This window comes from Euprymna scolopes, chromosome 16 (assembly GCF_053919585.1).
Source record: "Euprymna scolopes isolate OS-2025 chromosome 16, ASM5391958v1, whole genome shotgun sequence".
In the NCBI taxonomy this organism is placed as follows: domain Eukaryota; kingdom Metazoa; phylum Mollusca; class Cephalopoda; order Sepiida; family Sepiolidae; genus Euprymna; species Euprymna scolopes.
The window spans coordinates 20008859-20080947 of record NC_136497.1 but is presented as its reverse complement, the minus strand read 5'-3'; the positions used below and the strand labels follow the sequence as shown (position 1 = coordinate 20080947).

The 72089-nt window shown below is 33.9% G+C and overlaps 3 long non-coding RNA genes across 3 annotated transcripts; 2 read left to right on the top strand and 1 right to left on the bottom strand.

The window, feature by feature from the left end:
* Positions 1-14921: 14921 nt before the first annotated feature.
* On the bottom strand, positions 14922-24739 carry LOC145295867 (uncharacterized). The gene is made up of 2 exons (XR_013869898.1): positions 24411-24739; positions 14922-17411 (listed from the first exon to the last, which is right to left on the bottom strand). It is a non-coding gene; the product is annotated as an uncharacterized LOC145295867 (long non-coding RNA).
* Positions 24740-38475: 13736 nt separating this feature from the next.
* LOC145295866 (uncharacterized) lies at positions 38476-48339 on the top strand. The gene is made up of 2 exons (XR_013869897.1): positions 38476-38609; positions 43573-48339. It is a non-coding gene; the product is annotated as an uncharacterized LOC145295866 (long non-coding RNA).
* A 9380-nt stretch (positions 48340-57719) lies between these two features.
* LOC145295865 (uncharacterized) lies at positions 57720-64196 on the top strand. The gene is made up of 2 exons (XR_013869896.1): positions 57720-57964; positions 63251-64196. It is a non-coding gene; the product is annotated as an uncharacterized LOC145295865 (long non-coding RNA).
* Positions 64197-72089: the final 7893 nt, after the last annotated feature.

Below are 72089 nucleotides of genomic sequence, written 5' to 3'. Positions count from 1 at the left end.
AATTTAATGTTAATATTGACAAATACTTAATTTGAAATTTTTGGGATTTGATTCACGTTCATCACTGTTGATGAAACTGAATGTCCTATTGCTGTGTCTAACTCCATTAGGGCTTGGTTGTCATGTTTTGTAAAGCTGGTGATTTTTCTGTTTCGACTATGATTTTTATGAAAGGGGTTTCTTTGCTGTTTCTTGAACTTATGTTTGGCTTAGAGGCACAGTTGTGACCCATTTTGTCTAATATTTGGCAGAACAATATTCTTTGCTAAAATGGTGGTCACATTCTTAATTCTAGCACATAAAGTTTTTTTTCTCCCTGCCATTGGTGACTACCATGATTTATGGTGTCTATGTATGATGGTGGGTTGTTTAGTTGTTGTAGCCTGTTAAGCTTTGTGCATGCATGCTAATTTAATAGCCTCTTCAATTTTTTTAACCTTTTGGTTTATTCAAAAGGTCCTTTTGTAAATTCAGTATGTGCATGTTGGAAATAATTCTACCAAACATTCAATCAAATCATGGCCTATAAAACTGCATTTCTTCGCTAGTAAACAACATCTGTTTGTTCAGTTATCTCTGTCGGTTTTTGTTTGTATTTACTGAGTTCATACCTTCATACCCATTGGTTGGTTGGTTACATTTAAAAAATTATCAGCTGGTTTTCAAAACCATGCACCATATTTGTTGGTTGAGTTAATAAGCTTTGTTAATTGTCAAGTAAATAAAGGAAAGAAAAAGGCTTCTTTAAATAACTTCATTTGTAGAAGGTATATCTTAATGATGACAAAGAAACAAAGGAATTAATAATGTAATATTTTCTTAGCATATAAGAGATGCAAAGAAAGACACGTCTTATTATTTTTACATGTTTACATGAAGGAAGCTATACAGCAAAGGGAGGAAGAACGCATTGCAAATGCATTACGTGGCTTGGTTATCTTTCAGATGCAAGGTTCATTGTTTACTTGCGGTTTTAACGATGTAAGATTCCGTTGTACGGAAAACCCAATACTGTAATAGTAAAATAAAGATACATTTATTAATTATACGGAATAAGTATCTCGTAATGTTTTCACACGAGATTTTTTTCCTGTTGATTTCTCTTTTTTTTTAATATTAAAATTGATTTAAAGTGATTTTCAAGCCTTTAAAATGACGGAGTCTATAATGAAAACCAAATTACCGTTAAAATTAAAATAATCTTTATTAGAAATTTGTAACAAAATAACAAAATTATAAAACTATTAGATTATAATTAAGAACTTTTAATTAAACAACGTGAACATTTTATAATGAGTGTTTTCATGAAATGTATTTTTAATAATAAAAAAAGTGAACTTTTTTTACTTAAACTTCATAAAAAAAAACGTATCCAATATAGAATTTTACTAAAATAATTTTATTATTACAGTATTAAAAAAAATATTTGTAAAAAAAAACTTGTAAATGGTGCAACAAAATGTTATTAAAAAATACGAAGAAAAGCGCCAATAAAAACATCGTAGACGTGTAATATCATTTAAACAGTATATCAATTTAAATATATAAATTCAGTAAATAAATTTAAATATTTAAATTATGGCCGATTTGGTCTTCCGTACAACGGAATCTTACATCGTTACAATCGCAAGTAAACAAGGAACCTTGCATCTGAAAGATAACCCGTGGCTTTTATACAAAAATCAATCAATGGGAGATAACTCAGAATGCCTTCTTTAAAGTCCACCTCATCGATTAACAGACAAATGGAGGCAACTCTAAACCGTTTACACCATTGAAAATAACGATCAAAGAGAGACAACTCTTCAGTATTCCAACATCCACGAACATTGCTATTTTTAATACCACTCCTGAATGGGAATTAGATTTTAAGTCAGTTTTAAGTAAAAAAAAAAAAAAAAAAAAAATTTAAACATTGATAATAAAATAAATTATTTAAAAAAAAAAGAAGTTATTTACAATTTTTGTAAAAGTTTAAATACACTCTACATCCAACCAGGAATTTATAACGCTTCTGGCCATCCATACCGACTCAAGGGGCGTCAATCAAAATTGAAAAGGCGTCTCCTCAGTTTAACCAAAAATGTAAATGTCAGATGACAAAACTTGATAGATAATCATAAATATTTAGTTATATCCAAAAATTCAGTATGCAAAGTTAAGATATCGGAAGATGATACAGTGGAATAGTGTAAGAAATTCTGCAGAAATAAGCAAGCTTTTTATTGGACGGTTTCTCCGCCCACGGATTTATTTTAACCAATCAAATTGCATGTTATAATTAACTGCCGAGAATATTCTCGGCGCCAAATTCCCTTTTCAGATCAGAATCCAAGAAAACGCAGCGTTGGAAACACGTGAATTTCTCACTCAAATCACGGCAGCAAAACTACTTTTGTTTTTTTTTACACAAGCATCACCACATTATCAAGGCCAAGAGGACACTCAAGGATAAGGGTTAAAGAGTGTACAGCAGAAATTGGAAAATATAGTAATCATTTGTAATGAAAATTCGGTAAATTTGTTAACTTATATGGAACGGCTCATCAAGAACTTGTTTACGTTAGACAACCATATTGTAGTCAGCCGGAAAGCAGGAAAATGGAAGACAATTCCACAGGCGTGCAGTTCTAAGAAAGAAGCTTTGTTCATGGAATCTACGTTTAGGTTTAGGCACAGATAAAGAGTGGGGGGAATTATTGATAGTGTTTTCAGCTAGACAAGTGTTCCTTGTGAAAGTTTGGCGAGGGGGGACCATAGATTGAAGTTCAGTCGAACACTTTCCATGAACATAACGATACATCAGAGACAAGCTCGCAACATCTCTTCTGTGAGATAGAGGTTGCAGGGAAGAGAAAAGGACATCTACGAGGCTACAAAGTCTATTTTGAACTCTATCAAGGCAGGGCAAGTTCTTTATAGCTGCTCCTGCTCAGATGTGCCAACAGTATTCCATCCTTGGACGTACCTGGCTCTTATATAGATAGAGAATTGCATCAACAGTAAGATATCTACTGGATCGATAGAAAGATCCCACCATTTTTCCAACGGCCCTGGCAACAGATTTGATGTATGTGTTCCATTTAAGATCAGGAGTAATTGTAAAACCCAGAAGCTCAATTGCTGCTTCGAGACCTTTTAAATGCCCAAACGAGCAGAACATTATCATTGCAATTACCAATGCCCTTAAGTAGGGAAAATTTATATTTGCATGCTTGTGCTACAATTTAATGTCTGTCAAGACGAAATTAAGGTCTACGGTTTGACCTGCCTTGTCCACCATTGGACTGATTCTACAAGGACTCCTGTACGAGCCCTTTTCAAGTCTCACACAAAATCACATTCACATTTCAAGCTGTCATATACATACGCGCACACAAACATATGCGCCCACGTCCACACATGTACACATATTCACGTTCGCGTACATACACTCACATTCATGTGTATATACACACACGCTTACATATACACATGTACTCACACGCGCACACGAACGTACACATGGACGACGTCACTTCCGCTTTCTAAGAAAATACACATGCGCAAAAGACACTCCGGAAACGAGTATAAAACAAGGAGACAAGCTGTTTCTAATCATTTTTTTAGGACTAGCTCTCGACTAGAGAGGTTGGGCTAACCAACCGCCTCCCTTTCAGGAGGCTCGCGTGCGTCAACACCCCTACTACTATGTATGGGGCACAAGCTAAAGACTGTCTGTACACAGTCTCACTCTTTCTCTCTCTATCTACTGCTGGTCCCTAATAACACCTTCGCTTACATGACTACTAACTGATGTCAACTCTCATATCCACTCTTTTGTCTACACGCTGGACTATCATTCTCAATTTTCACTACAACACTTATTTCTCTTCCCACGCGCGAACAAACGATAGTGACCCGAACTTGAGATGAAAACACATTTCCTTTTCTTGCTACAACACCAGTCCTTCAACGAACATTGGTTACATATGCGCGGACATGTTATAACTAAAACATTCATTTCTTTCAACAGCAAATAAACAACGTTTATCTTATCCATCAATTGAGTCTTTGTTTCCTTCAATTCCCATTCGTTTCATTATTTTCTTGTGGTAAGCTAGGGTATTATACACTGGTCCGCTACACTCCTCATGTATGCCCAGCTAGCAGCCCGACTTGGAAGTCAACTCAACATATCCAACCTGCGCACTACTTCGTCAGCGGGAATTCCACCCAGCCTTTATCGAAGACGAACTATTATTCCCTTCGGGGTCGCTACCAGTCCAAAATGGCAGATAGCTGAAGATGACGCATCTTTTTAACCATGGATCTTTTCTACTTTAATAAAATTTACGTTGAAGTCTTAAGGTGAGCTTGTAATTTCTGTTTGGTTTTCTTTCATTCTGCCAAGGGCAAAAACCTTGTGAGAGAAATCTCATAATAGAAGTAAGTAAACAGGAAACAAAACCCTTAAAACATTGACAATAAAATAAATTATTTAAAAATTAAAACAAAAAAAATACGTATTCTTCTTTATAAAAAAAATATATTCTTTACAAAGTTTAAAAAAGCTCAAATAACAATATACATACAATCAGAATTTTATAACACTTCTGGCCATCCATACTGACTCGAGAGGTCCAATCAAAATTGGAAAGGCTTCTCTTCAGCTTAACCTTTTTTCGTTTAATAAGAGATACCCCTTTTTTCTTTTTTTAAATCATGAATCAGTTTTTAAATCATGAATAAATTAGTCGATGTATGATGCCAGTGGCAGAAGTTTGCCTCATAAACACTGTGTTAAAACTTTATGTTATAAAAGTCCGAATAAAAGCTTATTTTTATTTAAACATAGTATTTATTTACTATTGGAAAAAAATTATCAAGATTAAACGATCAATTATATATACTGTTGGTCATCCGTAGATTAAAATTTTCCTCGCGTCAGAAAGTCTTTGTAAAGAAAGAAATGCGAAACGATAACCAGGTAAATCTAATTGATAATTAATAAATTAAAGTATGGTGATTTTTAAGTTGTTTTCTTTCTTCCTTCCTTTTTTTGTTTATGAGTACCGATTTTTGTTGGCCATTCGGCTTAACAATGCTTTAGAAAAAAATACCTTCTGAATCATGTTTACCTGCTGGGTGAATCATGAGAATAGGCGACTCGAAGCCCATAGAAAACGGTGTAAAATAAAAAAGAAAATTGAATTTCTTTAAAAATGTTCCGGTAATTGTGGCCTAGTAGACCAACACAAAGTCTACCTTAGAAAACTTGTTTCAAAAAGGTTTTCAGGGTGCTAAAAATGAGCAGCAAATTTAAAATTGGGGCCGGTACTCATTTTCACGATACCAATAAAAATACTTTTCAGCATGTTTCGGCGGCGATATTTGTTCAAAACAAAAACGACGTAATGAATTTTCAAGATAATTTTTATATAAAAAAAAAAAAAAAAAAAAAAAAAAGAATGTCAAGTTTCTTTCCAACTCCTCAAAAAACTTTAAAATTACGACTTTTAAAGATTTTCGGTAGTGCTGAAAACAAATATCACATTTAAATTTGGGGGAGATAAGTAGTTTTCATGATATGAAGAAATTACTTCGTCAAAAAGTGAGGGATCACTTTCCTAGATAAATTTATGGTAAAATGAGCACTCACTTTCTGGCCACCTAGGAATTTCTTCATATCATAAAACAAATGTAACTGCCACATTCGTTTTCAGCATCCCCGAAAACCGGCGCTATTTTTTTTACTAAAAGATTCGTTCATTTTTTTTTTCATCTCATAATTTAGGACGCTAATTATGCTGCCAGTGAGTTTACAAAAACATACTTTTGTTTTTTGTTCTTTTTTCATTATATGTTAACAGGTGCTTCTGCAGTTTAATATTTCACAAAAATTCTGTTTACATCAGGGGGCGATGGAGGGGCGAGTGGTGTTGTGGCCTCAACCGCCCCCCTGCTCGGTTAATGTCGCCACGTTACTTACGGAAAAACGGTTAAACTAAGCACCTGTTAAAAACTATACAAATTCTATAACTGAATACCCACCTCAAAAAAAAAAAAAAAAAAAATATATATATATATATATATATATATATATATGAAAAATGAAAAACAAAAGTATATTTTTGTAAACCGCTCTTGTAAACTTACTGACAGCATTCTTCGCGTCCTAAATTTTGAAAAAACATGAACGAATCTCTTAGTAAAAAAACAGCGCCAGTTTTCGAGGGTGCTGAAAACGAATATCAGTTAAATTTGTTTTATTATTGGCACTTATGCGGCAATTAAACGCAAAGAAAATACCAAAAAAAATAGTTTGTATGATGTCCGTACAAGTCATGGAACGAACATAAAATATTCCAAAAATTACATCATTTGATCAAATAGTTTTTTTTTTTTATTCAAGACTAGCGTTGCCTGGGTGTTTGGAGGTAAATCAAAACTCCGGAGGAGGGGGGGGGGTTAAAATAAAAAAAAAAGTTTTGGTAGGTGAGGATGAGAATCGAACCCGAACCCTTGAGGCAAAGTTAGAAATTAAAGTGTGAAAAAAAAAACATGCGACGTTAACCATTGGGCCACTGTAACAAATGGACACACATTTGAATTTATTTAATTACTTAGATTTGGCAGGTGCATGTTTTAATGACTTAATGAGGTCAACTTTGACTGCGGAGTAGCATTTTATTTAATGCGGGAACGCTTTTTTTATTTTTATTTTCCAAAGATGTTGGGGGTGGGGGGAGGAACAGCTCCCCTTGTCCAAAAATATTTCCACATTGTTCAAAGCTGATCGCTTTTGGACATTTCCGGCAATCGAGACCAGAAAAATACCGCCAGAATTAATGTCACTTTTATTATAGGAAAAAGCCTAATCCACATGCGGCAAGCAAAAACTGTTGAATATTTATTTTCCCGAAGTCGAGCAAATTAAATAGACAGACGAGCTCCGTTGTTAACTTGGAGATATTATAATTTGTATGTGATATAAAAAGTTTTAAGAAGTTGGGAGACGACCGATCGCTTCTCTGCAAAAAGCCTTTCTTGGACATACACAAAAAGCGAACATACATACACATATTTTCGCTTATATATATATATAGAAAATCAAATTTCACTCCTTTATCCATAAGGAGTCAAAAAACTACTGGTGATAGTAAATTCAAGGCCAGACAACTGATTTTCAATTCATTTTTCTTTTTATATTTTTTTGTTGGATAATGTTGGAAAGACAATTGAAACGTACGATTTAAAAGCAAACAAGGATTTATTAACATAACGTGTATTTTTTATTTTTGTATCTTTCAGAATATAGTTTACAAATCTTGACCCTTCAGACGACAAATATCGAAAAATTGGCCTAAAACATATAATCCTTCACCTTCAACTGGGCACTTTTCTACAGGGAGGGGTCGTCTTTTTCGCCAATATTTTCGAAAGTCATCCCCTTTTTTCGACTGTCTAGCCTTAATTTAAACCTATGTCACTTCCGGTTTGGCGATGGACGCAACAGCAAACACATCACGTTTTTTTTTTTCTCGTTTTCGCTTTCTTTCCGCCTTCGTAGTACGGGTTCGAGCCTGCCTGCCTACTACCACTTTTTTTTTTTTTTTTTTGCTCAACACACACCTCCAAACACCCAGGTAACGCTGGGCACCCAAGCTAGTTTTATATAAATTAAAAACAAAATTTGAATATTAAAATGGCTTCGGCCTTAACTTATCAGTAAAAAAATGGCAAATTTGTTTTGTTTTTGTTTTCTTTTTTAAAAAAAAAATAGGGTAAAACTTGCAGAGAACGCTCTGTTTTACGGTTGTTTTAAAAATGAAACAGAAATTTAAATTTTATTCCGTTATAATTTTGGTCAAACTCACCATTCACATTCGCCATGTCAACTTTTATAGGTTTTCGGGTATGCTGACAAGGTTGGGGGTGTCTATTCCAAAAATGCTAAGGTGAAATCAAGGATCTCCACCTGCCAATTCTTAACGGAGGCTGTTAACATTACAAGATACATAGCTTCACTGCTGCATGTTGGAGAGTCTGTTTTTAGATTATGTGAACTTTCTTCCTAGCTACACGCTACAAGACGAGCTTTCATTATCTTTTTATTATCACCCATCTTGCTGATATGTATTTTTGACCTATGTTAGGAACACATTCATGAATTTTCATGTTTTTTTATTTCTTTCTCCTTTGCATCAATCACATCTTTTGCTTTTGTTCAGTTGTGAGAAAAACATGTTCATGATCTGTTATTTGGGGAAGTTCTCACCACTGATCAACCTTATCCCAATTGATACACACTGGACATTCATTTTCTGCAGCTGGTTCTATATTCCACCAATAGCCATAATTACCAGTTGATTTTGGTTGTGTACTTATAATCTTTCCTTTTTTTCCGCTCATTACTTCCAATAATTTTAGATTCCACTATTTTCCCTTTATTCGATCTTGTGGTATTTTCTTTTAGTTTCTCCCTGTTACTTTTGGAATTTTCATCGTTGATGTTCAACTTCCTCTTCTAGGACTTCATTTATCTCATTTTAGGGAATTGTATTTTCTTTATTCCTTGGCCTTCCAAAGACTTTGTTTACCTTCGTCAAGTGATATGGATACATCCTGTAGAATGCTCCTCCATGTCGGATCAATACACGTTGACTCTTTACCAAAAACTTTGGCAGAGCCACGCCATCCTTTATAGTTTTGTCTTCTACAGTAAACACTGTCCCGTCACAAATCTTTCATTCACATAATGTTTTATATTAAATCGCAGTGCTCACTGAATTTTTTCACTTGATTCAGCCTCCATAAACCTTTTTCTCACATAATGTAAGGCATTTAAATTTATTCTAAGCATATCGCTGGTTGTTGAAGCGTCTAATGTGGATAACTAGTCTATCAAAACTTATAGTGTATTTATCTTGGATCTAAAAACAAGCTTTTTGAGCTATGTCCAGAATGATTCTAAAGAACATTTTTGGCACTAACAGCCCAAGCCAAAGCTACGAAGGGTGTGCAATAAGTAATGCCCCTGACCCACTTCCCATAGCAGTAGAGAAATGAAACTTGGCACAGTTATTAGTCTTTCTCTACATAGGAACCACCCAGAGTTATGCATTTCTCCCATGGTTTGATGCAGCTCTAGAGACCGTTTTTGTAGCACACACCAGGTTGGTCCTCCAACCGCAACGTGACTTCTGAAATCAAGGCTGCATCATCTGGGAAATGCTTTCCTTTCAAAAACAACTTCATGGCTGGGAAAAGCTGAAAGTCAGAGGGTGCAAGGTCAGGAGAGTAGGAAGGATGAGGTAAGATTTCATAACCACACGCCCGTGCTTCTGATCTGACAACATACAAGTTGTGGACCGGAGCGTTGTCCTGTAGGAGGAGGGTACCTTTGCTGATCTTTTCCCGTCTCTTGATTTTGATAGCTTCCCTTAATTTCCTCAAAAGTGAAGCATAATAGGCTCCTATAATTGTGGTACCCTTTGCCAGGAAATCTGTCATCACTATTCCGTCCTGGTCCCAGAAGACTGTGAGCAAGACCTGGCCTTCTTTGGAGGTAGGGAGTCCAAGTGTTTCCACTGCATTGACTGGGCTTTGGTCTCTGGATCATAGTGATGGACCCAGGTTTCATCCTGTGTAATCAGTCTTTTGAAAAACTTTGACATCTTCTTGGCACATCTCCAAATTCATCCTCAACCACTCAACGCGTTCTCACTTCTGGAATGGTGTGAGCAACCTGGGAATCCATCTGGCATTGTTTCTGCTACAAACACCTTATGCATATGCAACTGGTCATGAATGATAGTTTCCAACGACCCTGTATTAATCTTGATATCTTGGGCTATTTGGCGAATAGTAATACGCCAATCTTCCAAAATGGCAGCCTCAACTTGATGGACAGATGCCTCATCAATGGCAGAAGGGGGGGGGGCAACCAGGTCTGGGGGCTGTTTCCACAGACTTCCGGCCATGTTTTAATTCACCATGCCAGTGTTTTATAAGGTCATATGATGGGGCATTATCACCATGAGTTTCTTTCATTTCATCAAAAGTCTCCTGTGGTGTGCGTCCTTTCAAATACAAAAACCGGATCACTGCTCGACATTCAACAGGCTCCATTTCACACCTGACTCAATTCAAATACCTGTAAAACAGAAACCACAATTAGTTCAGAGCTGTAATTTGCCTCATAATCCGTAGAGATATAAATCATTGCACATGAAAAATTTCAGCTAGATCAGACAACTGGAAGTGGGTCAGAAGCATTACTTATTGCATGACCCTCGTTCTGGTTCACATTTCTCATCTTCCAATGTTTTTTTCTATTGCTTCAACCAATATTAGATTGTGACGTTCCACAGTGCCATTACTTAATGGACTTTCAGCTGCTGTAATGCAGGTTTCAATATTCAATTTTTCATTCATCTCTCTGTAATCATCATTATTTAATTCTCCCCCATTTTTACTCAAGAAGCGTTTAGGAACTCCAACATATGCTATCCACATTAAAAATATATTGCAAATAATTTCTTCACTTTTCTTGGTTTTAATCAGCCTGGCAGCAAAGTACCTTGTGGATGTGCCAATTAGGTGTAAAATCCAACATTGCTTATGTCTGAATTCTTTTAAGTTCATACATACAGTGTTATTAAACCGATTTCCAAGAGCCAATCCCACCACTGGACGAAGAGGGAGTTTTCTAAACCTTCTAAGGAGGTCTTAAACAAACTGATCACAAATCACAGATATCCTTAATAAAAGCCAGAAACTACTTAACCTTAAAGGCCCTACTGCCTCTCACCAATGATACCAATTTCTCTTTTGGTGCATGAGCAAACTGTTTATGTAATTTCTCAGCCTTCGTTCTTTTCTCCATTCTAGAACATTTTTTAAAGCTTCACAATGTAACACAAAGTTTGATGGCTTTTCAGCCTACAAAATCATATTTGTCAATGGAAGACTATGATGTCCAGAAGTTGTCTTTTTCAATTTTATATGTCTGTTTAAAATCTTAGAGCTGTCACTTTTAAAATCTAGTACCATGCCAGCAGTTTTCATTGATTTATGACTTAGTAACAAGGGTAAATCATTTTTGACAATGTCAGCCTCTATGCATGCTCTGACACCTTTTATGCCTCCTATAGTTACCGGAAATTTAACTGCTTTAATTAGCTTTACTTCCTCTCCATCACCAAAACAAAATGTCCTGTTGGATTTAAAAGTGCTCACTAACTGCTTATCTCAGTCATTTAATGTACTAAAAACCGCATTAAACCAAAATTCTCCAGTAACAGTTCTAGAACAGATGGAATTCAACACTGCCATACCCAGTGTCTCTTTTACAAGATTGGACATTTTTATTAGAATCATTTAGTGTTCAATAACAGGACTTGGAATTAATTAATGAGAAGTGTTCATGGTTTGAATACACAACAGTGTTAATATTTCAAGGACTAAAACTAGTACAGTCTCTGGCAAAATGCCTAATAGAACCACATTTGAAACAACGCAATGTCCTACCTTGTCTGTCTGTTGGATTTGTTTTGTTTTCTTGATAGAATTTTTGTTCCGTTCTGATTGTAATTTACAGTTTCAATTTCTTCCTTGATAGACGAAACGGTTTTGCATTCCAATGAAGAAATATTAGAAAACACTTTTTTTAAAGTATCTTTCATTGCTGCATAAGTTAAACTTCCACATGCTGTCCTCACTAATTTTCGTTTTCTTCTGATACATTCGCTCCATTTAAAACAAAAAATGCTTGGACTCCTTTCGGCAGAGAAATTCCATATTTATGTAATTTCCAGTACAAGAATTCACAACGCACCAAAAAGTCGTCTATGTTTATTCCAGCAGCTTTTTTGTAAGAGTAAAATTCTTGGAATTACATGTATGCTATCGTGTTTTCATTCCTTAAATACATCTCATCCAACTTGTCCATAATTATTTTTAATCCCTCAATTCGGCCGATATTTGTGATGTCTAAGTGTCGAACATACTCTTGTATGTTTTGTGGCAATGACAAAAATACTGCTGGACCCTATTTTTCCAGAATTGTGTTGATTTGAGACTGAAATTTTCTCCTTTAACCTCTCCTGCATTGGAATTAACTTAAAGAATTATGGCCTTTACATGCCTTATTGATTCTTTGAAGATGCGCATCAACGTTGCTTTCTGCAATATTGCTAGAGCTTCTATAGCCCCAAATATTTTGCTTTTGGATTCTACCCTAGGAGCAAATTTAAATTTTCTGAGAACAGATTTTGTGATGTGAGGTTTCCACACTGAAAGTTTAGATCTCTTCTTGATAGCGATTTTTGATGGATCTTCGAGTGTAAGAGGCTTAGATCCTTTGGAAAAATTTACCAAGTTTGGTTTGTATAGCTTGAGATGTAGAACTAGAAAAGCCTTTGAAATTGTGTTATCCCTAGTCAATTTATGCAGAAAATGTCTGTTTCTTTTGAATTGGCAGCCTCTGGTAGCTTCTATGAGCAAAGGGATAACTGTAATCGTCTCTCCCTAATCTCTGTATTTAATCATACTAAGCTGTTGTAGGTTTGAGAAATAGTTCAGACATTCCTGCTCAGTCTCATAATTTTGAATCCAATAGTAGATTATTCATAGAAATTAGTCATTTTAAAATTATATGTATATTTTTTAATTAAATATTCCCATTCCCTTTTAAGAGTTAATTCCATTAAATTTTATTTGTCCAGAGAAGTCTTTTTTTGTCGAGAGATTTTGATAATTTTATTTAAGCTATTAAACAGTATGAAAAATAGTGTCTCCATTTAAAGTTCTTGGGAGAGAAAAACCAAGAATATTTAACCTTTTGAAAGTTTTAGATAAGCAAAGAATTTAATCAGAAGCGACCTATTTAAAAGAAAACTGCAGAGAAAAAACATTGTAAAGAAAGGTTTTTGAAGAGACAATTTGGCATTATGGCATATATCTCAAGACGTTTCTTGCATTACTTTCCTGTTTTCTAGACGGTGGTAGCTGATTTGGCATTCCAACAAAATATCTTCCAACAGATATTTTAACTGAAAATATTTATCTGAATTATTATTATTATTATTATTAGTAGTAGTAGTAGTAGTAGTATAAGTAGTTTCATGTAAGGGTGATACTTTTTTGTAAAAAATATGTTTATTTACTTTTGAGAATGTTTCACATAAAAAGAAAGTTGACAGTTAAAAGAAATAAACATTACACATTTTTTTAAAATAAAAGTAAGAATTGTTCACATAAAATATTAATAAATAATAATAATGTCTGTTGAAAACTGTTTTGTCAGGGATGCCAAATCATCTATCACTGTCTAGAAAACAAGGGGAAGTAATGCAAAAATAAAATGTCTCGAGATATATTCGACAATTTTATATTGCATGTTCTTTGCTTGTAAGACTAATATTTTTTGTCATTGTTTTTAAGATAGAAAAGCAAGACAAATTTTTGTTTTTCCTCTATTTTGTTAGTATTGCTCAGGCCGATAATTCATTTAAGAATTGTTTCTTATTTAGAGACATATTTTATGCGTTTTATGTTTCTGTATTTGTAAATCATTAAGTACATTAATTCCATTAATCATCTAGACACAGTTTATTTAACCAAATGTTTGTCTTCATTCTCGCATTCTTTAAAGCAATCTTACAATGAAAGTTTGATTATTAACTTTCAGCCAAATGCTTTGTATGGAATACTTCATCATATGAAGATGAAGGAGGATGAACTTGCTCACAGCAGCCAATTGAGCCAATTATTTTATCATGTTTACAATCTCATATCCAGGCTATTTTAACAGAAATTATAAAAATAAATACTATAGAACAGTTGCCATCCTACATGGACAAAATAACAGGATTTGCGGGTAGGACCTAAAAGCTAATTTGTGACATCAAGTAATTATGTTTTTATAATTATCATGTGCTTACTCACTCTCTTTACTTTATCCATGGCCTTAGTGTCAAAAAACAAATATATAACAAATAAATGTTATCAAAAGCAAGATAAGTTACTTTTCTACCTAACTGGATAATTTTCTAGTGTTTTTATTTAATGTAACATGTTTACTTAGCTCGAAAAACATACAGTGTTTACCGATGTATTGGAAAATTGCAAATGGCGCCCGACTCTCTCTTTCACATGGTAAGTTTGGGAAAAGGGGTTATAAATAAAAAAAATAGACAAAATACTGTTAGAAACTCACCCAATATGTGTTATCGTGACATAGACTGATATATTCGGTGGGTTTTTAACTGTATTTTGTATATATTTTTTATTTTTAACTCATTTTCCCAAACTTACCGTGTTCAATAGAGAATCTGACGCCATTTTAAATTTTCCAATACATCGGTAAACACTATGTTTTTTGAGCTGAATAAACATGTTACATTAAATAAAAACACTAAAAACATATCCAGTTAGGTAGAAAAGTAATTTATCTTGTCTTTGATAACATTTATTTGTTTTTTGACAACTTTTTCGAATGTATGTGTACAGTAATACAAACTCAAAAGGACTTATCACTGAATCACGTTTATTGTTTGAGATCGCAGTAGTTGGTACAAACAGATAAATATGATGATTTGAAGATTAACGCTTTATTTATCCTGATACAACTTTCTAATTTATTTTTGATAATATATAGAATCATATTTTTATGTCAAATTATAAACACTAATATTTGTTACAATTTCTTATTCATAAAATAATATTGACTAGAAATCTCTTCATTGTTGCTTTCTAATTTTTTAAAAAGTTTTACTTTGAATAAAGATTTTCAAATGTTTACTTTTATTTTGAAATAGTTCTTTGTATGCATTAGAATTCTAAAGCAGTTCAAATGTTCCTGCAAGAAAACAAAACAATAATGGTTGCCAAGAATTAAAACAAGACAAGAAATACAATTGAAACCAAGTGAAATAAACAGTAATATAACTTCGTTTATTTCCAAACAGTTTAAAAGCTATTTTTATATCAATACGTTCTATAACATTCATTATTACATCATATTTTTATGATGGTTCTTTTACAGATTTTGAATTTTGAAAATCTGCACGAGAATATCTTATAATTCATTTATCAGAGACTAACATAAATTTATTTAAGAATCTTCCATACTTTTAAAACTTACCAAAGTTAAACAGTGGAAAACATTTTTTTCCCCACTATATCACATAATTATGCTATATTCTTTATAGTTACTTCATTTTACAAATATTCGGGATAAGTGTAGTGTTGTTATGTGTGTAACATGACTAGAAAGCTTTCCATTACTTTCCTTATAGGAGTGTCTAGCCATGCCAAAGGGAACATATGTGAGTCTTTAATAATTTTCTATTTCTCATTTAATTTGTAAAAATTTGCTTCTAATGGAAAGTATCCTCATGTCCTGAAATAGTCAATGTTGGTGTTTAGTAGGTTTTCAAAATCTCTTTGCTTATTTTATATATCTTTGTGTGTATGTTGCATCAAATATGATGTTTTAGAAAAAGTACAACCACATACTCAATGAAATTATACTTAATCTCTGATGCTATATTTTCATATTTACTTGATTTTACAGAAATCTGGGATAAGGATAGAGTTGTATGTGTGTATGATCAACATGACTAGAAAGCTTGCCATTACTTTCCTCGTATGAGTGTCTAGCCATGTTAAAGGGACCATATTTGAGCCTTGAATAATTTGTTTTGTTTTTTTTACATGATTACTTTGTCAGAGTTTTTTATATGGGAAAGTATCCTCATGCCCAGAAATATGCCCGTACAAAGACAGTCACTGGTGGTATCTAGTAGGTTTTCAAAATCTTTTTGTTCATTTTATGTATATTTGTGCATATGTGACATTTAAGAAAAAGTACAACCAGATTATACTTAATCTTTGGTGTATTTTAATATATTAATCAATGGAATTCATTTCTGTGTAATAGGAGAGACAGAGATTTTACTAAAATGTGGTTTATCCCCAGTATGTGTTAGCATATGCTGCAGCATAGTTGCTTTGCGTGTAAAAGAAGTGCCACACACTTCACAAGAATATGGTTTCTCTCCAGTATGTGTTCGCATATGCCGCTGTAGACTTGCCTTGTAAGAAAGCAAAGAACCACATATATCACAAGAGTATGGTTTTTCATTTGAATGCGTTTGCATGTGTTGCAACATGGTGGATTTCTGTGCAAAAGCAGTTCCACATATTTCACAAGAATATGGTTTCTCGCCAGTATGTGTTCGCATATGCTGCAATAAACTTGTCCTGTCAGAAAAAGCAGAATCACATACATCACAAGAATATGGTTTCTCACCAGTGTGGATTCGTGTATGCTTCAGTAAGCTTGTATTATCACCGAAAGCAGAACCACATTCTTCACAAGAATATGGTTTCTCTCCCGTATGTATTCTCATATGCCGTCGTAAACGCGTTTTCTCAGGAAAATAAGAATCACATATTTCACAAGAATATGGCTTCTCACCTGTATGTGTTCGTGTATGCTGCAATAAATTGGATTTGGTGGAAAAACTAGAACCACATACTTCACAAGAGAATGGTTTCTCTCCAGTATGTATTCTCACATGTCGCAACAAATGTGACTTGGAAGAAAAAGAAGATGGACATACTTCACAGCCATATGGTTTATCTTTTTTTCTTGCTTCTGTTATCTGTTGATTTTTGTTGTTATTTAAAATGGAAGAATCAGATCTGTCGCAAGAATATGGCCTATCATTAGCATCAGATTTAAATTTTATCACTGAAGTCGGAATATCATATATTTCCTGAGGACAATTTCTTTCTGTGTAGTTTTCCATATTTTATTCTAGCCAAAAGAAAGTATGAAACTTCAATTTCTTACTTTTTAAAAATGTTTTAGAAAAAGTATTTTACCTGTTTTAACAGTAGTTAGATCTTTAAACATCCTAAGCAAATCATTTTGAAGGGATCATTTATATATTTTTAGATTTCAATATGTTTAAACTTTATATTAATGAGATGTAAATTATAGATGATCATGACAGAACAGAGTTCTCATAATTTGCTCTCTCCAGAATTTTTCTATAATTTCACAATCTTCAGAGCAGGATGTTTTTGTATTCTTTGCAATTAAGTGTATGAACTTTTGTATTTAGTTAAGAATCCTTTGTGTGTCACACTTTTAACAGGCATTCCAGCTTGTACGCTACTAAATTAGCGTAGAACAATAAGAAATACAAATGACAAGAAAATAGTTTTGCCAATATAATTTTACCAAATTTGACTTCATAAAATCAAAATTCATACCGTTCATAAGAATATTAGTTCTTTTTTGCTCAGATTTAGAAACTTCCAAATATTTTTTCTGAATACATTTTCACATCAGAAGTCAGCAGGAAATGATGATCCAGTAATGATTTCTATTTTTGTTTTGTTTACTGCAGATTCTGAAAATATAAAGTACATGTTATGAGATTCATTTTAAATAATTATATTAACATTTTTTACCAATTCATTTATAAAATTTAGACGTTGAGCAAGTACAAATATATTTATTTTTCAAATGAGCCAAATATTGACGCTTCATATATCAAGACAAAAAATTTCATTCATACAGTAAATTAGTTAAATTCAAAATATAATTGTTGCAATAAGAGTTAATAAATTCACTTTTAAGTAAAATTTCACAAATCTTTAATCAATGAGATCTAACATATTTTGGAATAAAAATTAATAAGAGATTAAGCAATTATTTTAGATAATATAAAATGCACAAATCTATCTTTGTGAATAATAACTCAAGTTGAAGATTGTAATATGTTAAAGAGTGTCATGTCATGGCAGCTTCAATATCTTAACGAATCTGCTGTTTGATACATTGACAGCAGGAAATGGATTCAGAAACCTTAGATACAATCTTTGGATGAAATGCTATAGTAAATATTATATTAAGAATAACGGTGTAACACACTATATAAGATCTATTGTTGAACCTATGTCTCTGAGAAGATATTCTCAAATTAATAATGAGGCAGAATTTGGAAGCCTTTCAAAGGAACTTAATTATATTATGATGCTGAATCAGATTGGTTACTCATGCAGGTGATCAAAAATACTTAAAGTCTATCTTCAGAAGATGAACCATTTGGAAGATAAAAGCTCAAAGGTTTTTCAGTTTATGCAAAAACGCCATAAGTTTGGTGCAAGTCAAGATTTTGAATTTATCATTGGACTGAGGCTTATAAGAACACTCAATAATACAAGACGATTCACAAGTGGTGGTGGAATATTGAGACACAAAAGAGCTATGTGGACAATGTCTTTACTTATATCCTTATTTTACAAATATGCAATGCAATATTTTGGGATAAAAACGCACTGATGAAACTTGCATTATAAGGACTCATGCTGATGTCAATGTGTATGAAAATTTCTCCAGTGGTCAAAATAGAAAGGTTATATTATTATATTCACACAAATGTGACAGTAAAGTAATCTCACTAAAAATCGTCAAGGTTGCTAAAAAACAGACATATTGATATAACTCTTATTTCAAAGGTTCTAATTGCTTTCACTAGTTAGATTTAGATGAGGCAAATGAACTTTCAAAGAGAGAAATTTCATAAGTGAATTGTTTCAATATGACAAAGGAATTAATATATGTACAAAATATATTGAAAGCTTTACTTATAAATCATATTTATACTGGTTTGTTGTTTCCAGATGCCTTCACAGGGTGCAAAACCATCACTGGAATCTTATATGTTGGAAAAGCGTATGTTTTTATAAATCATCAACTATACCAAAGTTGTATTCAAAATTGAATTCAAATTGCATGCAAGGCAATTGAGTCTTTATATAAAAAGTTGGTATTTGACTTGTGATCACTTGTGATATAGTTTCCTTCATAATAATGTGCATACAGTAATGGCATATGTTACACTAAACCGATTGACACTCACAAAATCAGCTTCAAAGCAAACCTTATAATTATAACTGAATGCTTGAATATGAGTGAAAAGTTGAACTTAATAAAAAAAGGATGATCTATTTATTCAAATTGCATGCAAGACAATTAAGTCTTTATTTAAAAAGTCATTAATGATCTATTCATGTCAATAGGGATCAATGGTTTTTCTCTGGACATCTTACTTAACATGCTTCATTATTACTGTTCAACTAGATTTGAATGTAGAGAACCTCATCAGAACATGTGAAAATAAGAGTCATAATAAATGTCAGACATTTTTACAAAATAATGCATCTGGGAAAACTTGCTCTGCTTTCCAATAAAGATATAGCACATGACGAATATAATTGAATACAACTTCACAAATGTATACCATTCATTAACTAAAAATTATTATTAAATGCATAAGCTTAAAAAATATTTAGAAATATTTGTGTCATATGATGTATTCTATAACAATAATCTATTTTAACAGATATGCTTTCTGATGCTTCTATGTTGGTCCATTTATAATAATATGATAATAATAGAGGATGTAAGGGGATATTCTCAAGGAAGCAAATACAGTTATGAATATATTGGGTCATTATGCATCTTTAAAAATGATAAGCTAAACATATAAACGATGTGGTGAAAAGGTTGCCAATTAAATTATACTTATTCCTTTACAGAGACATTAAATTAACATTCCAGGTGAATATCAGTGATCTGGTCAAAGATGGTCTCATTAACATTGCAAAGATCTAAAGTTGTATGGGATAGGCTATTGATTCTCCATTTCTTGTTAATATTCACTTTAGGAACTTAAGTAAAAGCAATTACAATGTCACTCCTATAAGAAAGTTTGCATAGCGGACTTTTAATGTCTTGCTGAGATATTTTGTTGTATCCAAGGAATGTACGTTATATTTTGAGTGATTATGAAGGTATTCTGACAGGAAAGATTTACTTCTTTCTTAGTTACTGATGCCTTTTTTTCTGCAGATCCAGAGAGAAGCCACATGTTCTGAATGTTGCTATAAAACATGGCACTTCAGGTGATTTAGGTTTAAAGACCGAACAGCAATACTAGATGTGTATATATTTAGAAATCACATGGACTCAGCAGAGGCAGTACATATTCGACCCTGTTTCCTGACTAGGGAACTGAATGTCATCTCATTTCCTTTCCTTAAAACAGAATATTGGGTGCTTGATTTCCACATATGTCCACATGATCAAACTGAACCACTCTTGTCTGACAGGTTTGAGGATACCAGTTTGACAGTTTGTCTGACTGCTGAACTCCGATTGCCCGTACAAGAGCCCTATCTATTTGTTAGCACTTAGAGTAGTTGCTCTATCAACAGTTGTATAATATCGGGATGATTGTAGTGCCATGTTGCACATGGAAAGGGACCCTGCACTCATCTCCAGTAGGCTTTCTTGAGGCCACATTCCTGTGGATAAAGAGTCAGCTGACGGTCTACTTCTGTTGCATTTTTTGTATCATGCACATCCACTCTGCCCAACACCTCTCACTGTAAAACTGAAACCATCAAATAAAATGACAACTCAGACATAATATACAATCAAAGTAGATGCATACTCAAACAAATCAATTTTCCTCTTCCCTTGAGGCTCACATTCAAATATTTGTGGACTTAAAAATAATTTGGATAATGTAGAATCATTTCTCCTAGCATACTCCCTGAATATCTTAATGCTAAGTGAAACTAACCTCCACTGCTTCATCCCCTCTAACCACTAACATGTCTGGCTATCTCCCACTTTGCCTTAAAGACAGATACATGCACGTACTTGGAGTTTATATCCGTAATACTCTTCCCTTAACTAGAGAATCCAAACTAGAATCAGATGACCAGGCCTCCATGTGCTTTAAACTAAACTTGTAACATAGCATTATTTACTTCTATTTTCTCTACCTAGGACTGTCCTCTAATCACTGATAGCATAGATGCAGCACTCTCTCAAGATACTAGCACCTAATTACATGTATTTGCGGAGTTTAATGTCCACCAGAGTAACTGGCTTTGTTTCTCTAGTTCATCAGATGCATAGCTCTTTTATATCTCATTCCCTGACACAGACTGTCATGTTCCTGACCAGTTTTCCAGATCATCTGTGTGAAAAAAGAAAATTATTCTGAGGGTAAAAGTGATTACCAAGTGATTGCATAAGCTTCAAAGGTTGTAAAGGAAGTCCTATGCGACCTCCCCCCACACTGGAGTTGAGTAACAAAGTAAGGTAACACGGAGAGGAAGGAGTAACAAAGGTTGTGCCAACTATTCGCCAGTACTTCATGAACACAACTAGCTACTAGTCAGAGATACATTCCTTTTATAACAAAAGATTTGTGCCTCCCACTACTCCTCCAAGTCTATATAAGATTTGTCCTCTTAAACACTCAGATTGGAATTCTGCCCCCAAAACTGACGCCACCACATAAGCAATCCTCTTTTTTATTTTCTCATACATCAGGATCAACAAACCTCACTTATCAGGCCTCTACAATGCAAGTGAAAAAGTCACATTTGCTAGTGATTTTTCAAAGTGACGATTAATATTAATGAAACGCTTATCTTTTGGTGATTGTATTTCTTTCACTGACTGAGTGAAACTTTTCAACTTTTTTTAATAAAATAAACAAAGTTAAATTATTTAAACAATAAAAGTTTAATAGAACAATGTACTCTTTTTATTTGTTTAACGAAGGCTGTTTATAAAAAAACATCTGAAAAAATTAGAATGTTTATACCTTCACGTATCAACATAAAATTTGTTGTATATTTAGAATTACACTTTTTTAAAAATACAGAAAAATCTTTATGATGTACATACTCGTCACAGAACGAAGATGTCATATTCTAAAAATCATGTGGGTTTGGCTAGTAACTTCTATTTGGCTAGAAAATGAAAATATTTAGTGGTCAAAGGTCAACTGAAGATAAATTTGTCTATAGAGCCCTGCTTATAGACCTATTTCTGAGACAGTTCCCAAGGATTGTGTAACAAATGCCCACTGATCCAAATTACCTTAGTTTTCACACAAATCGTGTAAAAGGTAGCTGAAGTCTTTGTAAAGTTAAATTCAGGGCCATGAAAGGGACTAGTGAATCTCGTTTCATAAATATATTTTATTATAACAGTTCAAATAAACACTATTTCTTTTTGTAAACTACTTTAGAATATATTTGTGTTCATTTGTTTATTTAAAATATTTTACAAGTAAAAATAAAATATATTTTATGAAAAAAAAATCTAATTTTTTTTCTATTGAAAAAACACTTGTAAAAACAAACAAAAAAACAACAAAAAAAACTTGAAAGGATTTTAATTTTTTAGCTGATGTAGCAGATCTTTGCTAGGATGCTACAAAAAGTATAACTAAAGGACTTAGGTCTAAATTTAAAGGTTGCGACCTAAGTTGGCACAAAAACAATGGCGTTTTTTTTAACGCTCAACTTCAGATCAAAAAAACGACTATTTTTGCACCAACCTAATATTAGGCTTAATAATAAATGTTAGTAAATGCCACAATTAAATTGAAATAGAAACGAATAACTATGAGTGTCAGAATTCCTCATTAAAAAAAAAAGAGTGATTAAATAGACTCCTTATCTTTCGAAGATTATAACAATATGAATAATATAATTTAAACCCTAAATTTTTTCAATAAAAGGAGCAAAGACCAAACTTTAAAATAATAAAATTGAAAAATATATTTTTTTTAAATAGGTTTTCTTTTAGAAAGATTTCACAAAATTTAACGAATTTTAACGTAATCTTAAAATAATAAATATATGTAAATTCAAAAAAAATCACTTACCTATATAAAATACTAATCAATAGATGATTCCATTCTTCATTTATGAGAATTTGTCCATATTTACATTCTATATTCCATGTATTTTTTAAATAAAAGAATTTTTTTAAACAACTATTGAAAGGACCACCATTACATAAGCATTGTTACTGTGTTAGCGAAGCACCAAATTGGTGCTTCTTCCTGTTTTGAAATATGGATAGATAGAAGGACGTAAAAACAACACATTCACGTTAGCCGTCTAGCCTTGTGCATGAAGAAATATGTGTCACCATGGGTGAAACTAATCACATTTTCCTAATCAGTTTTTGCCTTAAAAAAAAAAAAAAAAACACTCAAGGAATTTTTGATTTTTTTTTTCTTCTTTTCTCAAAGAAATACATGAGTTTTTGATTTAATATATTTTATTTCCCCTTTATGGAGTGATTTTTTTTTTAATATCTAAAAAAAAAACAAAACAAAAAAAAACATTGAATGAAATAGAAAAAATTATCGTAATTTTACGAAATTTTCTGCACAATAAAACAAGATTATAAGGTTTCACTTAAAAAGAAAACAAAAAAAAACAAACGTATTTAAAAAAAAAAAAGCTTTTAAACTTTGAACTTTACAGGTAAATTTGAAAATAACTGATCTTTTTTTGTTGTTGTTTTAAATTAGCTTATTTTATTTATTGATCTTTTATCTTCAATTTGTGGTATATAAATTTGAGGTGAGAAAATTAGTTATTTTCATTTTAATAGACATTTAAAAATGGGGGGGGGTTAAAAAACGTTTGTCTAGAATATTATATTCGGTTTATTGGAAAGAACATAAAATTTCACATTGAACCTGAACATATCGTAAAAATTGAACCATTAGAAAAATTTTGAGAGATTTTTTAAGTTTAAAAATTGAAAAAACTTTAACTCGTAAAATTCAATTGATTTCATTGCGTAAAAGAACAAGACTACATGAACGCGCGCAGGCACTTTGTAAGCACTGTTTTTTTTTGTTTGTTTTTTTTAAATAAAACTAACATTTCTATAATTTTTTAAATAACTTTAATAGTTTATTTTGGAGGTATATTCCATAAAGAAAATAAACAACCCACTTTAAAAAGAGAAATTACGAGTTTTTTTTTATATTTTATTCGCAGTTTTGTGTTAGGGGTGTCAAAAATTCTGACACACCGAACGAATAACTACCTTGACGGTAGGAACCAAGTATAAAAAGAGAAAACGATCTCTAATTTGTGAAAAATATGCCGTTTTATAGCATGATCCAAGGTCACGTGATTACTCATTAATATAAAAAAAACAAAAAAAACAATCACAAACGGGAAGGCGCTTTTGCATTTGTCTCCCCAAACCAGAGGCCATTGAAAGTAAGTAACATTTTCTTTTGTTAACAACGGATGGGGGTGAGGGGGTATATTGAATTTAACTATATAATTTACCTACTTTTCTATCAATACTGAAAATTCCATTAAAATTTCATAATTTCTTGATTTGTTTGTGATAGTCTAAAGGCGGAAGAGGGGTAGGTCTTTGTTTACATACAAAATTTGAACGTTGGTTCATTTTGGACATCCGTGTTGAAACAAATGGAAATATATAGTTTCGTACGAAAAAAACTAAATTGAAATAATTAAATTGAAGTAATGCTTACGTTTTCTTTAACAAATCTTCCTTCGTATAAGTTATCGGCTTTCAAGAAGGAAACGATTCTAAGGTGTATTCATCAAAATCTGACGATGGAAGGCAACAAAAATTCAAGATGGCAATGGGAAAAGTAGACTCGCAGAAAATTAAAAAGGAGGAAATTTAAATAAATTGTATCGAAACAAGGACCGAGTTATTTGGTGAATATTAAGGATAAAATTATTATTATTTTGGCATAATGAAATAAGTGTTGACTCGAAGTCAGTGTTTAAATGTTTTTCTTTTAATGATAAAAATATTGGTTATTCAGGATTTAAACCTATTGTTCTAAGGGAGGTAACTCTATTTTATTTTAGTTCAAAAAATTTTTTTCTTACTCGAATGTCTTGTTTAAGAAAAATTACAATATGGTTACATTTTACTTTTTTTGTTGTTATTAATGTTTAAAAAAAAATCTTGTTAATGCAGTTGTTAATGTAGTTGAAATGTTTTGGGCAGATTTGCCGTTTAGTTGAACAAATAGTCTCGAAACTGTTATAAAAAAAAAAGAAAAAAAAAAGGGACACGTTGGGTCGACACCGGTGTATATATCATAAACAGAAGTGTGATTATATTTTGTGATTATTTAAAATGTAATCCTGTGATTAAAATTTGATTAAAATTGAATTAAAATTGACTATGCTTTTTAACAAATAAAAAAAAGAGAAATAATGCAAGATGAAGTTTTAAATTGATTAAATGTGTTTTCTTTTATAATTTAAAAATAAAAACATTGAACACTATAAATAAAATATTGGTTTTGTTCTCGAAAAACAAAATAATGAAAGATGAAGTTAATTTAACTTCATCTTTATATTTAACTTAGTTAAATATTGAATTCTTATGGCGACGCAAAAACAACAAAGAAGTGTTTCCGCTCATCATCATATGCATCCGACAACAATATAAAATTTCAAATCAAACCAAAATCTCATTTGCATTGTTCAGAGTTTTAACTTTTAAATTATACAATAAAAAATTTAAATTATAAAATAAAACACATTTAATCATTTTTAAACTCCATTTTTTATTTCTTTTTTTATTTGTAAAACATAGGATTAGTGAATCTCTCGACAAAGGCTTCATTTCTAGGGCAATTGCTCTTGACATATCAAAGGCCTTCGATAAGATATGGTATAAAGGCCTACTTCACAAGATTTCCAGCTATGATATAACTGGAAATCTTTTCTCAATTATTAAATCATTTCTCTTTGATAGGCTCATAAGAGTAGTGGTTGACGGGCAGAAATCAGAAGCTCACAGTACAGTATTAATGGTAGGTAGTGTCCCTCAAGGGTCCACCCTGAGCCCAACTCTCTTCCTGATCTACATCAATGATCTCCCAAAACACATACTTAAATCATTCGTTGACGTCTATGCTGATGACACGAGCATCTATGGCAACACATCAAAGGCCATAAATGACAGTTCTCTCTGATTCTCTCTCCTCTGATCTTGAGCATGTGGTACAATGGGGGAAGACATGGCTGGTTACTTTTAATGCATCTAAAACCAAGCTTCTATCTTTACATCGTCGACGCTCTGATCCCCCATTTGGCATCAATTGAAATGGATGGCTCTCGTCTTGAGGAGGCTCCATGCTTTGACAAGCTTCTGGGATTGACCTTTACTACTGATCTGAAATGGAACACGTACATCAAATCTGTTGCCAAGGTTGCTGGAAAAATGGTGGGATCCTTCTACCGCTCCAGTAGATATCTCACTACTGATGCAATTCTCTATCTATATAAAAGCCAAGTACGTCCAAGGATGGAGTACTGCTGCCACATCTTGGCAGAAGCTGCTAAAAACAGCCTATCCTGCCTTGACAGAGTACAAAATAGACTTTTAGCTTACTGGTGGATGCCCTTTTCTCTTCCCTGCAACCTCTCTCCCACAGAAGAGACTTTGCGAGCCTGTCTTTGTTTTATCGTTATTTTCCATGGTCATGCTCGCTGAGCTCCAATCTCTGGTCCCCCCTCACCAATCTTTCATGAAAAACACCCATCTAGCTGAAACCACTGTTGTCACAGTTTCAAAATCACTGCCTCCATTTTTCCTTCTTTCTCCACCCCCGTTGTCTCTTTGCCTTCCCTTCCCTTAAATAAAGGATGCGATAGGCTAAATGCGAGCTTAGCATATGAAAATATCCAGGTTCAGTGAATACATTCACTTTCCCTTTCTTTTCATCATCTACACACATCGAAATTCAAATATATCAAACAAAACGCCAATAACTCAGGCAATTGACTTTTTACCTTTTAGACGAAATTTATTTAAATGGAATCGACAAACTCCCAAGCTACATTTGATTGCATAAATTTCGTTCTGGAATTAAATGGAGTCGTTTGTCTGTCTTATTGGGAGTGATGCCTCTAATATCAGACTGGTCAAATGAATACAGCCAGCCTCGGCCCAACCGGCGAGTTTTTAGCCGGGCGCCAAACCTGGTTGGGGGATTAGGAGGAGGCTCCGAAAGCGACGACTTATGCTATCAGTCATGTCGACCGAATCCACCAGCCGAAGGATTCCAGCAGCGACAGCAGCCATCTCAGCAGCAAACAGCACTTATCAGGGCTAATAAATTTTTTCACTAATGCTGCTTGGCTCCTGGGACTCACCAGCAGCGAACTTCACTTCCAGTTTCCAGCAATTTCCTGTTCACTCCTGCAGCCTTCCAGCTCACTTCAGTGACTTCCTGCTCATTCCTGCATCCTTTCCAGCCCTTAGTGTCTCCAGCTCACTCCAGCGCCTCCAGCTCACTCCTGCAGCCTTCCAGCCCTTGGTGCCTCCCAGCTCCTCCTGCAGCTTTCCGGCAACCTCGCCTGCACCTCACTCCTCCAGCCTGCAACCTTGCTTGCACCTCGCTCCTCTGCCCTGCAACCTTGCCTGCACCTCGCTCCTCCAGCCTGCAAACCTTGCCTGCACCTCACCCCTCTGGCCTGCAACCTTGCCTGCACCTCGCTCCTCCAACCTGCAACCTCGCTAGCATTTTGCTCCTTCGGTCTGTAACCTCACCTGCACCTGGCTCCCTACCGACCATCCATTCCTTAACACTGACCCCTTCGCTCCCAGTGTCGTCCGTTCCTTGACACTGACCCATACGCTGTCAGTGTCATCCATTCTTTAACACTGACCCTACGTTCTCAGTGTCGTCCTTTCCTTAACACTGACCTCTGAGTTCTCAGTGTCCATCGTCTGTTCCGGATCGCCCTGATGTCCAAACGATTGTTCCAGACCCAGCAATCAACCCTAAACTATGCTATGTCTAGAGTACCTGTTCCAGACCTCCAGACCTTAGCCTCCGGTAACGTGCTACCTTCCAGACAACCAGCATGCAGATCATACGATTTTTTGCTTCCTTTGCAAATAAAAGGCGAACCCTCGTCTTAACCAAATAACCTGTGTCTTTCATTCTTCATTTTTATTGTTTAAGGTTTAAAATTTTTAATTATACAATAAAAATATTAAATTATAAAATAAAACACATTTAATCCAATTATTTGTTAAACAATGTGGTTAACCTAAAATAAATTATATGTAAACAAACTTCTGGATATATACCGGTGACGACTCAATGTGTCCCTTTTTTTGACAACAGGGTTGGAGGCTATTTGTACAAGTGAATGGCAAATCTGACATTTTTTTTCTTCCAATTTTTAATAAAATAGAGTTACCTCTCTTACAATAATGAGTTAAGCTTCCAAATAACTAAAATATTTCATTTAATTAAATGATTTTATTAAAAAAATATTTAATGAAAGTCTAAATTTAAAAAACAATATGGTGGCTACAATCTGAAGCCTCGAATGTCATACATTTAATCTAAGAAAATAAAATGATTAAAAAATATTAAAATAAAACTTTTTCTGGTTTTATATCGGCCTAATAAATTTTATATATAAGAATCGGTAGGTTTTGATTGAATTTAACGAAAATGTCTTACATTTCCTAAACCCAATTTCATTAAATATTTCTATAATTCACAATTTAACCGGTAATTCTTTTTTGCACACCAGTGTCAGATGTCGCCATTAAAAATGAGTGATAAAAATTTGAATAATTTGACTCACTATCTTTCGAAACTTATAACTACTTGAAAAATGTAATTTAAACCCTAATTTTTTTTCAATAAATGGAGCAAAGACCAAATTTTAAAATAATAAAAGTTTTAATAGAAAAATATGCAATATTTTTTTTTAATCGGTTTTCTTTAAAAAAGATTTCAAGAAATTCAACGAATTTTAATTTACTCCAAATATAAAAAATATATATAAATTCAAAAAAAATCACTTTCCTATAAAAAAGATTAATCAATGAGTACCTCCATTCCTCATTTATAAGAATTTGTCCATATTTATATTTTATATTCCATGTACTTTTTAAATAAAAGAATTTTTAAGCAAGAAAAGACCGCGATATTAAATTCTAATATCAGATGCTCACAAAGCGGATTTGTCTATCTTTCTTCCAGTTGACAAATACGGAGGCCTAAAGCCGCCATAATTAATTATTTCTGACATTGGCTTTATCTCCCCCTTATATTCCTGACATGTTTGCTGTAAACAACAAAGGTAGTCATATGGGTCACCACCATACTTGAAAAATGATCACATTTCACTCATAAGTAAATTTACTTTTATACCCCCCCCGACAAATTTTACATTTTTTTATTCTCTTATAGAAATACATGAGTTTTTATTTAAAATATTTTATTTCTTTATGCAAAGATTTTTTTTTTTAAATATCTAAAAAAAAAAAAATTGAATGAAATAGAAAAAATTGATGTAAGTGTCTAATATCTACCGGACAATATTTTCAAATTATGAGGTTCCACTTAAAAAAAAATCAACGTGTTTTTTTTTTTTAAAAGGTTTTAAACTTTTGACTTTTGTTTTAAATTAGATTATTTTATTTATTGATCTTTTATCTTCAATTTGTGATATATAAACCTTGGGTGAGAAAATTAATTATTTTCATTTTAATAGACATTTCAAAATGGTAGAGGGTGAATAAAAAAACGCTTGTCTACAATATTATATTCAGTTTATTGGAAAGAGCATAAAATTTTACATTAAATCTGCAAATATCGTAAAATTTGAACCAATAGAAATTTTTTTATAGATTTTTGAATTGAAAAAATTGAAAAAACTTTAACACGTAAAATTCAATTCATTTCATTATGTAGAAAAAGTGGTTGCATGAGTGCGCGCATGCACTTTGTAAATCCTTTAAATAAAAAATAATATTACTATTATTTAAAAAAAAAAACTTTGATAAAAATAAAGAAATTAAACAACCGATTTAAAAAAAAAATATGAGTTTTTTTTATATTTTATTCGCAATTTTGTATTAAGGGTATAAAAAATTCCCAAAATATTCTGACACACGACCTACACCAGCAGTCTAGCTGTGTCAAAATATTTTGGGAATTTTTGACGCCAAAAAGTATGCCACGTGCCTCATTTCATTCCGTCATAAAAACAACTTTCTACAGAAAAAAAACTTATTTTTACATTTTATCTAGCGAATAAACATAAAATTACATATGAAAAACCACATTTATTATTTTTAAAACCCAACAACGGAGTTGAAGTCGATGTTTTTGATTGTAAGATGAAACAAATTTTTTTGGATAAATCTTTGTGTGCTGTACTACTGAATTATTTTTTCTAAAGAATAAAATTGAATGAAGTTTATTTTTACAAGAATGTTTATATATTTATCTAGCGAATAAACATAAATATATATATGAAAAAAAAACATGTTTATTATTTTAAAAAACTCAAAATTATGCAATGGAGATGAAGTTGGCTTTTTTTTTTTATTAAACAAAACTTTATCCCCATTGCATAATTTTGATTTTTTTTTAAAAATAGGAAACGTGTTTTCTTTTTTATATATATATATATTTTATGTTATTTGCTTGATAAATGCATAAACATTCTTGTAAAAATAAACTTTATTCAATTTTATTCTTTAGGTACGCTAAACACACTTTTATCGAACCAAAGTAAGTTTTGCTTACGAAAAAAAAAAAGAAAAAAAGCCAACTTTATCTCCATAGCATAATTTAGATTTTTTTTTTAAATAATAAACGTGTTTTTTCATATTTATTTTTATGTTTATTTGCTAGATAAATATATAAACATTCCTGTAAAAATAAACATTATCCAATTTTATTCTTTAGAAAAAATAATTCAGTGGTTGCTACACCAGGTGTGTCAGAATTTGGGGGGAATTTTTGACACTCCTAACAAAAACTGCGAATAAAATATAAAAAAACTTGTAATTTTCTTTTTTTTAAAGTGGGTTGTTTATTTTATTTATGGAATATACTTCCAAAATAAACAATTAAAGTCATTTAAAAAATAATAGAAATATTATTTTTTATTAAAAAAAAAACAGTGTTTACAAATTGCCTGCGCACCTGCATACAGCCATTTTGATTACATAATGAAATCAACTGAATTTTCCAAGTTAATTTTTTTTTCAATTTTTTCACTTTAAAAATCTATCAAAATTTTTCTATTGATTCGATTTTGACGATATTTTCAGGGTCAATGTTAAATTTTATGCTCTTTCCAATAAACCGAATATAATATTTTAGACATGCGTATTTTTTAAACTCCCCCCTATTTTGAAATGTCTATTAAAATGAAAATAGCTAATTTTCTCACCTGAAATTTATATATCACAAATTGAAGATAAAAGATCAATAAATAAAATAAGCTAATTTAAGACAAAACAAAAAAATACAGTTATTTTTAAATTTACCTGTAAAGTCCAAAGTTTAAAACCTTTTTTTTTTAATCCACGTTGATTTTTTTTTGTTTTTAATGAAACCTTATAATCTTCTTGTATTGCACAGAAAGTTTCGTTTCATTACAATAAAAATAAAAAATAAATAAAAAGAATGAACTATATTAATTACAAAACATTAGAAACTGAAAATTTCGGACGCTAAACCTATTTGTACTTAATTTGTCTTTATGGAGAAGTAAACAAATAGCGGTATTTAATACCGCTATTTGTTTACTTCTCCATAAAGACAAATTAAGTATACAAACACCGTGACAGCGAATTAGTAAAATCTTTTACGTAGTATTCTGTTACGTTTCGGTGTGCTGAACACGAATCTGAAAACTGGGTTAGGGTTAGGGTTAGGGTTAGGGTTAGGGTACATTTTTTTCTACTAATTCGCTGTCACGGTATTTGTATAAATTTACCCAAATAGCAAGTTTTTGTTGTTGTTGTTTTTTTAATTAAATAGAAAATTATAAAAAGATTTGTATCTTCATCTTTATAAAAATAAAAGTCTCGATAATTTATACTTGTGATTTTATTATGCATAAAAATTGCCTCGGTCTAGAAGGATTTCTCCTTTCACTGACCACCTACATACATCGCACTTTAAATAAATATTGAATTGTATTAAAAACGCACTAAGAAAGATAAACACACACACACACACACACCCACACACACACACACACTGTACATAAAAATTAATCTTGGTCGCAAAAATCCGAACAAGTCAGTTATTTTATATTTGTTTCTGCCATTAATAAGTTTGGTTATAATAATTTCATTAAAAATTTTTTTTTTTAATTGTGTATTTTTTAATTGGCATCATCCGAAATTCTCAGTTATAACGTCGGTTTATTTATTTATTTGGTATTATTTTACGACCTGCCCCAGCCAGCGTAGTATAAACACCCCCAAATCACCCCATGTTAAGAACTGCTTTCGGAATAAACACTTCCCAACCTCCCCATGTTAAGAGCGGCTTTTGAGGTTGGGGGTGTCATTCCGAAAGCCGTTCTTAACATAGGGAGGTTGGAGTGTTTATAATATGCTGGGGCTGGGGCACGTCGTAAAAATTTACCATTTATTTATTTATTTATTTATTTATTATTATTATTATTATTATTATTATTATTATTATTAATAATAATAATAATAATAATAATAATAATAATAATAATAATAATAATAATAGTTTTATTAAAAAGTTCTGTAAATATATGAAAAGAACTCACCTAGAAAGACACTCATTTATTTAAATATATTTTGTTTAAATGCGTTCGTTTTACTTACATTAAGAAGATTTGCGTAAATAGAAAAGTTTTTTTTTTTAATCCTTAAAAGTTTTGTAAATATTTAATATTAAAGAAAATGTTTTGTAAATATATATTTTTTTCTTTTAAATCTTAAAAAGCTTTGTAAATATATTTTTAAAAGACCTTGTTCGCGAATATTCGGACATGTCTGCTATTTGACGTGTTTACAAACAACCAACGGCAATGTCAAGGTCGAACAACCGGTGTCACTTGAAATGTGTGCCTATCTTTGTCGTCTGCTACCGGGATATCTAATCTTTACTTGATCCGATTTTTTGGCATTTATATATATTCATATATTTATCGAAGCAAGTCAAAATACGTTGATTGTCTTTAAATCTTTTTTAAAGAAAACCGATTAAAAAGAAACAAATATTGCATAATTTGCTATTAAACCTCTTATTTTTTAAAATTTGGTCTTTGCTCCTTTAATTGAAAAAAAAAATTAGGGTTTGAATTACATTTTTCAAGTAGTTATAAGCTTCGAAAGATAGTAAGTTGAATTATTAAAGTTTTATCACGTCATTTTTTAATGGCCGCTTCTCTGATACACCTAGTGCAGTGGTGGTATGGTACACCAAACACAATTTTATTAAACCAAAGTCAGTTTCCTGGGTAATTCTTTTTTGGAACGCCAGCATGCCAGCACGCCAAAAAAAGTACTCTAGTACGGCAAATCTCATTCCGTCATAAAAACAACTTTCTACAGAAAAAAACAAAAACAAAAAAAACTTATTTTTACATTTTTATCTTGCAAATAAACATAAAATTATATATGAAAAATTATGTTTATTATTTTTAAAATCCAAAACGGAACTGAAGTCGATGTTTTCGATTGTAAAACAAAACTAACTTTTTTTTAAAAAATAATAAACATGTTTTTTTTTTCCATATATATTTGTATGCTTATTCGCAGGATAGATGTATAAAGATCATTGTAGAAATAAATTTTATTAATTTTATTCTTTAGAAAAAGTAAAAGTCTGTGATTTCACCTTTTATGTACTCAGTCACGTGATTGAGAGTTGGCTTGTGATTGGACAAGCCAGGGAGAAAATGGACTTCAAATCTCGAATTTCTTTTTTTTTTTTTACAAGGAGGTCACCACTTATCAAGGCCCAGAAGTCACTCAGGTATAAGGGTTATTGCATGTACAGTACGTTGTACATTAGTGTTGAGATTTCATAAAGTGTCTACTTAAGGGGGGGGTTCATTAGGAATTTGTTTACGTTGGACTTGAAGACATCCAAGTTGTAGTCAGGTGGGAAACAGGCAGACGGAACAGAGTTCCACTGGCATGCTGTTCTAAGAAAAAAGCTGTGTTCATGGAATCTACGTTTTGATTTAGGCACAGATAGAGAGTGGGGAAAATTTTTGACAGTGGCTTCAGCTAGACGGGTGTTTTTTGTAAAGGATTGGCGAGGGGGGACCAGAATTTTGAGAATTAACTTCTGCCTGTGATTGTAGCTTCAAAAAAGTTTACGTGATTAAATAAACCAACAAAAACATTTTGTCCATGCGCTTTCACGGCGTAGCCATTAAAAACAAAAACAAAAAAAACATGTATACACATGGTCCACGTTTCCCGTGAAGTACAAGAAAAAATTGTTTTCTAATATTGTCAATTTCAATATCGTTTCTTTTTATAATTTCTAATTATTTTTATTTGTTTGTAATTTTATTTATAAAATTACGTGCTAAAAAGCATTGTTTAAAAAATTCCTGTATTTAATTACAATATTCCATTTTATTCATAAAATGATGTCAATATTTCGCTATCCAATCAAACGGCTTTCTTACTAACGGTGTAATACGACCTATGTCCCATTTTCTTCCTTATAATTCTGTTTCCTTAAAACGCAACAGGACTTAAAAATTTATCAAAATATAATTGTAAAGACATTTATTGAAAAGTCTGCATAAGAAAATATAATTTTAATAAAACAATTTTTTGTTATTTATTTCCTACTTCGGTTACATTTTAAAATACTGATTTCTCACTCTGATTTTAATGAAAATTTTCGAGGACCTGTCGTTAAAATCAGAGGGAGAAATCAGTATTCTAAACTAGGAAATAAATAACAAAACAAAACAAAAAAATGTATTATTTAGGGATTCATTATTTGGTGCTTTTAAGCCACTCCCTAATAAAATAATTTAACACAATTTTCCGAACAAACAACAAACCACTTCTTAAACTTAACAAGGAAAAGGTTTATTTAAAAAGGTATTAACCTCGAAGGAGGAAAAGAAGGAAGGAAGGTTCGGGACTTCACTGCTTACTAGGTAGCTACAGTCGGTGGCTGTCGTCTGATACCTAGTAGAAGCAGAGGAGCGAAAGGTCTAGTCCCTTCGAAAGCTGGTGGAGTAAGAGAGAGTTTTTTCTTCTCAGGACCGGAAGCTGTCAGGTCCTTGGAGGTTAAAAATATTCATGCGCTACTCCTCTGATTGGCCAGTGTATGGCCACATCACTGAATCAGGGAGGAATATGTGCAAGAAGAAAGAGGTCTATTTGCGTCTGCTACAATTATTATTCAGAAAAATTCAGAAACGTAAAAACAAAAAAAATCACAAACTTAGTAAATATTACCTTATGCTACAACAGAACACCGACCACTCTAATTTGCTTTCTTAGGGGTATTCAAGGTTGCTGACAACGAATCTGATAATCAACCCCATCGCAAATTTACCGTTTGCGTAGTATGAACACCTGGAGCTTGGGACTATTTTGTGCCATTTTACCTTCAGTAGTATTTTTCTTACATGATGCTTATGCGTTCACATCGCGCAGGAATCTTTAAGCAGCCATTTGAAATAAGAAAGTTTTCCAAAAAAATATATGAAATTCATTTTCTTTGTTGTTGCTTTTGTCTTATGGAGTTTTTAATGCATTTTAATTGATCTAAAACAAATATTTTTATATTTTTTGTTCTTTTTGGGGGGGGGTTATTCAATTATAGAACATGTGTAGTTTAACGGGTGCTTCTGCAGTTAAACTAGTCGGTTTTCCATAAGTAACGCGCCAACATTTACCGATTAGAATACCATTTAACATTTTTAGAAGATTTTACTGTTTTCTGTTTTGGGGAGAAGGCAGGGAGCGGGGGTGTTGTTGGTGTGCATGTTAATTATTTTATTAAAATTATATTTTCTTACACAGAATTTTCAATAAATGTTTTTACAATTATATTTTGATATATTTTTATGCAATAAATGTGAAGGTTTTCAAATGGCACTCGCCTGGTTTAAATAATTATGAATATGTCATTTTGATTTTCTGTTTTTAATAATAAAAATATATATACATTTCATGAAAAACTTTCCTGTCTTCATTAATTACAAGGGGCGTGCAATAAGTAATGCCCCTGACCCACTTCCCATAAGAGTAGAGCAATGAAACTTGGCACAGTTATTAGCGTTTCTCTAGATAGGAACCACCCAGAGTTATGCATTTCTCCCATCGTTTGATGCAGCTCTGGAGACCGTTTTTGTAGAACACCACAGGTTGGTCCTCCAACTACGACGTTACTTCAGAAATAAAGGCTGCATCATCTAGGAAACGCTTTCCTTTCAAAAACAACTTCATGGCTGGGAAGAGGTGAAAGTCAGAGGGTGCGAGGTCAGGAGACTAGGGAGGATTTCATAACCACACGCCCATGCTTCTGATCTGGCGATATGCGAGTTGTGGACTGGAGCGTTGTCCTGCAGGAGGAGAGTACCTTTGCTGATCTTGCCCCACCTCTTAATTTGATAGCTTCCCTTAATTTCCTCAAAAGTGAAGCATATTAGGTTCCTGTAATTGTGGTACACTTTGCCAGGAAATCTATCATCACTACTCTGTCCTAGTCTCAGAAGACTGTGAGCATGACCATGCCAGCAGAGGGCTGCACCCTTGCCTTCTTTGGAGGTGGTGAGTCCAAGTGCTTCCACTGCATTGACTGGGCTTTGGTCTCTGGATCATAGTGATGGACCCAGGTTTCATCCTGTGTAATCAGTCTTCCGAAAAACTTTGACTCATCTTCTTGACACATCTCCAAATTCATCCTCGAGCACTCGACGTGTTCTCACTTCTGGAATGGTGTGAGCAACCTAGGAATCCATCTGGCAGACACCTTATGCATATGCAAATGGTCATTAATGATAGTTTCCATAGACCCTGTACTAATCTTGACATCTTCGGCTATTTGGCGAATAGTAATGCGCCGATCTTCCAAAATGGCAGCCTCAACTTGACGGACAAATGTCGCATCAATGGCGGAAAGGGGGGGCGACCAGGTCTGGGAGCTGTTTCCACAGACTTCCGGCCATGTTTGAATTCACTATGCCAGCGTTTTATAAGGTCATATGATGGGGCATTATCACCATAAGTTTCTTTCATTCCATCAAAAGTCTCCTGTGGTGTGCGTCCTTTCAAATACAAAAACCGGATCACACTGCTCGACATTCAACAGGCTCCATTTCACACCTGACTCAGTTCAAACACCTGTAAAACAGAAACCACAATTAGTTCAAAGCTGTAATTTGCCACATAATCCGTAGACATATAAATCATTGCACATGCAAAATTTCAGCTATATCAGACAACTGGAAGTGGGAAGGGGCATTACTTATTGCACGCCCCTCGTAAATCAAAACATTGTCGGAATTTTATCTTGCTTCCAGATAAATTCGACACTAAAGTAACTAACCTGAAAAAAATGACAGCACGAAATAAAAGAGGGGGGGGGGTAAAGAATAAGATATAAAGGTCTTGCTTTGAAGCAAAGAAGAGATTTTATTCACAATAAAATTAGTTGCAAATTTTTCCGTTTGCGGTCATTAAATTTAAAAACGCCAAGGTAACATATAATGAAAAAAATAACACTGGTTCTTATAATCAAGATGTCTTATCCATGAACGAATACAATACTATGATGCAAAATAGTAGTTTCTAATCACACTCTCATATGTAGTAAATTTTAGGAGCGTACTCACAAATTGAAAGCCAGTCAGGCACGTGCCTTTTTCTTTTTTTTCTTGTTTAAAGTCCTTTTAGAAATTTCTCTCCTTCCATATTTGCGTGCAAACCGTAGACACACAGATGGATTTCAGAAGCATGCCGCGTCGCATGTCCAGGGTATTCTTGCCAGGTTTTCTTCTTTGTAGGAGGTTCCAAAATTCCTTGTCACATAAAATAAGGTCTTTTTTAAAATAATTACACTCCTTCAAAAATACGTGCAAAACCGTAGCCACATAGATATTTTTCAGAAGCATACCTCGTCGCATGCCTGGGGTATTCTTGCCGGGTTTTCTTCTTTGAAGGAGGCTCGTCAATATTCCATTTTCAGCGCCAGGCAATGAAACGAAGTCCAATATCCTCGTCGCCGGAATTTCAAAAGAGGGCGAATCTTGCGCTGGGCTCGTGACGTCATCACGGAGCTAGCATTTCCCTTTTCTTCCAATCAAAGAGAATTTCGTACAAACCCCAAATGTACGAAACTAAGAATAAAAAAAATATAAAATACAAAAAGTCGAATACAAGAACCAGATAAAAAATAATAAATGTAAACGGGGGGGGGTGCACCATTCTTGGTACAAAAAAAAATTCCAACAACATTTCCAATTAAACAATTACGGATATATGTTCTTTTTCACTTTATTTATTCCCCCCCCCCTTTTGTTTTTCTCCATAGTTCTTTCCGGAAGAAATATCTAGTTTAATTTTTTGCTATTTATTTCCTACTTCGGCCATAGTTTAAAATACTGAATTCTCCCTCTGATTCTAATGACAGGTGCAGGAAAAAAATGGCATCTCCATTTTCGACGATAAACTCTAGAAGTACCCTAATTTTACTCATAATAATCACCAAAGAGATTGGTCCTGTTTCAATTTCTTCCTTTTTAATTTTCTGCGAACCTCTTCTTCCGGTCGTTATGTTTAATGTTAGTTTTCACCAGTCAAACACGTCATATCTTATATCAACACACTTTATTACTATTTTATTTATTTATTTTTCTTTTTGAAAATAAATAAATTATTTGAAAGCAGATTGTTGAGTCAAAAAGTAAGTATTACTTAAATTTAATTGATTTTTTACTGCCGACTCTTTTAGTTCACTAAATTAACAAACGTTCCAATTTTCGATAAGTGTCAAGATTGCCGATATAAACGCAATTGAAAAAGTATGTATAGACGAAAAACAAAATTGTTGTATTTTATTGTTGTTTTGGTATTTATGCAGAATACGGACCGTACTGAAATAATAATGTTATTGTTTTGAAATCCATTCTTAACATTCGGAAACAGCGCGTTTTGTAACTACTGTATGTTTCACTTTACCATTTAATAATAAAAAATATCGTAAAACTTAAATTTAACTTTAGAATTCCTATTAAAAATGAATAAAAAAAAAATAAGTAAAATAAAAATAAATAAATAAAAATAAATAAATAGGTCGGTTCGTCTGCATATGTACCATTTTTATTTTCTTATTAGGAACTATTTCCAGTTAAAACTTTATTACGCATATAATCGGAAGAAAACCACGTTTGAAATACTAGAATAATTGAGATTGGTCAATGTAGTCTAGTTGTCCCACTAAAAGCTTTCCTACAAAGAGTTGCTTTTTAGGGGTATTACCCCCAACCTTCTCATGTTAAGAATTGCTTTCAGAATAAACACTTATAACCTCTACCTCCCCATATTAAGAATGACTTCCGAAGTAAACATCCTTTGCAGGAAAGTCTTCAGTGGGACAACCAGCCACATTGACCTCGAGATTTTAGCAAAATGGTTCTGTGTTGCTTTTTATATCGCTTAAGACAAAAAAGTATTAAAACGTCTTTTATCCATATTATTATGTAATAATAAATTAATTTTCATATTATTTGGATTCATTGGACTACTGTTCTCATCTTGAGTGCCATTTTAACAATATTTTGGTCGATATAACCTCCAACCTTCTTCTGGTGTATCTTGTTGAACTTGAGAATTTGGACAGAATTTTGAACGAACCCTTTATTTACTTAATGGGGGTAGCATGCTCTCATTCCATCAGCTATGACTAAAGAGAGGTCCTAAGTAATTTGCAATTGTATTTTTCCGTTGCTCTCATTGAGAATTAAACCTTCAGTCTTCAGGAAAATATCACTTTTAAATAGATTTTTCCAAGTACTCTAAACATTGCACCATGGGTCATTACATATAGTTCTAGTACTAACATGTCTATCTTCAAACACCCACTTATTCCCACGTAGGGTGCCCACACAAACTGTCTATATCATGCTACAGAACTGGTGTTGTTGATACACAGACACACACTCATAGTATCCATTATAGCACGTAAACTCACTGAATACTTTTCCCTTTCTTTCTCCTTTAACCTGCCTTCTTCATCCTTCTTTACACACAAGAACACTTCCAGCTACTAACCTGTTTCTCTCTTGTACACGCTACTAACGAAGATAACAAATAAAGTTGCTTTTGAATATGGAATGAAACTCCATTTCATTATCCTTTATTCTATAAGCTACTTATTTAGATGATTATGTGTGGTTTTATTTGGTCTTTTGCTTGGAGAGTGGATTTGCCACTCAGAACTTAACATTAGGTTTAGGAAGATGTTTTTAAAGGAAGCTACTTTCCACTCGACTTGGGATTAATGGTAAGATTAAGAAAAGTGTTTCATAGAGGGGCCTACAACTTGGGTTAGTCGTAGGGTAAATATGTTAACTAACTTTTCAACATAAAAAAACCCAAAAGATCATACACAGAATTATAACGATAATTTACAGGGTGTTTCAAAAGTCTTGGGAACATAAAGATTTTTAATAACTCAAAAACTATTAGGAGTTAAAAAATGAAATTGGTACCGTTGGAAAGGTTAAAGTTTCAAGTTTTGTGGGGAATCTTCAAACTTGCTCAATATGAGCACCATTCGTCACACGGCAGACATCTAGTCGATAGTCCATTTCCTGCCAAACGCGTTCCAGCATCTTGACATCAATGGTTCCCACAACTGCCGTTATTCGAGCCTTTAGTTCGTCAATATCTCTTGGAAGGGGCGGCACATAGACTTGTTGCTTGACAAAGCCCCAAAGGAAAAAGTCACACTCAGTACCCCATATGCGAGTGCTATGCTTGTTAACTTTGCCATTCAGATAGAAGGTCGCCTCATTGCTAAAAACAAGCCGGTCATCAAAGCCGTTATCTTCCAACTTCTCTTGCATTGCAATGCAAAAGTCACGGCGAAGTGGCTTATCAGTGTCCTTCAACTTTTGGACCAACTTGAGCTTGTAAGGTACCATTTGCAGTCGTTTCCTTAAGACACGCCAGACAGTTGCTGGAGCAAGCTGAAGTTCCCTGCTGGCTCTTCTCACTGATTTACGGGGGCTCTGCTGAAAGGCTTCCGGACTTGCTCAACTGCATCTTCTGAAGTTGAAGGGCGACCTGTTCGCTTACTTGGGCACAAACACCCATCTTTCACAAATTTAGCATGCCATCTGACAATGGGTTTCCTTTCAGGGACTTCTTTTTTAAATTTCCTGCGAAATGCATGCTGAACACATGTCCACGATTCAGTCTTTGCAAATTGGAGGACGCAAAACGACTTGTCTTGTTTAGAGAACGCCATTACTGCACATGGAAAGATAAGACGAAAATCATTAGTATGACCAAAAACTTGATTAAGCAAGCTTTAAAATGACACCAGTTTCATTTTTCTACCTGGAATAGTTCATGAGATATACGCATTTGTAATGTTCCCAAGACTTTTGAAACACCCTGTATTTAGGTTATGTCCTAAAGAACAAGAATAGCCTAGTCTTGTTGAGAAATTCATCTTGATTTAAATTTTTTTGCTATTGGACAGTTATATCCCTGCAAAAGTTATTCTGCTCTATAAGTTACTATTTACTTTCAACCTTTTGTCATAGAAGTGCCATTTAGGTTACACTTGGATAGCAGTTCTCTTACCGCTTATATCAAAAACCGTTTACTGTGAAAAGAGAAGATGATAGAAATAACTTCACAAGTTGTATTTATTTTTGTTATAATTAAGACAAGCGTATGGTAGCAAGAAAAATGTGAACACGGAGATTGTGTATATACATATATATGCATATATTTATTCTCGACAAACAAGATGTTAGAAGAAAAAAAGAAAAAAAAAGAAAGGATCGTTAGTATTTACTCGAAGTTGACTGGGACGACGATAAGGTATCGGCCGTGGCGTCGTTGGTGAGAAGAGAGGTGGGTGAATGTTTGACTCGTGCGTTGGTGAAGTAGCAGTCGTGGCGACGGTGGAGACGACGATTAAGACGGCGTCGGAGAAGAGGAAGGTGCTGATGTTGACAGCATTCAAGGCGAAGATGACGGCGTTGGCGACGAAGACGGCAACGAACGTGAAGCGGATGTGTTTGACTGGTCGGTCTGTCTAAACTGCCGATTTGAACATGCTGCCCCTTTTTTATATCGAGGCGCGATGAAAAAGTGGCTCGAGAAAGCCTGTGTTTAATTTAGGCGGGAGGCATTGTTATTGGCCGAAAAATATAAATGTTATTTTGCCAATGCCTGCGGAATTGCGTGTAAATCGTCTGAGATTTGTATTTCTGTTTTATAACATTTTGAAGTGTTATAGAATAATGAATTAAATGCAATAATCATGTTGATCATGTGTTACTATAAATGAAATCCATGAATGAACAAATTCAATTGAATATAAAACAGATCCACAAAATAGTTTAAAAACGAAGTGAGGAATTTTAAAGTTACAAAATGAAAACAAAACTATTAAATAATGCAATGGACTAATCGTATTTATATTCGGTTTAAGTTATATTTTAAAATTGATCTAATTCAAATAAAAACGATTTTTTACTAAGAAAACAGCACAGAAGGCTAGTCTGCAAAAAGAAACAGTAATTTTCTCAATAATAAAAAATACACTTGAATTTAAGATAACTCTCATAAGATAAAGATTATTTCCTTTTGCCCAACTTCTTCCACTTATGAAAATAGTCTCATTCATGTCAGCCATGTTGAAATCCTTTTAGAATAACTTTTCTCTATCATATTAAGTCGTTGTTTTGATATTTTATATTAAAAAAAATATTTTGTTTATGTTTCATGGCATATCAACTCTGCATGAGTTATTTTAAAAAGTTTTTAAAAAATATTCTTAATATCTTCAAATATTTATAGACTATTTTGTTTTGTAGTCCAGAAACTAAATATTACAAGTCAACTATGTTTGTCTATCTTATAGTCTAAATATGGGCAGTTATACTTTTGTCATCCAAATCTGATGTATCATATGTTTTTGTCTAGTCATCAGTTAATATAATTGCCTTGTTTATTAAATACTTTAAAAACATAATTCAAACGTGTTGTATACATAATCTGCTAATTAAAATTGCTTTTCATAACATAATTGTGTTTTTTAATAGTATCTAAAAGCATTTATTTTGTAGACATATTACAAAAATATTGTTTTGGAACTCATTAATTTAGGATTTATAAACAGTTAAAATATTAGAAACTGCATTGATTTTACTAGCAGTAATATTAGTAGCATTGAAAGAAATGTTTCAATTTCATAATAAATCAGTATGTATAAAATTTTGCTGCATGAAAACAAATCTACCTCAAATTTATTTCAATAATAATATACAGTGTGGAATCATAAAATTGTCGTCATTGAAAAGACGACTTGATTCTATTTCCATTTTATGAAAACCGGTTTTCTTTTGTTGCTCCCAGTTCTGGACCCCTATCGAGGCGGTGATTGAGGCTGAAAGCAGCTACATTGAATAGATGTCACCTCTGCTACATAATCAAGTTACCTGAATTGATTTTTTTCAATAAAAGTTTTAAAATAAAGCTGTAGTGTTGTTTTCTTTGGGGCGACACTTTTATTGTTCCACTCTGTATGTGACACATTTTAAAAAAGTTAATTCTGTTTTCACAAGTTTTATACGTTAATTATTTCATTTGAAATGTATCTTTTAAAATTTATTTTATATTTTCAGATCTCCAACAAAATAAAAAAACAAATATGATTTGAAATATGAAAATATCATCAGCAAATTATAGGGAAATTGTCTGAATGTAAATCTGAATCTAAAAGAGAAAACGTATTCTTGTGAATCTTTATTTAACTTGGGACACATTTGGAAAAATATTGGAAAACATTTCATTGCCAAATATATTTATCTGTTTTCGGTTTTACTTAGGAGAAAACTATCTGGAATAACTGGATTAAATGAATGAAGAAAATACCCTTTTAATAAGTGCAAATTTCCCCTTCAGAAAATACCTAAAAAGAATTTTTTAATATCCAGCGTGTAGTGAAAAAACACAATTTTTGGGTTGAGAAAATAATAAAATGACAAAAAACTATTTTTCTACTGAAACAAAACAAATTACATTTTCACAAATATCTGAATAAGTAGATCTACCCTACCCAATACTAATCATAAATCTGAAATTGCTACTACACGCAAGCACATATTTTAATGTTTATATATTCCCAATAATAGATCAAGAAAAGCATTTGTTTAAGAATATATTTTAAAACTGGATTCATGTAAAAGGAAGTTCAAAAACTGCTTGGTTCAGTATATCACGGGCAGATTAAATAAAAACAGGTGTTCTTACAGTAACAGCAAGAATCTTAAAAAGTGTCTGAAATAGTGAGCCAATATCTGGAATCCAATAGGATACCCGATCGCCAGCCAAAAAAATGATAAAACAATTGAAAAAAGATGGAGAAAAGCCATATGCTTGTGATGTGTGTGGATTATCATATTCTTACAAATCACAATTTTTGCCGCACATGCGAACACACACTGGAGAGAAACCATATTCTTGTGAAATATGTAGATCATCTTTTGCACAGAAATCACATTTGTCACGACACATGCTAAAGCATACTGGAGAGAAACGGTATTCTTGCAAAGTATGTAACTGTTTATTTAGGCAACAAGCGCACTTGCTTCGGCATATGCAAACACATACTGGAGAGAAACCATATTGTTGTGAAATATGTTCTGTTTCCTTTTCCCAAAAATCAAATTTGTTGACCCACATGCGAACACACACAGGTGAAAAACCATATTGTTGTGAAGTGTGTGGTTCTTCTTTTGCACAAAAACCAACAATGTTAACTCACATGCGGATTCATAGCGGAGACAAACCATATTGTTGTGAAGTATGTCGATCTGCCTTTACAAGTAAGTCACACTTGGTGGAACATGTACGAATACATACTGGAGAGAAACCATATTCTTGTGAAATTTGTGGTTCATCTTTCGCACGGAAATCACATCTTTTGGGCCACATGCGATCACATAGTGAAGAAAAACCATATTCTTGTGAAATATGTAGCTCCTCTTTTACACAGAAATCAAACTTGTCGCGGCACATGTCAAAGCATACTGGAGAGAAACCATATTCTTGTGAAGTGTGTGGCTCTTTATTTAAACGGCAGTCACATTTATTGCGGCATATTCGAACACATACTGGAGAGAAACCATATTCTTGTGAATCATGTGGCTCTTCATTTAGACAAAAATCACATTTATTGACCCATATGCGAAAACATACTGAAAAAATGGAGCGATACAGCTTGACAGATCATTGAACATATGGAAACATGAACCACCACCAATAACATCAAATGGAAAGGTGACAATGTTTTATGACAAAGATTTACAGGTGGGCAGATATATAAAAGATAAGACCATCAAACCAGACTTTGTGATATGGAACATGTCTGAAAAACTGTGCTCATAATTGATGTTGCCATCCCAAATGATTATGGCCTTAATAGAGCTGAAGGACTGATAACCAAGTATCAGGACCTAAAAAATGATTTAAAAACGACATGGTCCCTGAAAGAGATAGACATTATACTGATAGGAGTAACTGGCCTAGTGAAAAAGAACCTTAAGAAATACTTGGAAACAATTCCTGGAAGACCAAGCTGTAATGAAATACAGATTGCCACTATAAAAGGAACATCTTTTCTGAAAAGAGGGATCGGATATAAATTCAAATCGTAATAAAATCAGTTAGCTCAGGGAGGGAGCACTTTGATCTCGTGAAAAATTACTCAAGTAAAATTTAAAAAAAAATCATGTTTTGAATTTGAGTTTTTGTTTATTGCAACATTTCTAGACAGTCTTCAAATGATATAAAAAAAACACATACAAAAGGAAAACATACTGACATTAAAGATTTAAAAATTAGGCAGAATACAAATACTTTAACCCAAATGAAAAATCACTGCATTGTGATAAAGGTTTTAAGAAAATCAGTAGTTCCAGCAATGATAAAAAGTGCAGATTTTGTTGCACAGAAGTAGAGAGTGTGAAAGACTTGACATCCAGTTTTAAGGTTGTGCTGGGGTTTAATGAAGTACTGATGCTATACAATGTGGCACAATGGAGTGTGGCAATATCTTCACTCAACCATCTGAAAACATTGAATATCTCATATAATAGCAGTCTGGGAACATATGCCAGAAAGTACAATTGAAATAAGTCATACACAATCTACTATGGCTATAGAATTTTTACTGCTATGTCCAGAGAGAATGTAGCTATTAAAGCTTATATGAAATGGGACAAGAAATAGAAAGAAGCAACTGGGTTAAACAAAGCTGGGAGGAAGGAAAAAGATTACGAAATTAGGTCTGTTACTGTATATTGGAACACTAGTAAAGATCAACCATATTCTGCTTATGGTATTCTTTCAAGACACATTCCAAGTGACATTTAAACACTTACTAGACACAATCCTTGTGTGTTTAAGGTGTCTCTGAACAGAGATTTGTCAGGATAACTGGCCATGAGGATACTTTTCATTAAAAGTAAACCCTGACTAAATATTCAAAGTCACATAATATTCACAACTCAAATGAGATCTCCTTGGTATGGCTACCGCAAAGTTGCTTTTACAAGGAATGGTGCATTTTCTCCAAGTGATGTTGCTTATGGTAACATCATCAGCTGAATACTCCAGACTGTATTTTTATATTTCAATTCTTTTGCTTTAATATATAAAATAGAAACTTCTACGAATTTTTGTGTGAAATGAACAGGAAGAGAAAAATAAAGATGGTCGTCTAAAATATGGCAGTAAAAGGAAAGTTTGTGAAAGAAGGAAGTGACAGAAAAGAAAAACTTTAGGAAAAAAGCTAAGGAACTGAAATGATTGAAACTCATAAGTTATACACGGAAGCGTGAAAGTTTGCGATTTTATATATTTTTAGTGCCATTTCAATAAGGAGTGAAAGTTGTCACAGGAGAAGCAGGTAGACACAAGGAAGACAAGAGATTATTGAAAATAAAACCGATAGCAGTATTCCTTGATACTTTTCTGTTGTTGACCTTTTCTCATGAAGTACTTGCAGAAATGTATCAGTATATATAAGTATATGCAGAAATATAAGTATTATTGAGGTATTTTTTATTACTACAACCACATGTACTGATTATATGACATTTAGAAATATATGAGGTGCCTTCAATAAGTTTCCAGACATTTTCGTATTGGCACTTGTATAGATAGTATACACATGAAACTTTAGTCCCCTTCGAATAATCTCCTCCAGCTGCAATGCACTTGTACTGTTCCAACAACTTCTGGAAGTTCTCTTGTGAGCATGTCAATGACCCTCATCACAGCATCTTTCATCTCAATCATCTCATAACAACAGCTTCTAAGGTTTAACTTGAGCTTATGGAATAATTAAAAGTCACAGGGAACAAGGTTTGAACTATAGGGAGGGTGAGGTCTTCGTCTTGTGACAAGAATGGAGTGGTGAACTGGTGCAATGTCTTGGTGGAAATGCCACTTACCCAATTTGAAAAGTACTGGCTTCTTCCCACGGAATTTCTTCCTGGACGCCATCAAAACTTCAACATTCCTTGTTGAATGTCCAGTGCATGTCGATCATGCCCATGTTGTCAAAAAAAAAGGATCATCATAAGTTTCTAGGTGTATTTGCTTTGTGTGGCCTTGAGTCTGGAAGAGCCAGCATGCTTCCAGTGGGAACTCTCTCTTGGTCTCTGGGTCATAAGAGTAGATCCAGCTTTATCGCAGGTCATCTGAGTATCAAGAACAGTGGAATCTGAATTGATCAGCTCAACCATCTCCTTGCTGTCATGACATCTTTCATTCTGATCTTCTCTGAGCACTCATTGCGCAAACTTTGTGCAAATCTTCCACATCTTCTGTTCCTTGCAAATAACTGTGTGTACAGTTCCCACACTGATATAAAACTGTGCACTTATTGTCTCTATAGACACATGACTATCCTTATTCATTAAATTCTTTATTTGGCCTATAAATTATGTTGTTCTGACTTCCAGACACCTCCCACACCCCTCATCATCCCTCACAGACTCTCTGCCTTCCTTAAATCTCTTATGCTCCTCAAAAACTGATGCTCGATCATGCAAGATGGTCCAAAAGCAGTCTGTGGCATTTTTCCAAGTTTAAAACAGAATTTTATTGCATATCGTTCTTCCAAAGTGTCCTCACGTCCAGATTGCATTTTTAAAATCACCAGCTGTGACAATCAGGCTTCAATAGGGTGTATTCCAATCCCTTCTGTAGCTGTTCATGTAGGCCTGAAATCACCAAAATTGGTCGGTCACCCTATAAGATGTGTAGCAAAAACACTGAATTTTTAAGAGTCTACAGCAATTTTAAATGGCTGTACAAAAAGGGTCTGGAAACTTATTGAATGCACCTCGTATATTTAATAAATCTTTAATATCACATAACAATGTCTCTGTTATAATTTACTGAGCCTCAATAAAACAACATTATACGATGGCAGCAGGGGGATGTGAAATAAAAACTTTAATTTGTAATAACAGGCAAAAAACATTTCGACTTAAAGCAAAATAAACCAAAAACAGAAAAAAAACTTCCACAAAAATCATTTTGACTGGAAGCTGAATAATACACACACACAGACACAAAAAATGTATATGAGTGTGTTGAATTTTCTATGCAATTGCATGTTTTTATGGCAAATATCGTTCGTTACAAAAAATGTAAACAATTTTTATCATGTAACTCACTCGGTTGCTTTAAACCCCTTATTATCTTCTAGTTTAGCTATTTCTTATTCATGTAGGCTTTATAACAGAAGAATTTCTTCAATTGCTACAAACATAACACTTGGTTTGTACACAGATATAAAGAAATGTCTCTTAATGTAGAAATCATAATTTGTAATTACAAATCAATAAACATGGCAGAAATACTTGAAGATGACCTCTGATCTGTAGTGTAATCAGGACAAAAATGGATGGTCACATTCAATGCTGCCAAGACTAAACTTATTTCCTTCAATAATTACAAGTAGCCTTTTCTACCACCAATAGCAATGGCCAATGATTCTTTATCTGAAAGTACATCCTTTAAACTCCTCGGCCTAACATTCACAGGAAACATAGGTTGGAACAATTACATTGAGAGTATTGCCAGGACCGCTGCTAGAAAGCTATTAACGCCCAAAAGTATCCTGTACCTCTATAAGGCCACCATTTGCCCATGTATGGAGTATTGTTGTCATGTTTGGGCTGATGCATCTGCTACTAGTCTCTCGCTTCTAGATAAAGTTTAAAAGAGAGTCACCAATCTGATAGGTCCTGAACTGTCATCTAAACTTCAACCCCTGTCCCATCGACGAAATGTTGCATCCCTCTGCCTGCTCTATAAGTACTTTAACGGTGCTTACTCTGACGAACTGCAAGCACTTGTACCCCTTCAACATAATTACCTCTGACAAATCCGACAAGCAGCTAAATCCCACCTAGATCCCAGTAGAGATCCCTAGATATAAAAGAGCCTTCTACTCCAGTAGTTTCTTCCTCAGAACCGCTAGATTTTGGAATTCCCTTCCAGGTCCCTGCTTCCCCAACTGTACTGACATGCAGAAGTTCAAGTGTAACGTGAACCAACATCTTGCTGCCCAACTCCCTACATAGTACCCCTGTAGCTTATGCAAGTAATGCACAACTGTGTTTTTCGGTCACCCACACAGAATTGAACCTTCAGCCTTTAGGAGAATATCACTTTTACAATTGATTTTTCCAAGTACGCTAACCACTGCATCATGGGTTCTTGTGTGAAGTAAATAAATGGTTCCATTTGAAATTCCGTTTAAATTCATGAGGAATATTTCCGAGTTCAACAATATACACCTGAAGTAGGTCGGAGGTTACATCAACCTAAAAATTGTGAAAATGACGCTTAATATAAGAACTGATGACTCTAAATCATATGGATTAGAATATGTTTGACTGTGAGAAGTTCAGCTTCCAGTTTGATGAAAGGAGAAGGATAGTAAACAACATGAATGAGAATTATAAAGAAGAAATACTACACTGAACCTATACACTTACTGTTCTTCAGACACTATCTGTACTAGTAGAGCTATTAATAATTTTAAAAATGCACTGGTCTTTCCAACAATTTTAAAGTTCTCACAGATAGCAATTGTCTCATGTATCGACCTATGAGAAGCTTTGGCTGGCTTGTTCTCAGCTAGTTTTTGACTAATATCATTTCTATCAACAGTCTACCATTTCCAGATTTCTATTCAACATCTCATTGGTGGGACAAATGTATTTGCTGATTTTGCCAACCATAATGCATTCACCTAATGTGCTCTTTGTACAAAGGAGGCCACTGTAATCAGTATTACTTTTAAAAATCATCAGAGAATCCTTAAAACTTTATTGCCCTTGCCGTACTGCATGGATAGGTCCAAAACGAGAGTTTAAACTTCATACTAATAGGGCACACCTGATGCATATAGCACCGTGATTGTAGCTATTATCCAGTTATCCCCTTTTCCCTTTTCTTTTTTGGGATGCAAATGTCGTCCTAAGACATGCCCTGCCTGCGTTATTATTGACATTACCTATCAAGCTAAAGCAACCCATCAAACACTGAAGGCAATACTTCTATATATTAGACTTAGGTGCAACCGTCGACGATATTGTTTCTGGATGCCAACCAATGTGCATCTTTAAGAAATCCTCCATTCGTACTCCTGAATGAACTTAGGTTTAGGTTCAGCACCAATATCATCAAAATGAACAACGGATTCTTGCCTTACTCATTCGCTATATCTCAATCAAATATGTTACAGAGATCATCAGTAACATCAAACGTGAACTCATTAAAGTGAATCCAACGTGCACAGGTCTCTACAGTCTCACTCTAAAAAGCTCACTGTGTACTAAACAGTAGGGTTGGATCACCTGAGAAGGAAGATCCTATATCACTGGGACCAGTTTGTCGCAAACATCCACTTCATTATGGACTTGAATGTAGAGAAATATTTCATAGTTAATAGATGTGAGGTTGATCACCAGCCGAAATAAATCTGTTGAGAGAACGTATAGTGACAGCTATATATGGCTGGAACAAATCTCTGGAAGAGACATTCTAATAGCAATCATTTTCAACACGTATGTGTATGTAGTATGCGCAAAGATACAATGCCATGATTTGCCCATTCACACATATGCAATAAAGTTCCATGCGCAGTCATACAACAAATAGTCTAGAATGTTCTGGAACTCTCCTATATAAGCTTTTGCATGCGTAAATTAAATCAGTTCAGGATGCAATTTTACATATAAGCAAAATGCTGCCAGGCTCTTATTTGTTGGAGGCAAGCTTCTTCCATTTTTTTATTTTGCTGACAAGAAAACATAAGGATTTTGCTGTTTAAAAGATTTGATTAAGGATTTCTGCGCTGACTTTAGATAAATTCTGAATATGAAAAGATCGACTAAAAGGGTAACCTCCACTATTTGGTCGTATTCACACTGTTTGGTTATTTGATGAAGCTGTTTCAAAAATGATTGTGCCGATTCATCTGAATTTTGTCTGCACTGCAGCAGTTTGTGTTTTGCCACACGAAAATTCGACCTTGGGTTAGCTTACTATCTAAAGTATTTAATGTAGTTTTCGCCTTTCCTTTCTTCTTCATGCCAAAAGACGAAAGTGTCACTTATTTCTTATCCTGTGATACCAACCCATAACAAAAGATATCTCATCTTGATATCATTGTTAACAGTGTGCATTGGACCTTCAAAATGAAGCCTGACTTGCCAAATAAATCCCTCCATCGATTTAGCAAGGTTTGCGCTAGACCAATCTATTGTTGGTGGTGGAAATTGGGATGAAGCTGCCATGCTAAATAATATCGATTTAGTATAAGATAATTATCTTACATTTTGTGTTTAGCGGCTACGTATGTGGTCGTCTTTTTTTCTTAACTCGTATGAAAAAACAAAAGTCACTGCTTATTCATTATTTTCAATTCGATTCGTTTTGGTCAAAAATATGTTCTTGTAATCCTACTCTTGACACCATATTATGTTGCGGGGGGGGGAGAATCCAATGGATAAGAAAGAACGAGAGCTAAAGAATACAGGTTTTATTTACAAAAGACGTTAAGTGTACAGGGGGAGTAACTCTTCCTAACTTCTGATTTGTCCAAGGGACTTAACTAACAGAACATATTTTCGTAATTCGTACCATAAAATAGATCCTGTTTTATGTCTGTGGCCATTAAAATTATTTGTTCACCTTTTTTCCCCAAAAAAATATGGATGAGAAAATCTATTATGGTCATGTCACGGTGCGCTTACATTGTGGTTTATATTTTGCTACATCAGCCATTTTTTCATTTGTGAGCAATCTTATATACACCACCTGGCGGCAAATAACCAGTGAATGAAATCAAAATTCAACTCTTTTCCATGAAAATAAATAGCAGAGACTTTGATTCCGAGCTGAATCGAGCATAAATACAATCAATTTACACAAGGAATTCTGTTGGTTGTATTTGATTTGGTGGAGAATTAATTCTATTTATTTGTTTTCTCTCTAAGACACGCGCATGTTATAACAATACCTTCTCATAAATACAGCATGTCTGCTGGCATTCAAGAGTGAGGAGTATAGGAGTCGACACTGTGATGCGGCCAGTAAAAGCTTTCCAGCATCAGCAGCTTGTCAGGGCTAGCCCTTTTCAGGGCTACGTTTTTCCACATTAATATGCGATTCTAAAACCATTCATATGCGATCCACAAACTATTACTGCCTGTCTGCTTCCTGAGATCTCTCTTCAACCAGCGGCCTCCAACTCAATCCTGTAACCTTCCAGCCCTTGGTGTCTCAAGCTCACTCCAGCGCCTCCTGCAGTCTTCCAGCCCTTGGTGCTTCCTGCAACCTTCCAGCGCCTACCACATCCTCCTGCAGCTTTCCAATGCTTGATACATCCTTCTGCACCCTTTCCAATGCTTTCCACATCCTCCTGCAGTTTTCCAATGTTTGCTGCATCCTCCTGCAGCTTTCCAGCGCTTGCCGCATCTTCCTGCAGCTTTCCAATGCTTGCCACATCCTTCTTCAGCTTTCCAACGCTTGCTACATCCTCCTTTAGCTTTCCAATGCTTGCTACATCCTTCTTCAGCTTTCCAACGCTTGCCGCATCCTCCTTCAGCTTTCCAACGATTGCTACATCCTCCTTCAGCTTTCCAACGCTTGCTGCATCCTCCTGGAGCTTTCCAATGTTTGCCACATCCTCTTTCAGCTTTCCAATGCTTGCCACATCCTCCTTCAGCTTTCCAACGCTTGCTGCATCCTCCAGCTGTCCAACGCTTGCCACATCCTCTTGTAGCTTTCCAACGCTTGCCACATCCTCCTTCAGCTTTCCAATGCTTGCCGCATCCTCCTTCAGCTTTCCAACGCTTGCCGCATCCTCCTTTAGCTTTCCAACGCTTGCCGCATCCTCCTTTAGCTTTCCAACGCTTGCCGCATCCTCCTTTAGCTTTCCAACGCTTGCCGCATCCGCCTTCAGCTTTCCAACACTTGCCGTATCCTCCTTCAGCTTTCCAACGCTTGCCTCATCCTCCTGCAGCTTTCCAATGCTTGCCGCATCCTCCTTCAGCTTTCCAATGCTTTCCACATATTCCTGCAGCTTTCCAGCGCTTGCCACATCCTCCTTCAGCTTTCCAGTGCTTGCCGCATCCTCCTGCAGCTTTCCAATGCTTGCCGCATCCTCCTTCGCCCTTTCCAGCGCTTGCCACATTCTCCTGCGTCTTCCAGCGCCTGTCATAGCATCATGCAGCTTTCCAGCGCCTGCCACATCGTCCTGCATTCTTCCAGTGTCTGCCGCATCATTTGCAACCTTCCAGCATCTGCCGCATCCACACCCTCCTGCATTCTTCCAGCACCTCCTGCACCCTTTCAGCGCCTGCCGCATCCTCCTGCACCCTTTTAGTGTCTGCCACACCTTCCTACAGCCTTCCAGCATCATTTGCAGCCCTCAGCAGGTTACCATTCTTACTTACTTCCTTTTTGTAAATAAAAGGCGATTCGTCGTCTTTGAACTGACTCTAGCCTTTTTGCTGTTTTTCATTTTGCTTTGCTGTTCTTTTCTTTTTGCCTCTGTGTCTTAATATTTTAGTTGTATAGTCAGCTGGTTTTTATAACTTGTTGTTAAACCCTCTGCAACAGTCATTCAAAACTGAAGTTGATAAAATAATTAAAAGGAATTTTGAAACAAACGATTGAATAGAAAGTTATACTTCTGAAAACACCTTTATTTAATCTATAACGTACCCTTTACACACCATGAATAAAATTGTTGAGGAAGTTTTGCCGATAACTGACATGTGTTACTGCTTGAAACAATAATAAAAGTAGTAATAATGCCATAATATTTATTTGCAATTCTAGAAAAACAGCAATAATAAAAACAATAAAATTATCTATTATATTTATTTACAATATATAAGTAAATAAAAGTAAATATTACATTTAAAATCAATACTGGAAAGAAACAACTTATGAACCATGATGATAGCCATTCAATCACCACATTGCTCACCTTTTTGGCTTTCATAATTGAATTTATGAAGGCCGTAGATAAACTGCCGTATTACCATTTTGATATTTTTGCATTTTATGAATCAAATTTATTCAAAGAAAAAAAGATACTTGTGCATAATTTGATGTAACTCAGCGTCTGATCAGCTTTGCTCAGAACATGACGTCATGTGCTCGGGTTTGATTGTAATGTGACGTAAGACGCCAATCAGCCAATCACTGCACTGCAAAGTAGCAGACGAACTTTTCGAAACAAAAATTGGAAGGAAATAAAAATCATTAAATTCATTAAGCAGCACACACCTGTAACAGCCTTTTTCTGAAAACTGTGAAAGCTGTAAAAAATGAATTTCTCCAGTTTGGAAAAATATTTGATGACGCCGAAACAAGCGACCTCATAGTGTCTAGAAAAAAAATAATTGCTGAAAAAAAACCCCAAAAATCCTGCGTTTCCTGTGGCAAGAAGTGCATCATCGCCAAAAGGAGACCTGAGAAGAATGGATGTGGATGGAGATGCACGCAACGCACCCCAACCACTCCATGATAAGAACGGTTTTCGAAATACCCTCCCTCCATGTTAAGAACGGCTTTTGGAATAAACATTTTAGGGATTTATTATTTGGTGCTTTTAAGGCACTCCCTAATAAAATAATTTAACACAATTTTCCGAACAAACAACAAATCACTTCTTAAACTTAACAAGGAAAACGTTTATTTAAAAAGGCATTAAACTCGAAGGGGGAAAAGAAGGAAGGAAGGTTCTGGACTTCACTGCTTACTAGGTAGTTACAGCCGGTGGCTGTCGTCTGATACCTAGTAGGAGCAGAGAAGCGAAAGGTCTGGTCCCTTCGAAAGCTGGTGGAATAAGAGAGAGTTTTTTCTTCTCAGGACCGGAAGCTGTCAGGTCCTTGGGGGTTAAAAATATTCATGCGCTACTCCTCTGATTGGCCAGTGTATGGTCACATCACTCAATCAGGGAAGAATATGTGCAAGAAGAAAGAGGTCTATTTGCGTCTGCTACAACATCTCCAAACCTCCCCACGTTAAGAACGATTTCCGGAATAAACACTCCCCCAACCTCTCCATGTTAAGAACAGCATTCTGAATAGGCATCCCCCTCCCCATGTTAAGAATCATCATTATCGGAAAAAAATTGGTGCAAGTCTATAAATGGTCCACAAGTAATCTTTTTTGCTATAAAAATCTGAAAAAAATCGTTATAATGTACGTACTTGTCACTGCATGAAAATGTCATATTCCAAAAATCACGTAAATCGATCAAGTAGTTTTCTTTTTATTTAAGAAAATCAAATATTATCAGACGTTTTATCGAAGATTTGCTACAGGCCATCTTGTTTGAGAGCTAACGGCACTAACGAACCCTGCGGAAATAAGGTGGAAGTATGGGTCAACCACGGCAGACCATCGACTATTTAAAAAAAATTTTTTTTTTTTTCTTAAATGTCGGAAACACTTTTTTATAATACAAATAAAAAATAATAAATTAACATAATGAAACATTTTTGGAATAAAAAAAATATAAAATGAGAAATTAACATAACGAAAATGTCTAAAACGGGTTTTTTTTTTTTTTAATAGACTTTATTAAGCGAGCATTGAACCATCGACTAGTTTAATTTTTTTTTTCTTAAATGTCGAAAACACTTTTTTATAGGCCGTTGATATTCGCAGCCGGCTGCGGCTATTCTAAAATGCTATTCGCAGCCGGTCGCATCAGCTGACCGGAAGTGACGTCAGACAAATCTTAAGTAAATTCTTGGCTAGAATTGTAAAAATAATTTGTTTTCTTTTGTAATAGAATTTAACAATTTCTTTCATTTTGAGCTGCTTTTTTCTCTCGTTTATTTTTGTTTTCTACAATTAATAAACCAGTTTACAAGTAAAAAATAAGTTGTTTTAATTTTTAATTACCAACACAGTGGCGAATTTAATTTTTCTCTCTCCCATTTTTTTATTTTGAGCGGAGAATTTAACATGTCTTTTCATTTTAATTATTTGTTTTAGTTTTTCATTACTAACACAGCGGAGAATTTGGGGTACTCATGCAGAGAACGGCATGGGCGTGGCTTATCACTTGCTCAGTTGCGAAATATTTTTGTTTTTAGTAAATAATTTGTGTTTTTTTGGCAAAGTTTATTTTTAATAAAATTAGCGTATTTACTGATATTTTTGAACCGCGATATTACCATTCTTTCATAACACCGATCACTTTAGTCCTGCCTTCTTACACAGGTTTTCGGGTCGCTGACAACGAATCTGATAATCAACCCCACAGCAAATTTACCGTTTAGATGGTATTAACCCCTGGAGACTGGCTCTACCTGTCGCCATTTTACAGGCTTCGTTGCCCGCCCGCTAGGTGTATCAGAATTTTAGGCGGAATTTTTGACACCCCCAACAAAAAACTGCGAATAAAATATATAAAACTCGTAATTTCTGTTTTTAAAGTGGGTTGTTTATTTTCCTTATGAAATATACTTCCAAAATAAACTATTACAGTCGTTTAAAACATAATAGAAGTATTATTTTTTATTTTTTAAAAACAATGTTTACAAAATGTCTAAGCGCGTTTCTCCGATGTTACAAGCAGCCATTTTTTTACGTATACAAATACATTGATTTTTACGAGTTCACTTTTTTTTTAAAAAACTTTTTTAACTTTAAAAATCGATCTAAATTTTTCTATTAGTTCAATTTTTACGTAATTTTCAGGTTCAATGTGAAATTTTATGCTCTTTTCAATAAAGTGAATATAAATTTCTAGTAAGGTTTTTTTTTTTATAATTTTGAGATCAATACCGTCGACTCGACTTCGTTTTTATAATACAAAAAAAAAAAAATTGACATAATGAAACATTTTTGGAATTAAACTCTATTTTCAGACGAACAAAAAAAAAACGGTAAAACTATACAAACACCGTGACAGCGAATTAACCCTACCCCTAACCCTAACCCTAAACCCTAACCCTAACCCTAACCCTAAACCTAACCCTAACCCTAACCCTAAACCCTAACCCTAACCCTAACCCTAACCCTAATCCTAACCCTAACCCTAACGCTGTCACGGTGTTTGTATAATAATACCAAAAAAACTAGTGTTTTCCACAGTCTCTTTATTAAAAGAAGTCATTTTATTTATTTATTAAATAAGTTAATTTATTAAGAAAAAAAGAAATAGTCGATGGTCTTACGTAGGGCCCACGTTCTCTGTGAAGTAAGTATCTATATTTTTCATTCGGTGGAATTTCCACTGGTCCTGCTAGCATTAAAATATTACGATAAATAAAATACTCATTTCATCCGTAATATTCACCAAACAGATCTTCCGTTTCAAAATGTGCATCCTCCCACTCTCTAATTTTCTGCGAACCTGCTCATCCGATCGCCATCTTGAATATTTACTTTTTATCCAATATTTAATCACACCGTCACTTATTTCTTTCTTGAAAGCAGATTGTCAAACAGAGAGTAAGTATTACTTAATATTTAGTCCGGGTTTGTATTACACTTCACAGAGGTGCGAAAAAGTTGTCACAAAAAAAAAAAAAAAAAAAAAAACAACAACAAAAAACAAATATATATAACAAGTAAATCTTATTAAAAGCAATAAGTTGGTGCTGTTTTAAAATAGTTCACTGTACAGAGGGAAACAATTCAATTTCAAAAAGGGAACATATATTAAATTAAAGGCACTTGTACAGTTTAATGAAGACATTCAAAATGAAAATATCGGAAAAAGGTTATATTGTACATATCCGTTTTGGACTGAAGATCTCCAGAAAAAAATTTCAATTAATTTGATCGAGTATTTTTTTTTTTTTTTTTCAGCGGAAAAACACGTTTTTATGAGCGCACGTTGAAGTAAGCCATCTTGAAATCTTTGAAACATGCCATGGGGAGATAACTCCAGTTAAAGCGCCGACACACCCTCTCCATCATTAATACTAGCTTTTCTTCCTAAAAATTGAACCCTTTGCTCGGTACCGTAAACTGGGGTGACACTGGCCACCCTGGGTGACTTTGATCCTTTAAAATAAATATAAATTAAAATAATAATGAGTAAGTAATATATAATCTCTGAATTTTAAATATAATTTCCAGGTCCTATACGATTTCATAATTTTACAGACGCGTTGTGCCACAGCAGCAAATATTTGCTGCAGAGTTATTTACACATTTATTCATATTTTTTATTTTATTTTAATGGCTAAAAGTCACACCATTTTACGGTATCATAACAAATAGTAAAAACTGTGTAAAAAAAAAAAAAAAAGTATTGGATGAAATTGTGAATTTTTTTTTTTGAGAACTTCGTTCCATAACAGATACGTACAATATAACCTTTTTTTTTTTTTCGATATTTTCATTTTTTTTAATGTCTTGATTAAACTGTACAAGTACTGAATTAAATTAAGAAGATTTCTCCTAACACAAAATAAGTTCTTTTTTTTTTTCAAAGTATACATTTTCGTAAAAAAAATCAGGTGCTTATTCAGATTGACACTTATGGCAGCAATTAAAAGTACAGAAAATACAAAAAAGTTTGCATGAAGTGCGTACTAGTCATGAGATGAAATATTTAAAAAATCATGTAGTTTGATCAAGTAGATTTTTTTTATTATTCAGGAAAATCAAATTTCACTTTGTAGTGGCGATGGTGCAATCAAGGGCAGACAACCGATTTTCATTTCAAGTTTTGGGGGGGGGGCTGTTTAGAAGAAATGTAGGTGCATTACTCTCCTAATAATTATTTAATTAATAATCACAAAAACAACAAAACATCTCTTTGAAACAATCAGAAGTAAAAAAAAAATATAAATAAAAGCAATAGTATAGATTAGAAACTGTAGAAAGATTTGTGGGTGTGTGTGTGTGTAAAAAAATGAAGTGAATACGATACTTACAGTGTAGTTGGCCGTTAAAAAACTAACTAAATAAAAATATTTAGAAAAAAGTTCTTTTCTATATATATATATATATATATATAGATATATATATATATATAGTTTGAGCTTGGTGTATGAAATACTACAGTAGGCTGGTCTCTTTAGTTAAGAAACTGGAAGATGAAATATCGTCTGCCCGTGAGTGATGAGCACGCAAAGAAAAACAAACCTTTCGTAAACAAAATGTTATGCATTTCGTTTTCTGTGTGTGTGTGTGTTTTTTTTCTTTTTTTTTTGTTAGTTTGTTTTTTAGAAGGGAGACGGGAACCCGTTTCTTCTTGAAGTTTGTTGTTTTTTTGTTTTGTTTTTCATTTTTTTACTTCTCCCGTTTTGATTGTGTTGTTTGTATCGGCGATATAAAAAAATAGAAAATAAATAACTTTTTAGTTTTTGTTTTTGTTCTTGTTGACGTTTTTTTAATGAGAAAAGTTTCTTACTGTCTTTGTGCTTTCGCAATATGGTCCCTTTTTGTTTTGTTTTTTGTTTTTTCTTTATTCAAGGAAGAAATATTTGTAATCAGAAGGTTTGCATTCTTTCAGGTCACCAATTTTAGGAGTCAAACTCTTTAGGAGAAGAAATGCATTACTCTCCTAATAATTATTTAATTAATAATCACAAAAACAACAAAACACCTCCTTGAAACAAATAACAACAAAAGGGGTTTATTGCAGAAGAAAGACGAGATTGTTTCTCGAACTGAAAAGAAAGAAAGGGCAAAGCAATCTGTCTGGCTGGATATTGTCTGCTGATGGTTGGGTAGGTGAGTGACGAGTGGCAGTAGCCAGTGAGTAGCAGTGTTAGGAGTGCTATGAGAGAGATCTGTTCTGGTCGCTGGCTGATATCTCTCTGGCCAAATCAGCTGAGTTTCCAAAGGGCTAAAAATAGTCCTTTAGGGGACAGCTAAAATCAATGCGCTCTGCCAACCGATTGATCAGTCTTGCCAAATCATGTTGGCAAAGGGCATTGATCCACATATATAGAATAGTTCGTTAACTGCTACATCTCTACTGTCAGAAAAACAACAGAAACAACATTTAAAACCAAACAGTAATTTATTAACATAACATGTACTTTTTATTTTAATTTTTTCAGAAAATAGAATTATCAAATTGTGAAAGCATTTTTTTAGAAAGGTCATTTTAAAAAATAAATTTTAAAAATATTAAAATGGCTTTGGCCTTTACTTATCAGTAAAAAACAGTAAATTTGTTTTCAGAAAAAAACCTCCTAAAATCTACTGGATCAATTTTTGTGATTTATGGAATATATCATCTTCATTTCGTGACAAGTAGGTACACTATAAAAGTTTTTCTTCGTTTTTGTTTATAGTTATATAAGTGCTAATCTGAACAAGCACCCTGAGACAAAATTCTAAAATGAACAAAAGTTGTCATTATATGAAAATTTATGACTTTTAAAATTTATAGCTTTGATTATTGGAATGCGTGTGACTTTGTTTTGAGGAAACAATTTTTATTTTTACAAACTTCTTAAATTTTCATAACAAATGAAATAAAAATAATCATTAAACGCTACAGTTTGAACGGGCTTTTTTATAATAATTGACTATTTTTTCTTTTTCTTTTTTTTGAAAAATAATTTTTCTTTACATGGGATACTGTTCTCTTATTAGATTAAACAACCTTGTTTTGAAATTGCATCGTCTCCCCCTGTTCTGAGATCTCCAAAATTAAAATAAAAAGTTATTCCATGACAGTAATGCATAAGTGCTCATAAATTATGTGAATATTTAACTAGAATATAGATAGGATATGCAGAAAATGGAAGCTTGTTATATTTATTAATATGTTTGATCATTTCTACACTATGGAGGTATAAATAAACATTTGTAAAGAGCTGGGAGCAATTATTTGAATGTCATCAGCAAAAAAAAACCTTGTGCTAGATGAGGAACACCAAGAACAACAAAAAACCCATTGCCAAGCCTTAAGGTACCCCACTAACTGTATTTGAAACACCAGAGATGGCCATTGATTTGCACCTGAAAGATAGGACCAACAAGGAATGGTTGCAAGCCATAGGTGTGGAGCTTATAGAGTCTGTGATTCACTGAATCAAAGTTCTTGGCAAAGACAAGGAAAACATCCATCATTTTAGTTACTCTTTCATAATCAGATTTGTTAAGAAGGATGTTTTTGTGGTTAGGAGATGTAACATAAAAAGAGTTTAAAAGATTCTGCAGATGATAGAAGTGAATGAGACGAGCCTGTAGTCGACAGGATCTTCTCTGTCCTCTCTGTTAAAGATGGGACAAATAGTCACTATTCACGAGTCTTCAGCGACATCACTAGTTTAAAGAGATAGTGAAAAGACCTGTGATGAATGAAGATAGTGCTTGGAAGATTTTTCAATATTTGGAATATGGCTCTTATTTCGAGTAAAAGTGTAGTAAGAAGGAGAACAAAAATATACGAGAATACTTTTAGTAAAAGCTTTAATTACAAAAGGAAACAAATAATAAATGGTGAAAAGGCTCTTAAATGAAAGAAAATGAGTTCATCTAGTGCGAGGAAGCATTAAGAATATCATTTGCATTAAAGTGATTGAAAAACTTGTTGAATGTCATTTTGTGAGATAAAAAAATGTGTTATTTTTTTAGATGACAATTGATTATTTGTATTATTTAAATTCTTCTATTCTCATATTGAGTGTTATTTTCACAATGCTTCTGTTGATGTAATCGACGTTTTTTAAGTGTATTTTATCAAAGTTGGACTCATAGCATAGTGGATAAAGTACTTGATAAAATTTAGCTTTAAGTTACACTTTTGTAGAGGTTGAAGGTTCAATTCTCAGTGCTGGAAACAATCAGAATGCAATTGTGAATTACTTAAGACTTATATACACTTATAGTTGACAGAACGAAAGTAAGCTATCCCTGTGGATTAAATAAAGAGTTGCACAGAAATTCTGTGCAGATTTCTGAGTTTGACAAGATACACCTGAAGAAGGTTGAAGGTTACATTGACCGAAATGTTGTGAAATAACATTCAAGGTGAGAACAGTAGTCCGAAGAATCCAAATAATCCTAATAAAGTTGTGTATTGGTTAATTTTCTCTCTTATTCATCATTTCTTTAATTATTGGTGGTAAATAATTGTTTGAAAAAATATGTTATTGTTGAAAGATACCAAATCTTCTGTTTTATTTATAAGTGTTGTTTTCTTTTTATTATTTTAAAGATAAAAATGTATTTTTGAGTGAAAATAACTTTTTAGTGGAAGATATTCAGTTTGAATTGTTTTTCTTTTTCATGTTCACTCTGGCTTTCTTAAGGTGTATCATATCAAACTTGTGAATCTTTCTGTTGAACTTGTGAAATTTTCTGTTGAACTTGCGAATCTGCATAGAATTTTGAATGGGGCCTTTATTTAATCCACAGGGGTAACATGATTGGGTAAAAGTCTTTTGTAATTAACAGTTGTATACTTAGTATCACTTGCAACCTCCAGATTTTCACTTATAACTGAATTTTGCCAACTACTATAACCGTTACGTCATGGGTCCTTGCAGACAATTTTAGTATAAATTCTGATAGCATTAACCTATTCTTGGTTTTAGAAATTCAACGAAGGTTTAAAAGTTCAACAGAAAGATTCATGTTCAATAAGATACATCTGAGACAATTCAAAGATTACATTGGCTGAAACATTGTGCAACTAACACCCAACATGAGAACAGTAGTCTGAATTATGTAAATATAACAAATTATCAATCTTCATCTAAAAATTGAGAAACACAATGTGTAAAATTATAATTTTAGGAAATGTGTTTTTTATATTTGCAGAATCGCCAACAATCAAAGCAAAAGCAAATCCGGGAATTCATTTGAATGGTGAATTGGAAATCATCTCACATAATCTGTCAAAAGATAAAATGTTTGAAATGAGCGAGATTATATTGTTGTGAACTGTGAAAACGTTTCTGGTCAAATCAAAATTTTCTCATTAATTGTATTTCTTTTCATTATGCCTTCCAGTTTTATTTTGTAGAACACTAGCTGAAATACATGTCTCACATTAGGTGTATATACAAGGCATTCATGGACTGTTTATTAAATGCAACAGTTCAGGTAGATATAATACCCCTCCAATCTTTTAAAAATCCAACAAAAATGGTGAAAACTGAAATAAGAACCAAATTAGGGACTGTGCAAATGATCAGTTTTGAAGAAAGAGGCATTAAAAAATTTTACAAACAAAAACTGAAAATTTCATAATTTCTTTCTCTCTTGCCTAAACTACAGAATAGGGGAAAATATATGGAAATAAATAATGCTAAAGAATAATCTAATATGTCGACATCAAAATCAAGATACTTGCAGGAATTTATGTTCTGAAATATCCGGTTTTTCGGTTTTAGCAGAAATGAATCATACAAAGACAAAAAGAAAATAAAAATCACATTCTTGTGAAATATGTGGCTTTTCCTTTGCAAACAAATCATGGTTAGTTCGGCATATACGAACACATACAGGGAAATTAAAAGACGTTTCAATTATACCAGTCATCATAGGAGCAACTGGGCTTATGAAAAAGAACTTTAAAAAGTACATAGCAAGCATACCCGGTGAACCAAGTGCAAGTGAAATACAAACGATTGCACTGAAAGGGACGGCTAGAATCCTGAAAAGATCTCTTGGTTGGACTCACTAAAATAGGGGTAAATGTCAGACATCTGGTTGGATGTCCCATCCCCTAGAAGAAAAAATTTAAGAAAAATGAAAAAAAAAAGTATAAAACCATATTCATGTGAAGCATGTGACTCTTCTTTTACAAAGAAAACAATGCTAAAACACATGAGGAAACATAATGGAAAGAAACCAACTTGTGAAATATGCGGCTCTTCTTTTTCAGACAATTCATGTCTGCTGCGGCATAAACGAACACACATGGGTGAAAAATCATATTCTTGTCAAATATGTGGCTCTTCATTTTCAAGCAAGTTCAGTCTAGAGCTGCATATGAGAACACATACTGGGGAGAATCAAACAGGCCATAGCTACACAAATGAAAATGTGGCAAACAAACATGACATTAAGCCACACAAAAGGAAATATAAGGGTCACGGACGTAAACATCAGGCGAGGAATCTTCCAAGGAGATAGTTTATCCCCTTTACTCTTCTGCTTGGCAATAGATCCGTTAAGCAAACTTTTAAACAAAAACAAATGTGCTTACAATCTAAGCCAGGACCGCCGACAAGACCCAAACAAACGAATTAACCACCTGCTCTTCATGGATGACCTCAAGCTGTATGCCAGTTCTGATGCCGACTTAAATGAACTCTTACAAGTCGTACATAACTTCTCCAGAGATATTGGCATGAAATTTGGACTGGACAAATGTGCCAAGTGCTCCATCAAATCTGGGAAAAAGATCGAAACTGAAAATATACAGCTTGATGAATATACCACCATCAAGGACCTAGAAGGGCAGGAAGGATACAAATACCTTGGCATAGAAGAGAATGATACCATCCAGCATGCCAAGATGAGAAACAAAATTGGAAGTGAGTACATACGCCGAGTCAAGAAGGTATGCAAAACAGAACTCACAGCCAGAAACAAAATAACTGCCATTAACCAACTAGCCATGCCAGTGGTAACATACAGTTTTGGTATTGTCGACTGGCCACAAAAAGACATAAATAGACTAGACACTAAGACACGTAAAATGCTGACAATGTATAATGTAATATACAGAAACCAGTGTCTGTCTAGAATGTATCTGCCCAGATGGAAAGGAGGTATGGGGCTCTCGGAGATTGACCATCAACATCGTGCAACTATTGTGAGCACTGGACAATATCTGATGAGCTCTAAAAACCCAACTCTCAAGATGGTACACCAACATCAGGAATCAAGAGCCAGTAGAACAACATCCATCACAAAACTGGCCAAACATTTTGGGGAAGACTGTCTTACAAGTGAGACAGAAACAGAAAAGATACCTGCGACTGAAATAGCCAGAAAAAGTCGCCAGAAATACACTAAAGCTTTCCATGACAAGAAAGTTGAAGAATGGGCCAACCAACAACGGGCCAAGTATTTTCTGGATGAATATAACCAAGACTATATTGATAAGGAAGGGTCTATAAGCTGGCTAAAGGATGGATCGCTCCACTATGACCAGGAGAAGTTTATAATAGCTGCCCAAGATCAAGGCTTGATGACCAATGCGTTTAAAAAGATGAGTGGTCTCAGCAAAGACAACAAATGTAGGTTCTGCCACACAGAAGTAGAAAGTGTGAGCCACCTGATTTCTAGCTGTAAGGTTCTGCTAGGGGACGGCTACTATACAATGCGACACAATGAAGTATGCAAATATCTCCACTGGACGATCTGTAATAAGTTAAATATCGAATGCAGCAAGAAGTCATGGGAACATATACCCGAAAGAACAGTCGGAAACAAGTCATATACCATCCACTATGACTATGCAATCCCTACAGCCACGTACCTAGAAAACAGAGCTATAAAACCCGACATTGTAATATGGGACAAGAAGGAGAAGGAAGCAACCTTGGTGGAAGTTAGTGTCCCGAATGATGCTGGGTTAAACAGAGCTGAGAGGGAAAAGGTTACCAAATACCAGGGTCTTATGTATGACATGAAAAGAAACTGGAACCTTAAGAAGATCTCTATCATTCCAGTAATTATAGGAGCAACCGGACTTATGAAAAAGAATTTTACAAACTATCTTACAAATATACCAGGTAAACCAAGTGCAAAGGAGATTCAAACAATTGCACTTAAAGGGACGGTTAGAATCTTAAAAAGATCTCTCGGTTGGAGTGTCTAAAATAGCAGGTGTATGTTTGGCATCTGGTAGGATGCCCCATCCCTGGCTTAAACAAAATGATAAGAAAAATGAAAAAAGGGAGAATCCATATTCTTGTGAATTATGTGGCTCTTCTTTTTCTTACAAACCTCATTTATTGGAGCATAAGCGAACACATACTGGGGAGAACTTGAATGCCTACTGGGGAGAACTTGAATGCCTACTAGACACTGTCCTCGAGTGTCTAAGGTCTCTCTATAGGGGTTGTATCAGAACAATCTGGCATGAGGATACTTTTTCCATAGAAGTAAACCCTGACCAAATATTCAAAATCACATAGTATTCGGAGCCCAAATAAGATCTTCTCATTACAGCTACTCCACAGCTTTTCTGAGGAATGGTGCACCTTCTCCAAGTGATATTACCTTAAGTACTAGCACGAAGCTGGATACTCCACCAGACTAGATAAATTCTTGTCCTGGAATCCAGTAAAACTAAGAGACCAACATGAAAGATATATTACAACGTATAAAAATGGTTAATTTGGGAGAGGAAAATTATGTTCTCAATTCTTTACTAACTCAGTGCTTGAGAGATAAAGAACTTTAATGGAACATTCTAATATATATGTATCTCATATAGAGTTCAAATGTTAGTCCCTGGTTGTGGGCTCCTTGATTTCTGAGAACTTTGACTGAAGTAAAATAAAACAAAAAGAGAGAAACCATATTCATGTGAAGTATGTGGCTCTTCTTTTACCCAGAAATCACATCTGTTACAGCATATTCGAACACATTCAAAAGAGGATCCCTCCATTACGACTAAGAGAGGTTGATATTGGCTGCACAAGACCAGGGCCTCATGACAAACGCCTTCAAAAAGATGTGTGGTCTAAGCAACAATAATAAATGCAGGTTCTGTAGCACTGAGGTTGAGAGTGTGGGCCACCTGATTTCTGGTTGCAAAGTCCTACTTGGAGATGGTTATTATACAGATTGCCATAATGGAGTTTGCAAATACCTTCACTGGAAGATATGTAAGAGACTCAACATTCAGTGTAGTAAAAAATCCTGGGAACATATACCCGAACGAACAGTTGGGAATGACAACTACACTATTCACTATGACTACATAATCCCTACTGCTACATATCTTGAAAACGCAGCTGTTAAACCAGATATAGTGATTTGGGACAGAGCAAACAAAAAAGCGACCGTAATAGAGGTCAGTGTACCCAATGATACAGGGCTTAACAGAGTTGAGAGGGAAAAGATAACAAAGTATCAAGGACTTATGTATGATATGAAACGAAATTGGAAATTAAAAGACGTTTCAATTATACCAGTCATCATAGGAGCAACTGGGCTTATGAAAAAGAACTTTAAAAAGTACATAGCAAGCATACCCGGTGAACCAAGTGCAAGTGAAATACAAACGATTGCACTGAAAGGGACGGCTAGAATCCTGAAAAGATCTCTTGGTTGGACTCACTAAAATAGGGGTAAATGTCAGACATCTGGTTGGATGTCCCATCCCCTAGAAGAAAAAGTTTAAGAAAAATGAAAAAAAAAAGAGAGAGAGAGACTAGATAAATTCTTGTCCTGGAATCCAGTAAGACCAAGAGACCAACATGAAAGATATACTACAATGTATAAAAATGGTTAATTGGGGAGAGGAAAACTATGTTCTCAATTTCTTTACTAACTCAGTGTTTGAAAGATAAAGAACTTTAATGGAACATTCGAATATCTATGTATCTCATATAGAGTTCAAGTTTTAGCCCCTGGTTGTGGGTCCCTTGATTTCTGAGAACTTCGACTGAAGTAAAATAAAAAAAAAGAGAGAGACCATATTCGTGTGAAGTATGTGGTACATCTTTTTCTTACACGACAAGTTTATTAAAGCATATGCGAAGACACTAATTGCACTTAAGTGAGTAGCGAGGATACTAGAAAGAGCTCTCGGTTGGTTTCAATAAAAAGCAGGGCAATGTTGGCAGCTGGTTTGGCTGCCCCATATCCAGCATTAGAATCTTCAAAGGAAGAAAATTAAAAAAAAATTAAACTTAAATTTTAAAACATAGAGAATGTCTACTAGAAATTACATCTATACATCTTCAAGTTCTCTGTACAATGTTTTATCTGACATAAAATTTACTTCACTTTTGACTAAATAGTCTAAGTAAAACGTATGGAACATGACAATACATTCCGTCTGGATTGTGGTTATTTGTTTTCATAGAAATCAGATTTGTCAATGTTTATGTTAAAACTTATTGACGAGAACTGATTTACACAAACACGTAATAAATAGAGGAAGTTTAAAATATGAATATTAAGAGAAAGTAATAAGTTACGGCGTGAGGAATGTTTTTTAAATAAAATGGTAAAATATAGGCTGAGATAGAATTAGCACTTTTGGAAGGCATATGTCTTTTGACATATTTTTAATTGAAAAATAAACATTTTTTCATTTTATATTTTGTGAAAGAATGTGGATTGTGGCTTTCAACTTTATAAGAATCAGATTTTTCGATCCTTGTGTGAAAATACATTGAGGATAGCTAGTTTAAGCATTCATGTAACAATTTACTATGTGAAAGCAGGGAAAGTTAATAATAATAATAATAATAGGAAAACAGAGAAAGTCATAATAATTATAATAGAAATACAAATCATTAGGAAATAAAAACTAGTGACTATATATGGGAATTTAATCATAAAAGTGGATTGGCTAAGACAGAATTAGATTCTGAATATGCTATTGAAGGCTTATATCTTGTGGTATATTTTTTATTGAAAAATAAACATTTTCTCATTTGTTTTTTGCGCAATATGCGTAAAATTAAAAAAATCTGATAAATCGGTATAAAAACGTTAGCAAAGATTGTTACTGCACTAACGGCCCTCGTGAGAAAGATGTTGTTGGTATACCAGCAATAAAAGTAAGCCATGCAGACTATTTTTTTGTTTTGTGAACAAATATACAGAAATTCTTTTGGAAAATTTTAGGAGAATTCACTGAAGAAAATGTAACTTGCTTTTCCGTCTTATTTAACATTGAATTCTCAACAAAATATTGGCTTCGTGACACATATAAACATTTCAGGAAGAACCTTACTCCTGCAAAAAACATTAATAACTAATAAATTAGATCATTATTTGACAATAATTTAATCAAAACAGAAAAAATCAGTTTTAATTAAAATGAAAAGAGAAAAAATTTGTGCGAATTTTGTCCTGTTTTCATTTTACAGAAAAACAGTTATATAAACTTATAAAATGTTATTATTAATTTTTTATAAGGTGTCACCATTTATCAAGGCTTGAAGACCACTCGAGGATAAGCGTTAAAGAATATAAGGTGGTAGTTTAGGAATCGTTAATGGTGTAAATTGCGTAGAATTTGGACTATTTATGGGGACAGCTCAACAAGAACTTGTTTACATTGGACTTGAAACTACCATATTGTAATCAGCTGTAAAGTAGGCCAATAGATTTAGGCACAGATAGAGAGTGGGGGAAATTGTTGATAGTGGTTGTAGGTAGTATAGTATTTTTGTGAAAGTTTAGCAAGGAGGCCATAGATTGAAGCTTAGACGAGCATTTGCCATGAAAATAACGATAGAGCACAGAGAAGCTTGCAACATTTCTTCTGTAGAAATGAAGTTGCAGAGAAGAGAAAAGGGCATCACCTACTAGGTTTTAAAGCCGGTTTTGAATTCTATCAAGTCAAGATAGGTGCACCGAGCAGCTCATGGCCAGATGTGGCAACAGTATTCGATTTTAGGGCGTATTTAGCTCATACAGATAGAGGATTGAATCAGCAATGAAATACCTACTGAGACGGTAGAATGATCCAACCATTTTCTCAGTGATCTTGGCAACAAATTTGATGTATGTGTTCCATTTCAGATCAGGAGTGAAGGTCAGTCCCAAAAGCTTCTCCAGATATAGAGCTTCCCCAAGACTAGAGCCATTCATTTCAATTGGGAGCAGATAGGGGTCATTGTGATTATAATGAAAACATGTAAAAAAAACAAAACAGGGAAGCTTGATTTTAGATGCAATTTTTTCTCCATTTAACCCTTCCCCTCCCCAATCTCTTGTAGGGCCTTGTGCCTAATTTTGTTGTTTAAAAATCTTTTGTTTTTTACTTAATTGTATTTTCAAAATTTTATAAAGCAATAAAATATATAAACACAAGATCATAAGAGAGAGGATCAAAAAGATCTTGGTCATTGTTGGCCTTTAAAGTGGTGCCATAGATTGTGTTGTCATCTGCATATCTACGAATGATCTAAGAATGTGAATCAAGAAGAGAGTTGGGCCTGGGCTGGAACTGTGAGGGACGCCAGTGTTTATACTATGAGTTCCTGATTTCTGCCGATTGTTGACTACTCTTATAAATCTATTAGAGAGAAAGGATTTAATAATTGAGAAGACACTCTCAGCTATTCCATAGCTGGAAATCTTGTGAAGCAAACGTTGATGCCATATCCTATCAAAAGCCTTAGATATGTCCACAGCTATTGCTCTAGAAAAGAAACCTTTGTTGAGAGATTCACTAATCGTGTGATATAACAATTAGCACACTAGTTGTAGATCTAACAGAACTGAAACCATATTGCGTGTCACTGAGTAGGTTGTTTCTGCTGACGTGATTGATCACTTCTCTGTTTATCACAGATTCAAGCAACTTATTCATGACACACAGGAGACTGATTGGTTTTGTACTGAGAGACAGATGACCGATCTCCAGAATTTTTAAATATTATCTTTTAGTATTGTAGCACCAGAAATACATATTTCCATACTATAAAATAATAATTTTTTAATTTTCCTAAATTAATTTGCTTATTTCGTTTCTCACATTTTTAGTATTACCATTATGGAAAATAATAGTTTCTGGTTACGTGCCTCGACGTGAAGGCAAAGGCATAGAATGTTTTTATATAAAAGATGTTCACTTTCAACGCTCTGATCCCCATGAAATGGATGGCTCTCGTTTAGGAGAAGCCCCATGTTTTGACAAGCTTCTGGGCTTGACCTTTACTCCTGATCTAAAATGGAACATGTATATCAAGTCTGTTGCCAAGGTCGCTGGAAAGATGGTGGGATCCTTCTGCCGCTACAGAAGATATCTCACTACTGATGCAATTCTCTATCTATATAAAAGTCAAGTATGTCCAAGGATGGAATACTGCTGACATATCTGGGCAGGAGCTGCTAAAAACAGCCTATCCTGCCTTGACAGAGTACAAAATTGGCTTAGTGGGGGATGCACTTTTCTCTTCCCTGCAACCGCTCTCCCACAGAAGAGACGTTGCAAGCCTATCTTTGTTTTATCGTTACTTCCATGGCAGGTGCTCGTCTGAGCTCCAATCTCTGGTCCCCCCCTTGTCAATCTTTTACAAAAAACACCCGTCTAGCTGAATCCACTGTCAAAAATTTCCGCCACTCTTTATCTGTGCCTAAATCAAAATGTAGATTCCATGAACAAAGCTTCTTTCTTAGAACTGCACGCCTGTCGAATTCTGTTCCGTCTGCCTGTTTTCCACCTGACTACAACCTGGATGTCTTCAAGTCCAACGTAAACAAATTCCTGATGAACCGCCCCCTTAAGTAGACACTTTATTAAATTTCCACACTAACATACTGTAATGCAATAAACCTTATCCCTGAGTGGCTTCCGGGCCTTGATAAGTGGTGACCACCTTGTAAAAAAAAAAAATGAGTCTCAAAAGTGGACAAAAATTAAAATTGCTCCAGTCAAAAGGAATTCTTTAATTTTCATCCTAGCCTGAAGCAAAACCAGAAATGATAAGCAAAATTAATACAATGT